The following is a 72,089-nucleotide window of genomic DNA, read 5'->3' as shown; positions in this document are numbered from 1 at the left end:
TTATGACATAACAAAACCAATATAGAATCAACACATTCCAATATCTTAGCTTTACTTAGGATAGGATCAAAGTACTGCTGTAGACCAATGAGTTTTAAGGGAACTAAACATTAAATTAATCAGAAATGGAAAGGAATAATTCAAAAATTCTGAACTGGAAATTATGAAGTAATTCATAAATCTAATTCTAGGAGAGTACACTACTGAAACATGTAAACATGAACCGGGAAGTTCCATACAATACTCACAGTTTCTCTGTGTGTACTTCATCAGCAGGGGAAGAGATAATTTATTAAAAGTTCATATACAATATGATGTAGTATGAGAATAAAAGGGCTGTGCGCTTATATAAAATATTTCCCCTAACATACTGTTACATTTTTTAAGCCATAAAAGTGAAGTTTATAAATAGGACTAATCTTTGGCAAAATAGTAGAGATGAGTCCAGTGGTCCCTTGTAAGCCTGAATCACTGGATACTCTACTATGTACAAAGAGTTGTAAAGTTAGCTGGTATGAATTAAAGGAAAGAAAGAAACACCCACTTTGTATTTAAGGGTTGGGAAGAGGAGCAGGTTCTCCCTGCAGAGAAGATTGTCAATGTAAGCAGAGCATTCCTCATGATAGAGGATGTTCGATTTGTAAATTCATGAGAACGAATATAGTGTACTCATAGAGAAATGGATGGAGGCAGTTTGATTTTGAGATAATGGTTTAGAACATGATATATATAATACTGAAAATCAAGTCAAATATACCATTGCTTTCCAGACAGTGCCATTCATACCTAGATGATAGAGATGTAGACCTAAACACCGATAAACATGAATCCTGTTGTTTCAGAGGTAAAATTTAAATTAGATAGAAATATAAAAGATGTGCATCTCACTATTTTGTTTTTACAAACATATGCAATTAACAGGAAAAGAATTAAAAAATGCTCAACCCTGAATAGCAGAAAAATGCAATAAATAAATAAACAAACAAATACAAACTGACTGATCTACACTTTCAAGCTTTCAAGCTAGAACTAAGAACCCCAGGCACAGTTAAAGTAATATAGTATCTGGTCCGAACAAGCCACAGAAAAATCCAAGATGGTGAAATATCCCTCTTTCCCAAACTGTTTTAATATAGGAAATAAGTGATACTGAACAATGTATTTCTGTGGGGGGGGGGGCGTGTGCAGAAACATAGAAGCTGACCAAGTTGCTTACTCACAGGCATGACACTTATAGAAGGGCTTACACACTTAAAGGACTTGAATCTGCAGTACAAGTTTAGTAACAACGTTAAAATGAGCCTAAGCTAGAAATAATTGAAATTACCCTTAAATCAAGAAGAACATAAATGATAAAGGAGAACAAGATTCCCAATCTACAAACATGAGACATCATTAAGGTGAGCTAGCACATGAGGAAAGTCTTCCTTAAATACTGAAATGGATACAGAGGAGTCTAAGTGGTTTGATAAATTGGGGACTTCCTCTTTTAAGACACACTGCACTGAGAATTTCATAAAAACATTGCAGATTTAGCATGGTATAGAGTAATCTCTCTATTTCCCCATACTTGGCAAGAAAGGGATGTGGCATTATACTTACATCAGGAATCTATTTTGGCTGTGAAAGTCTGGTCTTGAATTGAGCTTGCCAAGAGAATAAAATGACACAAATACACATCTAAATTATACATACATATGCATATCTCCGTAACCACCACCACTTGCCACGTTTGGTGATAAATAGACCAAAAGCTGGTACTGTGCTCTTTAGATCATCAAATGGTTCTCCAGCAGGGCTCCAGATGCACTGGACTTCGGGAAAATATAAGCCCACAAACACTGTGGTGTGTTTCCCAGAACACATTTCATCTGGGTTCAAGGGGATTTAAGGCCCTTGAACTGTTAGGACGTGAAGGATGAGAATGCTCTGCCTATGACATGAGCCACAAATCTTGAGTATATGGAAAGGGCTGACCTGCTGAGCTCCACAAATGAGAAATGTGTCTCTCTGGGCTTTTTAGAAGGTGCGATGTGCAGAGATGCTGGGAAAGTCCAGCTCTAACCAGCAAAACTGAAGCGCCAAGCAGGTTGTTCACAACCATGCAATTTAAGTTTGGGTCTGAATCTAATGTACTGGGAAAGAGGTCAATTGGAGCAAACAGGGGAACAGAGCCCGAAGCTGTATTTTTACCATCAAACATCTCAACCAGGCATATTTCAGACGGAAGGCAGGAAAGGAAAGGGTTAGAGGAAATGGTGTCATTTTCTTCCAAAGAAAACATAATAAAAAATATTATAGAACTGACAGGCACCTGAATGGTGAGCTTCTGAGCAATTATGAACACAAGGCAAAGGAATCTGGTTGCTACAAAAGAGGGTTAACTAAGTTTTGTTGTTGTTGTTAATAAAATACACATGAGTAAAAGTCCAATGACAGGTGATGCTCAACTCTTCTGAGTTTTTTTTTTCTGGGGATTTTTAAAGGTATGGGTGGTTTCTGTTCTTTGTCTTTATGTAAACTCCGAGCCATGCTAGTCCTCTTAACTGGGGCTGTGTTTACATTAATAACACCTGGAATTAACTTCATCAGGTGATACTTGTTGCCTTATTAGGTAACAGTGGAAATAATTTGGCCTCCTAATTGCTCTCAGGAAGAAGAGGAAACACCTGTGCTCTCAGCCATTGCTCATCTCAAAGGCAGCTTTATGGGAGTCTTCAGAAATGCACCATTCTTAAGCCTCCTTGGATCAATAATTACAGTCTTTAAATTCCACTCCTTGGAAGGAGCACTCCTCCCTTTTTCATAAAGTTATGTCTCACACATCCCTCTGAAATATAGGTCTAAATGAAATAATGGGACAGTGCATACCTGTTTCTCTATTGATGAAACACAGGTAAGACCCTCTGGATGGAGTATAAGGTAAGACCCAGATACTGGACTGATGATAGTGATTAAAACACCAGCTTTGACAGGGCAATAACTATAAGATCTCAGTGCCAGTAATAAGCTCTACAGTGCGTAGACAGTGTACCATATGTCAGTGCGTAGCAATCTATTTCTCCGAGTGCCACTTATTTAAGCAAGTTCTGGAGAACCTTTCATTATCTTTAAATAGGGGAAGAGGACACATTTCCTTTGCTGTGCTGCATTTGGCACTCTGGGTCTAGCCTTTGGTTGACTTGATGTGTTTTTACGAGAAGCAATATATCAGTGTCAAGCTATGGAAGCAGATCTGAAATTGAACAGTTTTATTGAAAGATTTCAGATTATTTCTTTCTCATCCTGCATCATACTCATAAAGATGCAGAATTGTGAATTGTTCTGTGATCATGTTTATTCTACACAGCAAAATGTCTCTGGTATGTGTTAAGAATTGTCCAAACCATCTACACACACACACACACACACACACACACACACACACACACACACTGTGTGTGTATATGTGAGTCTCTGCATGAATACAAGAATAATTTAGTTCTTAGAGCTTTTCTAACAGATGAGCTATCAAGACAACAGCTACAAGACAAAATATCAATTAGGTAAAGTGTCTGGAGGACCCCATTATAAAGGTAACTCCACTTATAAATTATGTTGGGGGATGACAGTGGGATAGTCTTTTATATTACAACTAAGAAATTAAAAATATATAAAGATTTCCAGGCTCTGCATTTGCAAAGCAAAACCATTGATGAAAAAAGCTGGTATGCAAGGGAAAGAATCACTTCCTATAGCAAATATTTACTTGAGATATCATGTAGATGTGATTTCATAGATTGTATAATGTAGGCTTTTGTATTTTGTTTGTTCTTGTTTTCTGTTTTGGGGGATTGTTTGCTTTACTTTTGGTTTATATCTTAGAATCACAAAGTATTGGGAGAGGGAATGGGTACTTAATTACTGTTTTTGTGACCTAGTTCTCCTGTCAAATAAAAGCACTAGCTCGGAAGCTACCATGGTGATTAACTGGCACATAAAAAACACCTAGCATAAGTTCTGTGTCTGACAGATATAGTGAACCTGATTACTATTATTGTTGTGTTGTTATTATTTGTAACAGTTAATAATGGTCATTGTCTCATACCCTGTCCTCTAATATCCTTTCAAAAATACAGACTGGAAAACACTTTCTTTAGGCTAGAAAGAAGAGGTGAGATCATGTATTATACAAACTTAGCTCGATGTCTGACTCAGAGTAAATTGAGCTGCCTGTAATGAGAACGAAATCCTTTGTCAGATAAGACTCCTCATTAAAATAAAGGAATTAATCTGGCTAAGAAAGGAGAATTTGCTTGTGTTTTTCAAGCTTTTATATCCACTAATTCTATCAAACCCAATTCTATTTTTCCTGACTACATCTAGATAATTTAGATAATCCCAGTTGCCCATATTTTCCATCCTAAAGCACTTACATTATGTCATCAAAATGAGTGTAAATGTTTCTGCTGAACTATCAGGTGAAGTGTAATCAGAGTGTGAGGAAGAGACAAGCAGCAGGTTCTTCCCTATGCAATCCAACAGCAAGGTGGTATTTCAAACTTCCCAGCAGATGGGGGAAAAAAAACACACGACAGCTTGTTAGAAAAGTCCCAGACGGCTAAGTCCATCATGGTTCCCTGTTTTCTTTCTTCATTAATTCCCTACTCCTCCTCCTATTGTATAACTTAACAACTGTCTCCCCTGGCAACAACAAGTCCAGTGACAGCAGAAATGTATCTAGTTTTCACTCCCACTCTTTAGAGGCTTGATCAGTTCTTGAGGCATAAGCCAAGCAAGAGGTTTCCCTAAATGACAAGTCAGCAGAACACTTTCACCCACTCTGCAGGATAACAGCATTTCCCAGTGAATCCCAAGAAACCCTAGACACCAGCTCTCTTGTTTCAATGCTTGATGCTACTGGTAGAGAAAACATTCTAATGCCCTGAGTGGTGTAGGTCCCAGTGTACATTTAAACAGGTAAACATCATCACCAAAGACTTAGAAGAAGTGGAAGAAGAAATAGCTTGGATTTAGGAATTAAAATGTGCATTATTTAGTTTTAATGCACATCAGTTACCCAAATCAAATTTACCAGGGTTCACACTCAATCTGTTTTTATATTCCTTTATCATTCACTCTTGATCGGAGTAAGCCAGCTGTGTTCCCATGGAGATGACTCACAGTGCTTACTTAGGGTTCCTCCTCTAATTAATGATTAATGCCATCTCCCAATTACAGAGAGTAGCGGGTTCAATAGTCTAAAGAATAGTTGAAATCTTTGAATTCTTGTGGCCTTCTTTTCTGTCTGTTATCAGTTTGTGGGGCTAATACCCCACACAAACTTCCCTTGTCTGAATAGAGAAGAGAACTACAAGACATAGAATACAGGAGATTTGGAAAAATATGCTAAGATAATATAACATGTAACAATGATCTTGTGACAGACCAAGTGGACATGTAATTTTCCTGGTAAATTTCTCAAAAGTTTGGGTCATTATACTAATATTTGAGGAGGACTAAGATATAGGGATTTTGATGTTTGAGTTTCATATAAAAGGTTACATATAAAAGCAAGAGTTTGGACATTTCTTTTTTTTAAGGATTTCATCTGTCTAGTGAGGTCACTGAACCTACTCCAGCAGAACTTCATTTTCTTTGCATGTTATATATTTCTTCAGCATACAGCAAATTTGTCAAATCAGGTATATTTATGCAGTTGTTGAATACCCAGGTTTCCAACAAATATACGAAGTGGATGGGTGGCCAAGTCTGTAAGATTCTTCTCACTGAAGAAGACCAATTTCAATATTTGCTACCTAGTTCCATGGTGTGTTCAAGGCACTTGACCATGCACAGGTAAATGTAATAGGGGCTATGGTTCACAGGAAAACAGCTGAGGTGCTATCCAAAGGTGAGGATGTGGAAGACAGACAGATTGGACTGACATTTACTAGACTGAATGATGAAGAATCTTGGTGCTTTCCTGTAGGTTTCAGAAGAACAGCTTTGTGTATCTGTTCATTCCTGTGCTAAGCTGGCACCTGTGGAAGGCACAGATGTTGAACAATGCTATGGTAGTTCATCCAGAGCACCAACATTTGCATAGCATTAACTAAGAGTCATCCCTTGGCCAAACTCTAAGCCCTTTGAAAAATCAGACCCAGTCCTTGGGCTCCGTGTTTGCAGAGCCCTTTTAACTAATATCCCAAGTCTGCCGCACAGAATCCTCTACCTTCCATTTCTTACTGCCCTTGATATTTGAACAACCTTTTCAAGCCTGCCATCGTCCAGCTTGTTCGAACCACCCTGGCCTCTCTGAGCAGGAATCCTGTCATGTCATGTTATAAAGAATTGCCGTACTTTTAGCAGGCTTCCATTCCCTGCGCACTGTCTTCTTTACATCCTCTTCTCAGATACTATTCCCCCTGTTCCCTTGCTGGAATCAGTCTCTTTTTATAAAACCCTGTTCCATTAGCTCTACAGTCATTCTTATTACCTTAACTAAGATACATTGCCTTTGGAAAAGTCTCTCTTAAAAAAAAAAACTTTAGGAAATAGCGGTTGTTAAAGTCTCCAGAGGAAGGCAAAATTTAACCATCTACATTATCACTGGCTGGAAAGTAGAAAAATAAATAAGGGGCTTATTCTAATATAGAAAATGCTGTCCTAATGTTTGGACATTTAGTTAAGGTATTTTATGTCTTTTTAACAAAGCTATTGTGAATACTCCTATTGCAAGAATTCTATTGCAGGGTTTCCATTAGGTCCTAACTGTCTGTTATATATTGTTCATTCTGTCTTTGCATATTCTTCTTAATTTGAACTTAATGTGCACTCTATAATTAACTTAGATGTGCACCAACATTTGCATATAAAAATTTTCAAGGCATTAAGAAAACAGAGAAAGTATCAAGTGTATTCATCTCTAGAGCACTAACCCTAGGTTCTTACTAATTCAGCTAAGTCATGGCTTATTATTTTTTTCATGATGTTTTTGCAGGCAGATCTTAGAAATTTGGTTGGTTTTAGCTATTGTGTTTTGAGAATAGTTTATTCCACTACATAATATCCTTCTTATTGCTCGTATTTCTTGACATACTTAGTTAGCATCAAATGGGATTTCCAAACTTTAGGGCTGATTTATTTCAAGTATTTTGTGTAAAGGCATTGGAAACTTACCTACATTGTTTCTGGTAATGCTAAGAACCATTCATAATGAGTATCGAAGAGTTCTAATTAGTGGCCTATGATAAAAAGGCATTCTAATTTAATTAAATGAAAAGTGATCCTACAAATACTTTGAAGGTATATTTCTTAGCAAAAGAAAAACATTTATAGAGTCTGCATGATAGACAATTATTTTCATCTATAACTGTTATATAAACATTTATGTCTTCTGATATATACATATATAATAGAATATATGTACATATATACATATAAGAATTATAACTATGTATATCTATAAACTTAAGAATACAGTGTTCACAGTAATTAAGTGAGGCCAAATTTTGAAAATTCTCAGGAAATACATTTAAAAAAATTATTCTGCTAACTCTTACTTACTGCCTACTTACTTGATAATAAAGTGAATAACCAACTGTCTTATATAACTTGTAGGTAAGCACTCCCTAAATTACCAAATAACTTTAAAATTACATTTTCATTCCATTGTTCCAAGACATTAAAAGTCTTTCAAGTCTGTTACTTCAGAAATGATTTCTAAGTGTATTTTGCAGAAGAACCATTGAAAATTGTATTTTAGACCAAAGCAGCAGGAAAATTAAGGACGGTGCTGGTGTTTATTTAATGCATTGATTAATTAATTCATTCATTCAGTTACCCTCTAGATTTAGTATTTAACAGAGTGCTCAAGATCACTTTACCATTGATACTGTATCCACAATGCTGAAACACCATTGCAAGTGATTTAGTCACACAAAGAGCACCAAGTGACTGAGAAGACCATTTAGTATGTGTTTTCTTTTGCATATTTTCTTTGCTATTTCTGTTGTCATTCCTATTTTAGTGGCTGCATCTGTGTTGGGGTAGAATCATCTGCAGTGATGACAAAGCAATGGAACAGACTTGCTCTAGACTCACAAGCAGCATCAAATGACTATACTTCCAGGCTGTGACAAAAGGTGACACCTTCAATTGTTTCCCCACTGCTGTCTAAAACCAACTAGGCTGGTTCAAGGATCAGGCTACCAGTCAGACTTTACTGTATAAGGCTATGACTTCCTAGAACCTATATGTTCATGTTCTAATTCCCAAAGAATAAAGCTAGTCACTGTGAGTGTAAGAATCTGTGTTTTATACAAGGGTGCTATGCAGTTTGGGGCTGCCTATCAGTGGAATACACAAGACCTGCACGTGTCTACCTTTGGGGACCACCTCTTTGACTTTACCCTCACATTTTATGGCACTCACTTGGCTATAATAATAAATATTGGGAAAATTGGGAAAATTGCTCATAGAAAATAGTGGAAAAAACTTTTATAGCATATGTTGAAGATATTCAAACTATTGTTTTATTAAATGTGTTTTAACAAGTTTTTTAAAATTCCTATTGCTCTTTCATTATCTGAGATGAAAACAAATTCCAAGATATAATAAATATAATCAATAACTATCCCTGTTGTATGTCTCCTTGGACATAATCTCATAAGAATCAGTTTGTAAAAATTACTAGAAAATTTGCTTCAAAATCCACAAAACTACACTTTACTTGAATTTGGGGGGGGGGTGAAAAAGAAACTTTGTGCTAATTCTGAACAATATATATATATATATATATATATATATATATATATATATATATATATATATATATATATATCTCAAATTTATGTCCCTTGGCTCCTCAATCATACTGGAATCTGTACCCATTTGCTGCAAGAAGAGGTCATGTCCAGGATGTAAACGAATATAAAATCATTGCCTTGCTTGCTATCTGGTCTTTCCTCTGTCTTGCCTGCATTTATAACCAAACTAACAGAATAAATTCTCATTCCTGTACCAATAGCATTGTGGAGATATTTTTATAACTGATGTCTTCATAGAGACAGGCACAGAGGAGGTGTGTTATGCCTCAATAGCAAGATGTCTGTTTTGATTGTTGTTTCTCAGTTCCTGTCACTTCTTCTCCCTGCTTTTTGTTCCTGACTCTTTTTCCCTTTCCAGATCTTACAAATCCCTTCTTCAGAAGACATTCTTTGTCCCATCCAGATCTTGACAAACCATCCTTCTGTATAAGAATTGAATCCTTAGAGTGACATATCATCCACTCCCATTCTTCCAAGAACAAAGCCACTATTCTTCTGATACACCTTCCTCTTCACAAATGAAGGATAAATTCACATTTTTCTTTTTTTTTTTTTTTTTTTTTTGCTCCTGTCATTTGGCTAAATTAGAGTCAGCTACAGTAGTTGCTTGGCTTAAATGTAATATAGTCAGTTATACTAGTATTTGTTTTTAAAGAAGCTGGTATGAAGAGAGAAGGGGCTACAAAGTAAGAGTATCAGCATTAGGCAGCAAAAAGAACCATGTTTTATGACAATACAATTTCACTAGACCTGGGGTGTCAGTTTATTATATTCTTTGAGCTCCAGTTTCACATATCAAAAACAGACTTGCAACCAAAATTAAAATGGGTGTATGTGCATATAAAACAATACCTGTTATAATAGTATAACATTTTAATGAAATAAAAAAAAAACAGTTCCTTCATCAATTATGACTTTTAACTAAAACAACACAATACCTGGGGTTTGTCTGGTCCCTTAGTGGATAAAAGCTCCTTCCCCAACTGGAAATCATAGGACATATGGAGAAAGGGAAGAACAGGCACATGCACACACATATACATACATAACATCAAACCATCAGACTGAACATGGGGACCACAATGAAGGAGCTAGAGAAAGGACTGAGGGAGCTGAAAGGGTCTGCAACCCCATGGGAAGAACAAACTGATCAACTAACCAAACTCACCACAGTTCCCAGGGACTAAAACACCAACCATTAAGCACACATGGAGAGACCTATGGCTTCAGGTACATATTTTTTCAAAAAAAAAAAAAAAAAGTACTTTTAGAAACATAATCCGTTTTTTTTTTCCTTTTGTTTTCCTTTGTTTCAACTTTTTTATTAGATATTCTCTGCATTTACATTTCAAATGTCATTCCCTTTCCACCAATTCCATTCCTCTGACCTTCCCATTGCCTCCCTGAAGGTGCTCCCTCTCCCAACCATCTTCTCCCTCCTCAGCACCTTGGTGTTCCCCTACACTGGGAAAACAAGCCTTCAGGCTATAAAGCTATAGTAAAACTATTTCCTTAATTTGTGCATTTTGGAATTTCTTTCAACTCATTTGAAACTACACTCTTGTGTAATTCTAAGCTATAGTTCCACAACCTTTCTCTCTCTCTCTCTCTCTCTCTCTCTCTCTCTCTCTCTCTCTCTCTCTCTCTCTCTCTCTCTCTCTCTCCCTGAATATATATCTGACACACACACACACACACACACATATATATATATACACACACACACACACACACACATATATATATATATATATATATATATATATATATGACACATCAAGGTTCTCAAGAGAGTAGAAATATGTTTTATAATTTTCTGAGTGATTTTGATGTGGATTGTGACCATTCCTTATCTAACTTAGAACGTTTTGTCAGTTTTCAATGAATGAGGCTTCTGGGAAGACAGCACCTGAGTTGGGGCGACATCCCATAATGTTGCGTACAGTGTACCCTGTGGCATTCTCCACTGCTGACTTATATAGGAGAACCCAACTCGCTCCTCACCTGCCTCTCCCAGGAGGTGGTTTGGGTTCTTTAAGCAAATAGCCACTATGGGGCACAAAACAGTGAGCAGCATCTCTTGATGCTTTTCTCCCCTCAAGTCCTACTTCCGGTTCCAGCCTTAAGTACAAGCTGGTCTCTCCTCAAGAATCCACTGCAACCTGAGCTACACCCCCATAAACTATTTCCTCTTCTAGTTTCTTTTGTTTATGTTGTTTATCAAAGCAAAAATCAAGCAAGCTAAGGCACCCTGTCTCCAGTTCCCTGTGCTGAGATTACAGGGTATGTATCATCAGAACCAATGCACTGAACAGTGACCCAACACTTGCTTCTCAGTTTCAGACATAAACACTAATTATCCAAAGGGAGGTCAGGGTTTTAAGAAGACAATTCGAATAGGAAGACTTGGCCCTTGAGTCTTCATTTGGACTTTTTATCAGTGTCAGAAACAGAGAATTCTACCCAAAGACTAGATTGCACATCTTGGTAAATGTTTATCAATACCACAAATGTTCATTCCTTTTTCCCTTTTAAAAGTGCATTGTGATTTAAATGCAAGAGATATATTGATCTGCATTATCTTTCAAAGTTTTCATATGTCAAGTCCGGTTTCTGGGAATCATCTTAGGCTGTCAGCAGTGACTCTGCTTACAGCAGCAATCCATTACAGGAACATTTTAACACACTTACTGCAACACAACCTTAACTCCCCGTGTCAGACTAACGCAAGCATGGCGCATAATCCTGTCTAATTAACGATTTCCTTGGTGTGAACATTTTCCAGCTATATTTTGTAAAGATAAAAGGGCCGTGGCATATGTGGAAAAACATTCATGAAACTTCCAGAAGAAAATTTGAAAATGACGGGTAAACTGAAGAAAGGTTTTCCCAAATTACAAGATGTGTTCATTTGGAGAGGCAGAGTAGGCACTGTGGAATGAAAACCTGAAATTGAGGGAGAAGTGGGGACTCCCACAGCAGCTGAAGGCAGTCCTGCTGAGCTTCCCCTGCAGTAATTGCTATTTTAATTGGCTGAAATACACCGTAAGGCCCTGGGGCCAGTGATGAAGAGATGGAGTCGGCTTTCTTCTTCCCTTCAGGAAGGAGAACCACTAGAAAGCTTCACCGTTGTAGGGTTTTCTTGTTTTTTTTCTTAAGGAATATTTTGACTCATTTTTATACACCCTGTTCTATCATCCTACATGTGAGACTTGTTTTCTTGTTACTGGACAGAAAAGTTTCTTGTGTAGGGGGTTTACTTTCTGATGAAGAATCTTGTCCCTAGTAATAATACTGACAATAGCATTGAAACCTTGGCTCTTGCCTTTACAACTCTGCCAAGATGAGAGAACTTCCAGCCTTTGGACTTTTGTTATGAGTGCTAATTAACATAAAGGAGTCCTGGTACAAACAGCTGTGGGTAGATACTTAAAAATTGCAAGAAATCATGTAGTCAAAGTGGTTCACAGTGTGAGGACACTTGCCACCACCTGATTTCGATAATGAGGACCAAAAAGAGGGAACAATCCATAAGTTGTCCTCTGACTTCCACATGCATGAGATGGCATGTATCAAACTACACAATTAAACAACCACCCATACTCACCCATACATACAAATGCACAATTTTTTAATTGAAATAAGTTATTTCATTAGACACTCAACTATGTCTGTTCTAACACCACATAGTCATGGTCTCTGGTTTCCAAATTTAATCACCTCAAGTTTAAAAATTAAGGTAATAGGATGCATCTAAAATTTTATGAGCTGGTAGAAACAATAGAGATACTATTTAAGGAATCCAATTAGTTTACTTGGGCGTGGGCTTAACTTCAGTTCCAGGGTGTAGAGCAACAGCCTTGTTTAGAATAAAATGTTTAGCTCGGACTGTGAAAGACTGAAAACTGCCAAGTGGTGGTAGGGCCTTGGCAGTGGAGGTTAAAAGGACTGATCTGACTAATGCAATGCAGAGAAAACAGAAGTAAGAGAAAGCAAAAAGATCTCACTAATGACCTAAATGCTGTAAGAAAGAGAGGCCAGTAAAACCCAAGACGCAAAGGAAAGCTGAAAGATGGTTAAGTCATGCGCAGGAATAGCTCATCAATGAATAAACCATACATTTTTTAATCTAGAGATCAACTTTTCTATTAGCCTTATAGAGAGGCTAAGTAATGGAAGGCAGTGAAGGGTATACACTCATGTCCTAGGTATTAAAGCATATTATAAGACACACTATGTGTAGTGAAAACTTGCATTTTTCTTGCTTATACAAGCTTCCTCTGGGATTGAAACATTCCATCCAGCAAGAAAACTCATTAACAGCAAAAAGAACTCAGGACAGTTTCAGAAAGTCCCTGAAACTGAGCAGATTCACCAGGCTCCTCCCACTCCAAGAGGAAATAATAAACGGTGAGAGGTATGTTTACTCTCAGCCATGAAAGAAGCAAAAAGACAAGTTACTAGGAAGGGCCTCAGACAAGCAAACCTCCAGAATCAAATGGAGACCAGTCTAATTGCTTTAAGAAACAAAACCAGCTGAGCTGTCTGGAAGGGGCTCAGAATAACGATAGCCACCAGGAAAGGACAGGCTTTATCCTACTGAGCTGCCTGCAGGCTATGCAGTCTGGTCCAGGTTTTTGCTGTGATGATACATGCTGGGCTGTGCTTTACTATGTTGCAGCTTTCTCTGAAGCATTTTTTTTTCTTCTCTTAGTGACCCTTCACCTCTATTTTGCATGTAACTGCAGTAAAACCTGTTGGTTCACCAAGTTGGAATTTCATGACATCAGCACTTTAATCTGTTATCAGTTTCTTATCTGAGGTAAGTGTGTGTGTGTGTGTGTGTGTGTGTGTGTGTATGTGTGTGTGTGGTGTGTGTGTATCTACCTAAAATTTTTGTCACATAACCCTATTAATACTGAAAATTTTCCATTTAAAAATATCTTATACCAAGGTTGAATATAAAAATAATACGCTGATTTGGTTAAATTCTGCAGTCTCAAGCTCTATGACTTGACAGTGTGAGTCGGAACAAAACTGATCTGTGACTCATCTTTCCTGATTTACCCTGGAAAAGCCTTTTGATTGCCTCCCATGCAGCAGCCCTTCAGAGAGGCCTGAATTGTGTTTGTCCCTCCACCTCCTTAGGGATCCTTGTATATCCCAATGCCTACTTTCTCATTCAACAGACTCTCTCATCATTTCTTTTAAAGATCATAGAACTCTAACTTCTGGCAATTTTCACATTTGTCAGGAAATATCCAAGAAGGGAGGACTATAGAATAACAGGAACATTAGCATAGGAAAATAGCTATGCTCCTAACACTGATAAAACTCAGAAAAAAAGCTTTTCTGGGGGCTAGAACACAAAAAGAAACAACCTACCTAACCTTTGGTGAGACTGAGTTTGTGTCCCTTAAGGACACAATATAGTAGCAAACAATGACTGTTGCTACCTATTTTTCATGGGCTTAAACACCTGTTCTCTCTGTTTCATAGGAGGACTTTTTCTTTCAGAAATCAGAATTGTGACATGCAAAGGGTTGAGTGACTAAAGCCATAGAGTGGAACCAGTGGCAAGAAGCACAGTCGCCCATTTAAAGGGAGCTATGACTAGAATGCAGAAAGAAAAGATAGACAATCACCTGTGGAATAAATAATCACCTGGAAAGACAACCACACTAAGGACTCACGTAATACTAATAAATTATTTTGATTCAGAGGGCTATGGGCAAGTCCTCCCCTCAAAATGACAGTCAAGCATGGTTTCACATTATAGAGAGGAGCAGTAGTAAAGCATTACTACAAAATCTCTATGTCTAAAAAAATTACGTGCGAGTTGATGCACCTACCAGTGAGAAAGAAGACTTGTTCTGCTGACTGGAACCAAGATGCTCTGCAGTCCAGGGTCACTTAAATTTTTTCAGGATTCATGGGTGCTATTTTCTCATCGGAGTCTTTTCACCTTTCAGCCCTTAATGACAGTGTTTTTAGGACCTAGAAAAAGAGAAAAGGGGACATTTATTTATTTGTTTTTTTGAAAAGCCTGCTGAGTTACAGCAAAGTCACCTTGCACTTAGTTCAGATCTGGTGTGCTCAGGAATATAAAACAGAAACTTCCTGTTCTAACAGTCAACTTACAGGACTATGAAGACAGGGCAAGGAGGCCAAAATACACTGGAGGTACACAAAAGGGAATTAAGGAAAAAAAAAAGGCAGACTCCCACTATAGGCAAGGACAGGCTGACAGTCATTTTTGAGAATCTCTGTGATGAAGGAGGTTGATATCCTTTCTTGTTTGAGAAAGTACTGGTGCATGTGAGGGGAGTGAGGGAAGCTGAGCAATGTCACTGGATGCATTTGTATGGAGGGCTGGCTCTGTATAGTGACAAAGGAAAGAGATCTGCAGTGTGCTTTCCTTGAATTTACAGTGCATCTGGGCACAACGTCAGACACACATAAGCATGGAGCTTCTGCAGAATGGGAGGAATGAATGTCACAGTGCTATTCAAGACTGGGGCGAAGCTCTCTTTCAATTTGGTAAAGGTTTACCATGTCCAGATGTCCAACTTGCCCTGTGGTGTGTTGAATAGAAATTGCCCCCCTAAGGACTGTACTGAGTGGCACTATTAGATGAGACCATGTTAGAGGAAGTGTTATTCCTGGTTGGGCTATGGCATTTCAAATGCTCACAGTGACCTCTTCTTCCTACTGCCTGTCTGTCCATATGATGGATTCTCAGCTACCTCTCCAGTAGGATGTTGTCCTGCATAGGCCCATAGTTTTGTCATAATGATGAAGATAATAGACTAAACCTCTGAAACTCTAAGCCACCCCAGTGAAATGTTTGCCTTCATTAAGTATCACCATGGTCTTAGCATTTCTTCACAGCAGTGGAAATGCTAAGAAATGTCGCAGTCAGAGAAGCAGAAGGAAGGATAGTGATGACTAAGCTAGAACACTGAAAGCTAGCTATTGATAATCGGTTACAGGAAGATGGGATGCAAGAGCTTAAAGGATCCAATTCTGCAACACTGAGTAAACCTGGCATCTTGTCCTTCTGCTTTGTTAAGTAGAAGTTACCTTCTTGTGCAAATAAAAAGCAGGCTGGAGAATTAAAAGCAATAAGTATAGGAGACATGGCTATGGCTTCTTGGATACCATAGGACGTCTTACTGAAATGTCTTAGCTAATGCATATTTTGTCTGTATAATGCTACTTTTGAAGAGTTTCAATGTAATGTTTTATATAATCCAATAAATGTAATATATGTCATTTTTTGAGATGCCACTTTTATTTTTTAATATATTTCTTCTTTGACGACTTTATGTGTGGGTACAAAATGCATTTCCTTTACTCTCATTCTGTGCCCTCTCTTACCTTCCTCATAGTTGTCTCAACTTTCATTCGTTATAGGTGACTTGATCACACTTGACCTTTAGTTTGTCTTTGATTTCCTGTTTATATCCAAGTCCATCTATATGTGTGACCATGGGGTTGGAACTCAAACCTGTCTTTTACCCCAGCAGGCTCACCTACAGGAATGTTACTGAAGAAGACAATCACCACCCATTCCCAGAATCCATACATGCTCAAGAGTTCCACAAAAAGGACAGGGCTCCTCCTGCCTTTCTCCAATCTCTTCTTGAGTGGCACCAGACTCAGTCTGACTCTTGGAGATAGCCTAGAGTTCATAAACACCCTGGCTCTATCATGCCCAGGAGGTGGCAACATATAGCTCTTCCTCTCTTCTAGCTCTTTGATATTTTTGCCCTTCCTTTTTTTTAACCCAAAATCTTTTTAGGGAGTGTTATAAATATCCTGCTTAGGGATAAGGACTCTGACCTCCTCTTTTCTCTCTATGCTGTGCACAAGTCCGTTCTGCATTTACTTCTGCTCGAAAAGAGTGATTTTCTGCATTCGTTGATAAGAGTATTCCTAATAGCCATGGCTTAATAACTAAAAATCCTTATACCACTAGATGTGGAATGTCACTTATGAGTACTTAGACCAGGAAGTGCTAGAGACTTCCCATCCCCAGTTAACACTGGCTCTCCCACCTGCTTGCATATCAGCTATAGAAGAGATTTCTAACTGAACAAAGTGCAGACTTGCCTTGGGACCAGCTAAGCTGCCATGCTAATAAGATGGTCCATTTTCAAATGGACCAGTTTGTGTCCACAGAATAATATATATATATGAGATATATATTCCAAACATAAATATTCATACACATATGTGCGTATATATTATCATTTTCTCTCTCTCTCCATTTTTACCATGCCATAAAACTAATCTGGCAAACCAGTATTTTATGGAAGCTCTAATATGCTAATTTTTTTGCAAAATAAGTTACTTTCATCTATTGAGCATATGCAATAGCCATTTGAAAAATATTTTAAGAGTATTTTCAGATATAGTTGAGGATGCTTGCAGCTAACCATCAGACTGAACACGGAGACCCCCAATGAAAGAGCTAGAGAAAGAACTAAAGGAGCTGAAAGGGTTTGCAACCCCATGGTAACAACAACATTATCAACTAACCAACACCCTCCCCAAATGCCCAGGGACTAAAACACTAACCATTGAGCACACATGGAGAGAAACATGGCCTCAGCTGCATATTTAGCAGAAGATAGCATAGTCTAGCATCAAGGAGAGAAGAGGCCTTTGGTCCAGTGAAGGCTTCTTTTCCCAGTTTAGGGGAATGCCAAGGCACTGAGGTGGAGATGGTGATTGCGAGAAGGAGCATCTTCATAAAAACAATTAGAGGGGCAAGGTGGATGGGAGTCAGGGGAAAGGGTTAACATTTGAAATATAAATACAGAGAATATCCAAAATTTTAAAAAAGGAAATCAAAGAGTATTTCATAGAAATAAAATCCATTGGACCTACAATTTTAAGGTTAGTCAATCAAATATATGAAGCTCTCCCTTGGTTTGAATAGTTGAATCCATACATTGGATGTTTTAACTAACTTTCTTCAAAAAGAGAGAGGAAAGACATTTTCAGTCTTTTTCACAGTGCCAACTATTCAAATGACAGTTCTATCAGAGAGAGGAGGAGGGAAGGGGAGAGAGACAGACAGACAGATGAAGAAGGAGGGAGAGATAAGAAGAGGGAGGGAGGGAGAGGGAAAGGGGGAAAGGGAGAAAGGGAAAAAGGGAAAGGTGGTTCATGGGTGGGCCTGCTTATTACCTAGATGTTTCAGACATGGGATGAAAGTGTCTCATCCTTTAAACAGAAGACAGAGGGAAGTGTTAGGCACGAGTTACTGCAGGTGTTGGGCATAAAAGGGCCTTGTGAGGTACTCATTATAGGGTGAATTGCTGGTTCCATTGGTAAGGTTTGTTCTCACAAAGGAACTTCCTACATTAAATTCATGCTACTCATCCCAAACCCAAGGTTGTACTTAGTTATATGCCTTTCAGTGCCCAGTGTTGGTATGTAAACAATTATTCGGGAGTCATACAATAGCTGTGCATAAGAGAACAAAAATAGTACATTTCTAGAAATGCATGTGCAAAGTTAGATATCACTGTTGAATCTTTAGCAGATGATAAGGCATAGATATTGAATTGAATTCTTTCATGCTTCTAAAGTCTGATTATATTATGCTAAAATTTAAATGTTATTACTAATCATCTGTTAAGTTAGATTCATATGCTATAGGATCAGAGTGTGAAAGAAAACTTTCTGCCTCCTTTTGGATAAAAACAAGGGAATTAATTTAGTTCAACAATAACATGCTTTTGAAATTTTTTATTTATTGTTATAATTTTAGCAATCAGTATCACAAGTTTCTGCACAAGTGTGCAGACAAGATAGAAAAAGAAATTGATCAACTATAATTTTCCAGAAGAGAGAAGAGCTGGTTTGTGTCTGTTAATATTAAGAGCATTCTGTCTCCAAGGGCCATAAAGGATAGAGACAATGTTCTTAAGGCTCCTGATGTTATCCATGGCAGGAATGATTTTGCTTCAAACACACCCACTAGAACTTAGAAGAACTGTGGGGACAGGTATGAGGTGAATAGTCTGTCCATTTTAAAAATAAATGGTTTCAGAAATGCTGTGATAACAGTGGTTGCTAAGGGGATACACTCACTGCCTCTAAGAAAGCATCATCCCCCAGGTCTGGAGATACACATGTGTAACAAAAGCAACAATGTAAGCAAGTTATGAAAGAAATGACATGCTGGGGAAGGTTCTGTGAAGGTAAGAAATAGAGAGCTAAAGTCCGTGGAGTGTGGGCAGGGGGTGTGAGTCATTGGGGAGTGCAGGCAGGCTTGGAAAGATTTCTGGTGAGAGCAGGGATATAAGGAAATGTCAGTGATGGGTCTTTCAAGGCAAAAGCAACAGAACAATACAACTCTTGCTTTCAAGAGTGACTGAGGATGATCCCATCTGAGAAAGCAAGAGAGTATATGGGGAGGAAGGCTGCAGGGGTGGGTGAGAGACAACAGATCCCTTAGCTCTGTGCCAAGAGCAGAAATACTATTTGTGATCCTCAAGAAGATATTTATATTTTAATTTTACTGGATATATTGTATTTACACTTCAAATGTTACCCCCTTTCACTAATTCTCCTCCATATCCCCTAACCCATCCCCACTCCCACTGCTTCTATGAGGGCGTTCACCCACAAACCCTCTCTCACCTCCCTGTGCTGACATTCCCCTACACTGCAGCATCAAGCCTTGGCAGGACCAAGGGCTTCTCCTCCCATTGATGCCCAACAAGGCCATCTTCTTCTACATGTGCAGCTTGAGCCATGGGTCAGTCCAGGTGTACTTTTTGGATAGTGGTTTAATTCCTGGTTCTCTAGTGAGTTGGTATTGTTACTCTTATGAGATTGCAAACCCATTCAACTCCTTCAATTCTTTCTCTAATTCCTCAGTTAAGGACCCCATTCTCAGTTCTATGGTTGGTTTCTAGAACCTGCCTCTGTATTTGTTATGCTCTGGCAGAGCCTCTCAGAAGACAGCTATACCAGGCCCTTGTCAGCATGCCCTTCTTGGCATCAGCAATATTGTTTGGGTTTAATGGCTGAATATGGATGGGGTGAATCCCTAGGTAGAGCAGACTATGTACGGTCTTTCCTTCAGTATCTGCTCCAAGCTTTGTCTTTGTATTTTCTCTAGAGCATATCTTTGTTCTCCGTTCTTTTTTTTTAACTTTATTTTAAAAAACAAAGATAAAAGAAAAAAATTTTAACATTTTTGCATAAATGTATACAAATACAATTGTGTCAGTGCTTGGCTTTTTTTTTTTTTTTTTTTTTTTTTTCTTTTTTTTAAGGTTTGATACTCTGCATTAAGGTCTTACCATGAGCAAAAAGAACATGTAAAACAGGATGTAACCCAGAATTAGTCAAAGTTTTCTTGGTGTTGAAGGATTGAGCATGACAGTTTTTTTTGTTTGTTTGTTTTGTTTTGTTTTGTTTTGTTCTTGAACTTCATACAGTCTGTGAGTAGTTTCTAGGGCAGTCCGAGCCTCTGGGGTTAGCATCCCACTATCAGTGACTGCATATTATGTCTGTTCTTTTGTGACTGGGTTATCTCACTCAGGATGATATTCTCTAGATGCAACCATTTTCTTAAGAATTTGATTAAGTCATTGTTTCTGATGGCTGAGTAGTACTCCATTGTGTAAATGTACCACAATTTTTGTATCCATTCATCTTCTGAAGGACATCTGGGTACTTTCCAGCTCCAACTATTATAAATAGAGCTGCTATGAACATTGTGGTACATACACCTTTATTGTATATTGAAGTGTCTCTGGGGTATATGCCCAGAAGTGGAATAGCTGGATCTTCAGGTAGTACTATGTCCAATTTTCTGAGGAATCGCCAGACTGATTTCCAGAGTGGTTGTATCAGTTTACAACCCCACCAACAGTGGAGAAGTGTTCCTCTTTCTCCACAACCTCGCCAGCATCTGCTGTCATCTGAGTTTTGGATCTTGGCAAATCTGACTGGTGTGAGGTGGAATCTCAGGGTTGTTTTGATTTGCATTTTCCTGATGGCTAAAGATGTTGAGCACTTCCTCAGATATTTCTCAGACATTCGATATTCCTCAACTGGGAACGTTTATGTTTAGCTCTGTACCCCATTTTTTAATAGGGTTATTTGATTCTATGGTGTCTAGCTTTTTGAGTTCTTTGTATAGCTTGGATATTAGGCCTCTATCTGATGTAGAGTTGGTAAAGATCTTTTCCCATTCTGTTGGCTGCCGTTTTGTTTTCTTGACAATGTCCTTAGCCTTACAGAAACTTTGCAATCTCATTAAGTCCCATTTGTTAATCTTTGACCTTAGAGGTTGAGTTATTGGTGTTTTGTTCAGCAAATTTTCTCCTGTACCTATGTGTTCTAAGGTTTTCCCTACGTTCTCATCTAATAGTTTCAGTGTATCTAGTTTGATATGGAGATCTTTGATCCATTTACACTTGAGCTTTGTACAAGGAGATAAGAAAGGGTCGATTTTCATTCTTTTGCATGTTGAGTGCCAGTTGGACTAGCACTACTTGCTGAATAGGCTGTCCTTTTTCCATTGAATGTTTATGGCTCCTTTGTCAAAAATCAGGTGACCATATACATGAGGACTCATTTCTGGATCTTCTATTCTATTACACTGATCCATGTGCCTATTTCCATACCAGTACCATGCAGTTTTCAGCAAAATTCCCTTGCAATAATATAGCTTGAGGTCAGGGATAGTGATTCCCGAAGATGTTTTCTTGTTGTTGAGGACGGATTTCGATATTTTAGGTCTTTTGTTATTCCATATGAAATTGCACATTGATCTTTCCAACTCAATGAAGAGCTGGGTTGGAATTTTGATGGGGATTGCATTGAATCTGTAGATTGCTTTTGGTAGGATGGTCATTTTTAAAATGTTGATCTTTCCAATCCATGAGCATGGGAGATCTTTCCATTTTCTCAGATCTTCCTTGATTTACTTCTTTAGAGGTTTGAAGTTCTTGTCATACAGGTTCTTCACTTGCTTAGTTAGAGTCACACCAAGGTATTTCATAGTTTTTTTGACTATTGTGAAGGGTATCTTTTCCCTAATTTCTTTCTCCACATGTTTGTCCTTTGAATAAGTAGGGTACTGATTTGTTTGAGTTAATTTTGTATCCAGCCACTTTGCTGAACTTGTTTATCAGCTGGAGGAGTTCTCTGGTGGAATTTGTGGGGTCACTCAAGTACACTATCATGTCATCTGCAAAGAGTGATGTTTTTACTTCTTTCTTTCCGATTTGTATTCCCTTGATCTCCTCTTGCTGTCTAATTGCTCCAGCCAGGACTTCCAGTACAATTTTGAATAGGTAGGGGGAGAGTGGGCAGCCTTGTCAAGTCCCTGATTTTAGTGGGATTGCTTTAAGTTTCCCACCGTTAAGTTTGATGTTGGCTGTTGGTTTGCTGTATATTTCTTTTATTATGTTTAGGTATGGACATTGGATTCCTGTTCTTTCTAGGACTTTTCACATGAAGGGGTGTTGAATTTTGTCAAATGTTTTCTCAGCATCTAATGAGATGGCCATGTGATTTTGTTCTTTGAGTTTGTTTATATGGTGGATTACATTGATGGATTTCCTGATATTAAACCATCCTTGCATCCCAGGGATGAAGCCTACTTTGTCATGGTGAATGATCATTTTGATGTGTTCCTGGATTCGGTTTGCAAGAATTTTGTTGAGTATTTTTGCATCAATGTTCATAAATGAGATTGTTCTGAAGTTCTCTTTCCTTGTAGGTTCTTTGTGTAGTTTAGGAAGGAGAGTAATTGTACCCTCAAAAATGAGTTAGTTAGTATTCCATTTAATTCTATCTTTTGGAATAGTTTGGAGAGTATTGGTGTTATGTCCTCAATAAATGTCTGATAAAATTCTTCACTGAATCCTCTGGACGTGGGTTTTCTTTGGTTGGGAGGATTTTGGTGACTTCTTTTATTTCTTAGGAGTTATGGGATTATTTAGATGGTTTACCTGGTCCTGGTTTAACTTTAGTATCTTGTATCTGTCTAGGAATTCATCCATTTCCTCCAGATTTTCCAACTTTGTGGAATATAGGCTTTTGTAGTAGGATCTGATGATTTCTTGAATCTCCTCAGTTTCAGTTGTTATGTCTCCACTTTCCTTTCTGATTTTGTTAATTTGTATACTCTCGCTTTGCCCTCTAGTTAGTCTGGCTTGGGGTTTATCAATGTTGTTGATTTCCTCAAAGAACCAGCTCTTGGTTTTGTTGGTTCTTTCAATGGTTCTTTTTGTTTCTCTTTGGTCTATTTCTGCCCTAATTTTATTTATTTCTTGCAGACTACTCCTTATGGGTATATCTGCTTCCTTTTGTTCTAGAGTTTTTAGCTGTGCTGTCAAGTTGCTGATGTAGCTCTCACCAGTTTCTTTTTGGAAGCACTCAGGGCTATGAGTTTTCCTCTCAGTTCTGCTTTCATTGCATCCCTTAGGTTTGGGTATGTTGTGTTTTTGTTTTCATTGAATTCTAGAAAATCCTTAATTTCTTTCTTTATTTCTTCTTTGACCCTGCTATCTTTTAACAGAGCGTTGTTTAGTTTCCATGTGTATGGGGACTTTTTGTTGTCTTTGTTGTTGTTAAAGACCAGCCTTAGACCATGGTTATCTGAGAGGATGCATGGGAGTATTTCAATCTTCTTATATTGATTGAGGCTCGTTCTGTGTCCAAATATATGATCAATTTTTGAGAAGGTGCTATGGAGTAATGAGAAGAAAGTGCATTCTTTTACTTTAGGATGATATGTTCAGTAGATATCTATTAATTCCAGTTGGTTTTTAGTCTCTGCTAGTTTTACAGTGTCCTTGTTCAGTTTCTGTTTCCATGATCTGTCCATTGGTGAGAGTGGGGTATTAAAGTCTCCCACTATTACTGTGTGGGGTGAAATGTATTTTTTGAGCTTTTGTAGGGTTTCTTTTATGAATGTGGTTGATTTTTTATTTGGAGCATATATGTTAAGAACTGAGAGTTCCTTCTGACAGATTTCCCCTGTAAAGAGTAAAAAGTGTCCTTCCTTATCTTTTTTGATAACTTTTGGTTGGAAATTTACTTTATTCGATATTAGAATAGCCATTCCAGCTTGATTCTTGGAGCTGTTTTTCTTGGAAGTTTTTTTCCCCAACCTTTTACTCTGAGATAGTGTCTGTCTTTGTCTCTGAGATTACTTTTCTGTATGAAGCAAAAGGCTGGATTTTGTTTATGTATCCAGTCTGATAGCCTATGTCTCTTTATTGGGAAGTTGAGTCCATTTTTGTTAATAGATATCAAGGAAAAGTGGTTTCTGTTTCCTGCTATTATTGCTTTTGTAGGATGAGTTGTGTCTGTGTCTCTTTCTTCTTTTGGTTTTCTTGCTTAGGAGTTTTCTTGTTTTTACTAGGATGTAGTTACCCTCATTGTATTGGGTTTTCCACCTATAATTCTTTGTAGTGCTAGGTTTGTGGTCAGATATTGTGTAAATTTACATTTGTCTTGAAATATCTTCATCTCTCCATCTATGGTGATTGATAGTTTTGCCGGGTATAGCAGCTTGGGCTGACACTTGTGCTCACTTAGGGTCTGCATGATGTCTTTCCAGGCTCTTCTAGCTTTCATAGTCTCTGTTGAGAAATCAGGTGTGATTCTGATTGGTCTGCCTTTATATGTTACCTGACCTTTTTCTCCTACTGCTTTTAGTATTCGTTCTTTGCTTTGGGCACTTCATGTTTTTACTATTATGTGTCAGGAGGTATTTCTTTTCTGGTCCAACCTATTTGGAGTTCTGAAGGCTTCTTTTATGGTCCTGGTCATCTCATTCTTGAGGGTAGGGAAGTTTTCTTCTATGATTTTGTTGAAGATATTTACTGTGCCTCTTAGTTGATACTCTTCTCCCTCTTCTATTCCTATTATTTTTAGGTTTGGCCTTCTCATTGTGTCCTGCATCTTCTGGACTTTTGGGTTAGGAGCTTTTTGGTTTTTGCATCTTCTCTGGCTGTTTTGTCTATGTTTACAATCTTGTCTTTGGCCCCTGTGATTCTCTCTTTCATCTCTTGTAGTCTATTGGAAATGCTTGCCTCTGTGACTCCTGATTTCTTTTTTAGGTGTTCTACCTCTAGGGTTATCTCTTTTAGTGTTTTCTTTGTTGTGTCAATTTCCATTTTAAATTCCTTCTTCCATTCCTTCATCTCTTTGGTTCTATTTTCCTCTAGTTCTTTTAGTTCTTTGAGTGTTTTTCTTGTTTCCTCTTTAAAAGCTTCTGATTCTTTTTGCTTTTTCTCCCATTCTTGTTTAAGGATCTCTATCATTATTTTAAGGTATGATTTTAGGTCTGTGTCTTCTTTTTCTGGAGTGTTTGGCATTCTGCTGTTTGCTGTGATGGGAGAGATGGGTTCTGGTGTTGCCAGGGTGTCTTGGTTTCCTTGGGATATGCTCTTTTGCTTTCCTCTTGCCATCTTGTTGTCAGTGATGTGTTCTTGCCTTTCCCTTGTACCTGGTCTGTGTCCCTGGATCTCCACTGGTCCAGGTGGTGGATGGTCTGAGCCCTGTTCTCTGCCCCAAAGCTGCCGAGTAGAAACAGAGGTCCCAATGCTGGGTTCCTAGTCCCTGAATCAGGCAGGGCAGGGGCTTGCTTTCCATGTGCACTCAGCAGAGATCTCTCTACTCCCTGGCTGCTCGGATCTCCTTCTCACCAGGCCTTAACCTTTGGGAACTGCTGTTCTAGGTGGCAGATTTTGTTCCCCCTTCTAAGAAAGACTGAAGCATCCACCCTTTGGTCTTCCTTCTTCTTGAGCTTCATGTGGTCTGTAAATCGTAACTTGGGTATCCTGAACTTATGGGCTAATATCCACTTAACAGTGAATGTATACCATAGGTGGGTTTCTGTGTGTTTGTGTGTGTGTGTGTGTGTGTGTGTGTGTGTGTGTGCGTGTGTTTGGGTTACCTCACTCAAGATGATATTTTCTAGATCTATCTATTTGCCTAAGAATTTCATGAAGTCATTGTTTTTAATAGCTGAGTAGTACTCCATTGTGTAAATGTAACACATTTTCTGTATGCATTCCTCTGTTGAATGATATCTAGGTTTTTTTCAGCTCTTGATGGTTATATATAAGGCTGCTACGAATACAGTGGAGCATGTGTCCTTGTTGTGTGTTGGAGCATCTTTTGGGTATATGCCCAGGAGTGGTATAACTGAATCCTCAGGTAGTACTATGTTCAATTTTCTGAGGAACCAACAGAATGATTTCTAAAGTGGTTGTACCACCATGCAATTCCACCAACAATGGAGGAATCTTCCTCTATTTTTCAGATACTTGCCAGCATCTGCTGTCACCTGAGTTTTTGATCTAAGCCATTCTGACTGGTGTGAGGTTGAATGTCAGGGTTGTTTTGATTTGTATGACCCTGATGACTAAACATATTGAATCTTTCTATTTTACTATGCAGAACTTCCTGACTATTGGAAGCTCAATGATGGTTGAATGATATAGAAGAGTTATGTGATGGGATAGAGCAATCTAGATTAGAATAACAGGAGGGACTCAATGGGAGACATTTAAAATGGCCAGCATGTAGCAGTATTGTTCTGTTATCTAATAATATAATTGAGAAGTACTGAAACCTTCCAACTGATCATCATTTCATAACCCTTGAATAATCCCACCACACATTTACCTTATTCTTGATCATTTCCACTACATACCCAAACTACACACTGACCGGGATTTTCTGTTTGATGTTATATTTTATTTCCTGACCCTATTGAGACCACCTTGAGAGCAAGGCCAGAGAGTTATATCTTTGTAGTTTTCATTTTGTTCAGGATATTTTACATGTGATATAGATTAGTGACAGTAATTACTAATGCTAATCCTATCTTGTGAACTGCACAAACAGCTTTGAGTGAATAATTTTATTTCATCCTTGAAACAAGCCCACAAAAAAGCTTCATTTTTAGTTTCTGGATAGGAAAACCTACATTTCCCCAAACTAACTGACTTATTCAAAATGTATTTATTTCCAAATATTATTTCAGAAATAAAAGTCTTGCATCTGGTTGAGGGGTATATTAGGTAAGATTTTGCAGAATTTGTGTGAATGGTATTTTCATGATACTGCAGCTTCTTGGCCTCTTCTATAGTTAATCATGGTTCATTTCATTGTACGACAATCCCACCCCAATCTTCTAGCATTGTTCAGAGCTGTTTGTGACAGTGTTGCATTAACTGGAAGAGTAATTTAATACATAGGAAATAGTCTTCTGCTTCAGTTCCTTTCTTCACTAAAGCAAAACCATATTTCTTCCACCAATAAATCAAAAAGATCAAAAGAACAAAATCAACAAAGAAATGTGGCTGGTTCATTCTGTGTCAGTCCTAAGCATGAAGAACTTAGCAATATCCGGGCAGAAAAACTGTCAAATAATTATTGTGATGCAGATTATTACTGTAGCCCAATTATCTCCATAGATACAGAAGTTAAAGAGATACTGAGGAAAATAATGAGAGGAAGGAGAAAAAAACAATACTAATGGGAGTTAGAAAAGAAAATAAAGACTGTCAGAGAACATCACTGTTGGGGAAACTACAGAAGACACAGAAGGAAAACAAAATAAAAATAATTTAGATCCTACCCTAAGGCATCAAATACAAAACAAGGGATATATTTTAATTGGGCAAATAGGCTCCAAATGTTTGCTGAAAATGACTTCACTACTTCATGTCCAAGTGTGACAATGGTGTGCCTGGCATTTTCTCATGTTTACGTTTTCCTTATCAAAGTTTAAATTCTGTAAGCAGGAAAGTCCGGTTTCTCCTTTGATTCACAGTAAAAACACATCACTCTGTCCCTTTCCCATTTAAACAGTGAATATTTAAATGAGCTAACACACCAGTATGTGTGGGAAAGACCCCTGTTATGCCGAAAAAACTAATTACTGAGGAAGAGTGAACAGGGGAAGGCAGAGAGCATGGCCACCTTGATCTGGTCATTTATATACATCTAAGTGCTTCATCATCTCTTTCTTACATAAACCATTTGTACTTTTGTCCATGTGTGATGACGATATCCTCTCCATCCTCTACTGTGCCACCCCTAACTTGGTGTGTATTTCTCAGATTAGGTAAGTCTATGTCATTCATAATTATTGGAACCCAACAGTCTGGTTAATAAGTATGTTGATGAGTTCCATTTAGGCTACAGAGGGCATGATTTTTCCGTGTTAGTTCTGTGTCATATAGAATGGTGACTTTCCCTGGGACTTAAGCAAACTGCTCCTCACAGCTCTGCCAAAGAAAAAGCAACAAGAAAATGCCGTTAGACATTTATACTTTAAAGGAGGGGTGGAAACTTCAATTGGAAGAATGCTGTAAATTATCAATCACAATTGGTAAAATGGAAACTGACATTTTTTTTTTTTTTACTTAAATAAAAATGCTTAAGAGCAGTACTTAAATTAGGCTTTGCTTCTTTATTTTTTTTTCTTTTTTTTAGAATGCCTCACTTGCTGTCTCATTTGATACTCAAAATTCAATTTAGCCTGAGGCATTCTAATAACTGTAGAAGACCCTGAAAATACAGTAAGTCAACGTTTAGTAAACATCAGACGGTCTCACAATTTGGATTGAATTTACACAAATTTCTCCTTCTCTCGTGGCTCAAAATAATCTTATTTGTAACATTTGTTTCATTATCTTTAGTTATTTTTAATCACAGAATTTATTTACTCTACGGTCATTTAGAAAACACTTGTCTAGGGACCATGAGACACTAGTGTTTTATGTGTATCTTTTAAGAAATACTCACTTTACAGGTTTTGCCCTTCCAGAATAAAGCAGTATTGTCGAGATTCTTTATCAGAGACCAAGCATAGAGGGCATAAATGAATTAGCCTAGACACTGATGATAAACTGTGAGAGGCAATAGTTTTCAGAGAAGCCACACAACTCAAGCACTAGTATATTCCACAAAATCTTGTGAAACATTTTTTATAACTTCCATAGATCAAGATGCTGCCTGTCCCCCACATTCTGGTCTTCTGCATGCCTGATAAAAGTTTGTAAATTAATGTGTACATTGTCCAGCAAAGAAAATATGTGGTACTACTTGACGATCAGGATTCTAAACCCACAATTACCTCAATTTTTGTTTTTGTTTGTTTTGTTTTTTGAAGAGGAAAGGTTTTATTTAGCTTACACTACCATGTGGCTGTTCATTACCAAGGACTGGAACTCAAGCAGGTCAGATGATTCTTAGGCCACAGAGCCATGTTATTTACTAGTTTGCTCCCACTGGTTTTCTCTGCTTTCTTTCTATCATTTTATTGGATATTCTGTGTTTACATTGCAAATATAATCCCCTTTCCCCCACTAGCGTCCCCCTCCCCTCCCCTTTTATTCCATGAAAATGCTCTCACTCCCAACTACCCACTCCCACCTCAGTGCATTGACATTCCCCTAAACTGAGAAAACAATCCTTCACTGGACCAAAGGCCTCACCTCCCATTGATGCCAAACAAGGCTATTCTCTGCTACATATGCAACTGGAGCCATCGGTCTCTACATGTGTGCTCAATGGTTGGTGTTTTAGACCCTGGGAGTTCTGGAGTGTTTGGTGGGTTGATAATGTTGTTTATCTTGCAGAGTCTCTAAAGAGTCATCCATATCGGGTTCCTGTCAGTAAGTACTTCTTAGTATCAGCAATAGTGCTTGGGTTTGGTGGCTGCATAAGGGGTGGATCCCCAGGTGAGGCAGTCTCTGAATTATCTTTTCTTCAATCCTTGCTCCTCTATTTGTCCATGTATTTCCTCCTGTGAGTATTTTGTTCTCTCTTCTAAGAAGGACTGAGGCATCCACATTCTGCCCTTCTTTCTTTTGAGCTTCAAAAGATCTGTGAATTGTTTCTTGGGTATACAGAATTTTTAGTGGTTAATGTGATTATCAGTGAGTACAAACCATGTGTGTTCTTTTGGGACTGGGTTACCTCACATCTCAGTTACCTCTTAGCAGCTTTTTTTTATCTTTGGAGAGTAAGTTAATCTTCCTAAGGTTCAAATTCCCATCTATAATATGGGAAAATTTTCCAGTTCTCCTGCATAGGATTGTGCTGTGTCTTTGAGTTTTATGTAGTCCCTGACAAATATTCACACATAATACTTGGGAATAGCAATGTTGTGTGTATATGATATATTACAATATTTTGATATATGTTACATTATATATTAATCTGTGAGTATTAAATTAAACATACATATTATTCTAAGTCATGTTAAAACGAGCACAGAAAAATGGGTATAATCTCGTAGCACAAACCACATTTATACTCTAGGAAACAAGGAGGAAAAGCAAAAATAAATAAAAACGAAAGCATATGACACAATTTAATCTGGAGATAAAAGGCCATGAAATCATGAACCTTGAGAGAAAGAAAGACAGAGATAGATAGATAGGTAGATAGATAGATAGATAGATAGATAGATAGATAGATAGATAGTTAGAAAAGAGAGAGAGAAAGACAGAGACAGAGACAGAGAGAGACAGAAACAGAGACAGAAGATCTAAATAGCAGGTCCTTTCAGTGGGCTTCATTTGAGGCAGGCTCTGAAAGGTCAGAGGAAAGTGCAAAATTGTGAATGGGTCCTCAGTAACTATGACCACGTTTCTATTCCTGCACAAAACATCATGACCAAGAAGCAAGTTGGGAAGGAAAGTATTTATTCAGCTTACACTTCCACGTCACTGCTCATCACCAAAGGAAGTCAGGACTGGAACCCAAGCAGGTCAGGAAGCAGAAACTGATGCAGAGTCCATGGAAGGATGTTACTTACTGGTTTGCTTCCCATGGCTTACTCAGCCTTCTCTCTTGTAGAACCCAGGTCTACCAGCCCAGGGATGGCACCTCCCACAATATGCTGCCCCCCCTTGATTACTAGTTGAGAAAATGCCTTACAGCTGGATAACAAAGGCATTTCCTCAGCTGAGGCTCCTTTCTCTGTGATTAATTTCAGCTTGTGTCAAGTTGACACAAAACCAGCACTATTAAGTCTCAAACCTTACTTTATTTTCCATCCCCAAGATCTAAATAACCTTAAGAGTCATACATTCTTTACAAATTCTTACATATTAAAACTGCAATCCCTTTAAAATATCCAGTCTTTTTTAAAAATCAAAGTTTTTTTTTTTTTTTTTTTTTTTTTTTTTTTTTATACAATTCAAAGTCTCTTAACTGTGGGCTCCACTTCTTCCTTCAAGAGGGAAAATATCAGGGCACAGTCACAACGAAAAGCAAAATCCAACTCTAGCCATCTAATGTCTGGGTTCTACTCACAAGCTTTTAGGCTTCTCTGAAAGCTTATTTCCCTTCTCCCTCTGTAGCACACGCCTTGTCATCCAGGGTCCAGTTGCCTGTTCTCCACTGCCAGTGTTGTCCTTGGTGGTCATCTCATGGCACTGGCATCTCCAAAAGCAACTAGGTTTCATCAATAGCCTCTCACTGGCTCTCATTGTGGTGCCAAGCCTCAGCTCCTCTGCATGACCCTTTCAGTCCTAGGGCATTAATTGCAGCTGAGGTTGTACCTTCAACAATGGCCTTCCATTGCCTCTCAACAGTGCCTAGCCCCAGCTGCTCTTCATGACCCCTTCATGCCTTCAAAACCATATCACCTGGGTGACTCTTACACTTTCCAAAGTCCAGCCACAGCATGAGGTACAACCTTGGCTATCTCTAGAACACACAGCTTCTTTGTGCTCTCAGGAAACACTTCCCAGGAGATTTTACCTCAGTGATGCTGGTCTCTTCTTAATCACCATTAATTTCTTAACTCCAGCTGACCGGCATCAGTAGTCCCAGTAATACAAAGGTTTAGCTTTAGTAGATCTGGTATCTTATTAATCACAGCTGATTCTTCAGCCCCATCTAATCAAAACCACACAATCTTCACAATCAAAACAGCAACAGCCCTGACAAGAGTCTTTAATCTTCCCTCTGAATTTTCACAATCCAGGCCTCCATCTGTTGCACAGTTCTCAACATTAGCTTCTAAGCTCCTACAGAGCATCCCACAGAGCTCTTAACACCTAAATGGGTCTTCTGGCTCAAAGTTCCAAAGTCCTTCCACTGTCCTTCCCAAAACATTGTCAGGTTGTCACATAAATAACCCACATCTGGTACCAATTTGTCTTAGGCAGGGTTTATATTTCTACACAAAACATCATGACCAAGAAGCAAGTTGGGAAGGAAAGGGTTTATTCAGCTTACACTTCCATATCTCTCTCATCACCAAAGGAAGTCAGTACTGGAATCCAAGCAGGTCAGGAAACAGGAGCTGACGCAGAGGCCATGGAGGGATGTTACTTACTGGCTTGCTTCCCTTGGCTTGCTCAGCTTGCTTTCTTATAGAACCCAGGTCTATCAGCCCAGGGATGGCACCACCCACAATGGGCTGGGCCCTCCCGCCTTGATCACTAGTTGAAAAAATGCCTTACAGCTGGATCTCTTGGAGGCATTTCCCCAGCTGAGGCTCTTTTCTCTGTGATTAACTCCAGCTTGTGTCAAGGTGTCACAAAGCCAGCCAGTACAGCATCACTGAGATAAAGGTTTGAGTATGGTGTCCATATAAGGAACAGAGGAGGGGCATAAGGGATAATAGCAGGTCCTTTGCCTACAGTGCAGTGGAAGTGGAAATAAGCAAGGCAAGGCTTATTCTGTCTGTGTTCTTAAGCAGTGAATCTTTGCTTCTTTACTAGACTTGCATTTAGTGTTCCATGGCGGCTTTGTGTCTTGTTTCTGCACTGAGACAGTCGGAAAGTAAATGGGTATTTGTCACTGACAGCTTTTATTACTTTATTTCCTGGCCACTAAGTGGATCTAGTTATATGTAAATAGACTTTATTTTTTTTTCCTCACTATATTTTACTCATCCGAATTATGGGTGATAATTACTCTTTGGTTTACAGCCATAAACCCTGGAAAGGACCCCTGTGTGCACAAGCTATAGGCAGCTGCCTCTATTTTTATGATATGTGAGGCACTAAACTACATTTACATGATAAAGACTGTTAGTCAATCTTGGCATGTAAAATTCTTATGACTGGATTTACTGCAGAAGGTTTCAGAATAAAAGAGGATACATCATACACACACACACACACACACACACACACACATCACTGAGGTGTGAGAAAACACTGTCAGAGGTTAGGATTCAGGATGAGTCAGTATAGAATGGGCGGCATTTATCAGAAGAGTTCTCAACCAGAGTCAATGTCCCATGAGAAGCAGCCCTACAGTTGAACGTGGCTTTTAACAGGCTTCCTTCATCTTCATATGATTTCAACCAGTACCTAAGTGGTCAACACTTTTGCATTTCAAACTATTTTCCTAAATAGGTTTGCTTTTCCTGTTGTGTCTTGGTGGGTTCTATACAGTCCATGACTGTTACTTTTTATGTCTCTCTAAGTTTTCAATAAACTTTTCAATGTAAGCAAAACCTAAGTATGGTATCAAACAAGATGCATAACTTTGAGATGGAACCGATTTAGACTTTCGTACATGAACTCTTAGAACTAAAACAACTGGGTTTAATGGGAATGGATATCTTTTGTACAAACTTCTGTGGCAACCAAGCAATGATCCTGAGTTATGCTATGTGTTCTTGATGGAGTTAGTTGTAGATGCAGTGCTTTTGGTTGATCTTTTGTTCTTTTGTGCCTTCTTGATGCTTGACTGTATCATTCAATTTTAAATTTGGACATAGTATTCTAGCTAGTTAGCCTATAAGACATAATAGTCAAACATGCTGTGTTAGTCCTGGTTCTCTAGAGAAACAGAATTGATAGGATGAATACATACATGTAAGTGTGCACATATTTATGTGCATATATAAGTACACATATAAAGAATTCTTTAAATAAATTTATCTTGAAATAGTACCAAAAGATGACTCCTATTGAGTCTCTGAGAACCAGTTATTTGTTCCACCCTTGAGCCAGACATCTCAACATTCAGAGTAGTTGCACAGTGGCTATTTCAGGTTTGGGAGGCTTACAGCATGTCTGTTCATTGTTGTAAGAGGATGAGTGTTCCAACAGCCCAAATCTAACACTGAAAGCATGAAATGTCCCAAGAGAATTGCTGTCTATACTTAAGAGTGCAAACCTGGAAACAAGGGTCAGTTATCAGAAAGGGAATTAACAGCAGAGAGTTCCTGGACATCCACTGGACAGTTAAAGGGAGCTCCAGAGAGTGAAAGAAGAATCTTCCTCAGCCATGCCTTATATCTGAACAGAGTTGTAAGTAGAAGATGTCATTACACTACAGGTGGGGCTTTCCACACCCAGTAAATCTCCTAAAACTATTCTTCAGGGGAAGCTTCCTACTTGGGTGATTCCAATTTTTGTCCACTTTATAATTAAAGCAACCACCACAGATATTTAAGTAGATCCTAACATTGTACTTCAGGGAAATCAGGTACTAGAAAACAGTTTTGCATGCGAAATTATTTTGGAGAGTTAATAATGTCTTAAACTGGATGGGTTAGTTTTTGTTGTTGTTGTTGTTGTTTAAGGGGGGGGTTAGGTTATTATCAGGAGTAATATTAAACTGTAGTTTAAAAGTTGGCAAAACCAGCATTTTTTTTCTAGTGTTTGTAGTCAACAAACCAGAATGTATCTCTCTTGCAGGCCTTGTTTCCAAATTGAATAATTATTTTTTCCCTCTTGTTCACCAATTTATTTAACAACCCTTTATTCTTTCATACTTGTTGACATCTAAATGCTCTAGTTCAAAGGGTATGGTAACACAATTCATGAATATGTCTCAGTTCTACCAAAATACCATGAAACTAGTGTTTGGCTACCTGGTGAGGTCTATTTTAGATGGATTAACTTAAAGGACCAGTCTCTATCTTAGCCACTTAAGGTATATGCTTGTTTATATTGTTGTGACTTTTAAAACCTTCACATCCTTAGCATGTCTTTCAACTTTGATTGATAAAGACACTGATTTCTTAAAACTCAGACCAATTATGTGCATGTATAGTGTCAATTTTCTCAAGACTACATTAAACTAAATATTGACTTTGCAACCTTTCCCTCATTTATTATTTACAATTCTTAATTTGTAGAATTTATTAAAAATTGATAAGGATGCTTAGTAATGAAATTTGCACAGGTGTCAAATTGGGTGACCTAACCAAGCCAATTACAAAACTGCCAAATCCATGGTTACTTTGCTAAAAATGACACAATTTGATTTTAACAGACACTGATATTTTAAGGACACTGAGACATTTTCTTTGAAGGAATAATGTTCTTCAATTTTAGAAAACTACTTTTGAAAAAATAACTTTTCAGAAAATTGCGATCTTGTAAGGCTCGTTAGCCTTTCAGTTCTTCCTTAGAATTGATATCTCTTTCTTTGGCCCTTTAGAAAGTGTTGGGAAAGAATTTCAAGTATTTAAAAAAATTTTTAACAGATTTGCCTTTTGTAGAAAGTGTCAGACAGTTCATGGGGCAGTCTGAGTGCCATCACATCTTTTGAGAGTGGAACAATATTTTATTCTTAAAGAATAATTGCTCACAAATGTATGGCTCCTGTATTGTTGCCATTAATAATAGCCTGCAGAGAAATAGTAGAACTTGAGTAATCCTGTGAATTGATTAATCTCTTCTCTCACATCTCCCCATATCACAGGCTCTCATGAGACCTTAATGAAGAGTTGTGGGGACAGTTCTAAGGGTTCTACAGATATCTTGTTTAATTTAGCTTCAGTGAAAAAATTGTATAAACAAATGACAACTGACCAGTCATGTAAAATAAAGTAAACCTCAGGGACAAAGTGGTAAGAAAGAGGTCTCAAAAAGTTACTTTAAAAGGAAGGGGGGGCTAATCCTTTGTAATTCTACTCAGTTATCAGGAAGAAGAAGAAGAAGAAGAAGAAGAAGAAGAAGAAGAAGAAGAAGAAGAAGAAGAAGAAGAAGAGGAGGAGGAGGAGGAGGAGGAGGAGGAGGAGGAGGAGGAGGAGGAGGAGGAGGAGGAGGAGGAGGAGGAGGAGGAGGAGGAGGAAGAGGAGAAAGAGGAGGAGGAGGAGGAAGAGGAAGAAGAGGAAGAAGAGGAAGAAGAGGAAGAAGAGGAAGCAGAAGAAGAAAGAGGAGGAGGAGGAGGAAGAGGAAGAAGAGGAAGAAGAGGAAGAAGAGGAAGAAGAGGAAGCAGAAGAAGAAAGAGGAGGTGGAGAAGGAAGAGGAAGAAAAGGAAGAAGAGGAAGAAGAAGAAGAAGAAGAGGAAGAAGAAGAAGAAGAAGAAGAAGAAGAAGAAGAAGAAGAAGAAGAAGAAGAAGAAGAAGAAGAAGAAGAAGAAGAAGAGGAGGAGGAGGAAGAGGAGGAAGAAGAAGAGGAAGAAGAAGAGGAAGAAGAAAGAGGAAGAAGAAAGAGGAAGAAGAGGAAGAAGAGGAAGAAGAAGAAGAAGAAGAAGAAGAAGAAGAAGAAGAAGAAGAAGAAGAGGAGGAGGAGGAGGAGGAGGAGGAGGAGGAGGAGGAGGAGGAGGAGGAAGAAGAGGAAGAAGAAGAGGAAGAAGAAAGAGGAAGAAGAGGAAGAAGAGGAAGAAGAGGAAGAAGAGGAAGAAGAGGAAGAAGAGGAAGAAGAAGAAGAAGAAGAAGAAGAAGAAGAAGAAGAAGAAGAAGAAGAAGAAGAAGAAGAAGAAGAAGAAGAAGAAGAAGAAGAAGAAGAAGAAGAAGAAGAAGAAGAAGTATGGAGGTGATGAGGAAGAAGAATCAAAAGAAGATGAGGAGGAGAAGGAGAAACTAACTTCCACACTGTGACTCTCTCTTTGTGGATAGTTTATTAGTTCACTTCCTACAGTCTAGTTACTTGATGAGGTCTTTCATGAAGCTAGGGGCTTGGCCTTTGAAAAGTCCATAACCATTCATGATGATGGATAAGCTTTGGCTGTTGTATGGGTTCCTCCATGACAGAAGCACCCATGCCCAAGAAATCCCCACTTTTACCTATACTGATTAGAGCTGCTTAAAAATGACAGAAACTTAATTTTCCAGCAGAGAATATTTTTCTTTCCAATTAAAACAAAGCTTGCTTGGGTATTGTTGAGTATGTGGTTTTATTAATATTTACTTTTTTGCAATATACTGGAATATCAAAATTAAATGTAGTTCTTAGCACTGTTATCATTCACTATATTGATATATTTTAAGCACTATATTTATAGATATAGTTAGAATCTAGGCTTTTGTCAAAAATGAGTAAAAGATTACATAATTTCATCCCTATCTATGGTATATGTATACATTGTACTAGGACGAAATGATGTCAAAAATGTGAGGATAACTGAATGTCATGGAGAAAGACAAACTGTGTTTGAGCATCATTGAATTTTCTGCATTGATAATCAGGGTGAGTTCTGTGTAGGAATGAGGGGCCAAGTCACAGATAGGTGCAGATGTCATTTGTTAAACATTGTTCTCTATTGTTGAAATATCGAAGTCTTAAACTCTTTTGACCTAAGGCAGGCAAAATACCTCTTGTTTCATCCATTTCTACTACCCAGTCATTCAACACCCAATGATCAGGAACATGGCATTGCAGAGCATAAGTTAAGTGTCTCCTAAAGGAACAGAATGCTTATACAGTTAAATTGATGGGCAATTGTAATAATGCCTGCATTGATTTAAAATAGTCTATGGATAATTTTTGCCAATAATGCATATATCTATAAAAATCATTGTAAGATTGGAACTAAGGGGCCAGACTCTGAACTAATACTACCTAGCTTTTAAAACTTCCTACTTGTAATTTCATTTTGGCCCTTAGTCATTCAAATCCTTCAACTGGGGATAATGATGCCCACTGTTTTGGATGATTCCTGTGATGTTATATTTGGGAGTTCATGTTAAATTCTTAAAATTGTCTAACTGCTAAACAGCTGACCAATAAGAAAATTTCAGGTTTCATTTATTATCTATTATTATGCATTAACACTAGCAATAAAATATGCTTTATCTTATACAATGAGAAAATAGATTGCCAAGCAACATAATTAACTGATTATGATAAAAGTGAGAGAGAATAATAACAATTTAAATCATATATTAATAGAAATTAGTAGTGAACCTGGAACAATTCAATGTGAAAATAACTGAATATATTAAGTGTTCTTTATAGAAAAAAGAAATAAGAACATTGTGGGAAATCTGACCATTTATTGTATAAAATACAGAATTAACACTGCAAAATTGTTGAGGCATAAGTGCTTCCTAGAACGCTCCTGAGGTTTGGAAAGTTAATTCTAGGTTCATTCATCCCTTTAAGGATACTTGAAAGATCAAAAGTAAAAGTAACAAAAGTAAATCTTGTCCAATAATATTCATTCTAAGAGTGTTCTCAATGAACACATAAAATCTAAAAATTCTTCATAAAACAATTTCTTTCCAAAGCTTGTTCTCTCTCTCTCCCTCCCTCCTTTTCCCTCCCCCTCCTCCTCCCTTCCTCCCTCAATTCTTCCACCTTCCCTCTCCCTCCCTCCCTCTCTCTCTCTCTGTCTCTGTCTCTGTTTTTCTCATTCTCTCTCTCTCTCTGAGTGTGTGTGTGTGTGTGTGTGTGTGTGTGTGTCTGTGTGTGCACATGCGCGCACACACGTGAGCACACAGGCACACACATGTTATCCAGGAACCAGGATTAAAAGTATACCAATCTAATTGTCCATGTTTTTCTCACTGCTTAGATTGGAGAAGATGCATTATATTTATTATATTCATATGTAACTAGGAAACTTCTGAAGGAAAAGTGGGTTTGTCCTCTTATGTCTTCAGTGGCCAAATCACGATTGAATAGTCCGTGCCAGCCATAGATGATCCAAGTGGAAAAGTAAGCTGCTGTCTATTTTTACACTGTTCTATTCTATAAATTATTCCATAAGAACAAGAAATTTTTACTCATTAAATCCACAAAAAAGACATTTATTTCTCATCATTGATTCATTTCTCACAATAGTGGCCTGTTTATTGTGCATGTTTTCTCAGGAGCATTTAATTCTGGAAAGTCTGTAACTCATGAGATAAGGTCTCAGATTATGCAATCAAAAGCTATCATAAAAGTAATATCTAGTACCTGCACGTTTATATTGGAATGGAGTCTTCAAGTTATAGGTGGGAAGCACTCCAAATTTTGATGCAATAACCAATTATTAGAAATTTGTGAAAAAAAACTCATCTTCAAAAGTACATGATCAATAGTGATTCAGTTGCCAAAATGTTTCTAAATTAAATTTAACATTCTATGTTACTCACTTTTGTAAAGGAAACATTATGAATGCTTCTATTATTACAAAATAAAATCTAGATTTTGGTTGATGTTGATGTTAGTTGTTTGAGGCAAACATTCAATTAGATAAACAAGTATCAAGATTTCGGTGGTATTTGAAGATAAACTGGAAGTGATTATATTTAAGTGCGTGTCATGTCAGTGTATTATGCATATCAAATATACTGTGTTTACATATGTCACATAAATTATATGTCAGATTAATTTGAAGAGTTCCTCATTTCATCTCACTGTGGAGGTGAGCAAAGGAAGCTAATGTATTAAATTATCTACTGTAAATGGTATATACAGGAGCTTTAAAAATTAGTTATTTATCACTCTATGTGTATGTATTTGTGTGCTTTTGTCGGTGTGTTTGCATGTTTATTCACATGGGAGTTCATGCAGAGTCCAGTGCAGGGCCTTGGGTGTCTTTCCTTATTATTCTCTTTCTTTACATTTATTATTCCCATTTATATTTTCATTCATATTTGTATTTATATTATTCCATGAGGCATGATGTCTTTCTTTTTTTTTTTTTTTTTTTTTTTTTTTTTTTTTTTTTTTTTTTTTACATTTTCAGAGCATTTGCTATAGAAAGTATTGCAATCTCCTGGATCCTTTATGTAATTCCTCAATATAACATCTCAGAAATGAGTGTGTCTTATTATTAGCCTGACATAGCATAATTGAAGACATATTTTCTTTCTTACTGGCACCTAAAATAATGTCTTAGAATTGATGGTGTCTAAGATTTGATGAACTGTATGTCCCTCACCAATTATCACATTCATTTTGTTTGACTCACTAATGTCAACTTCTTCCTAAATGATTTAGTTCCAAGTCACTGATTATTCTCTCAGCTGAGACTAAGGAACTTCAGGAAACGCCTTCTGTCTTTCTTAGAGAAGGCACATAGAACCGATCATACCTAGATCACTCTCAGCAACTCCATTCCAGTTTAATGCTGAAAATATTAGTGTGGCCAGAGTATGGTTCAGTTCCTGAGAACCTGAATTGTGTAGGAGGCTCTGTGTTTGACCGCCAACAAGGAGACCATTTATTCAGAAAGAAAAGTATCTGGATGGTTGCTAGAAGTAAAGTGTGAGCCATGGTTGTAATGTGCATTGTTTTATATTTGACAGTACATTTTCTTCTTACTTATAGAATTTAGATCATTATCAATTGTTCTGTACTAGTACAATTTAGACAACTGAAGATCTTCTGGGTGATAAGTCTTTAGGAATTTTTTATGGATTTTAAAAAATTTTATTCATGAAGTTTTACTCTAAACATATTGACAGTTATGTTTGTTCTGATTATTAAATGCTTGAACTCATCATGTGTGCATTTGGATAAAATTAGACAAGTCTGTTTAGGGAAAAGATGGAATATGGTCAGGTTGTAAGGTTAGAAATAAAACACCATCTACGTACTTAATCAGCTCTCTGGCCCTTGAAATAATTCTAAAATTAACACATTCTAATAATAGGCACTTGGAATCTGACTGGGTTTTTAACTTGGTGCTCTCTCTACTGGCTTTCCTAATTTTTTTCTGTATCTAAGGCAATGGGGTGATTTGGGAACTGATTATAAGGATTCTAAGAGAAGGAGTGAGGTGTCTGTCACCCAAACCACCACTTAGCAAAGAGTGAACTAATTAATATTTGCAGTTAAACATGCCAACGGCTAATGCAATTCTTAACATAAAACAATTAAAAATAAAACTATTCTTTGTCTTATTTTGAAGTACTTTGCAAATCCAGTTTAATATATTGGAGAAGAAAAAAAGTAAGTTTAAGAATTTTGATTAAATGTATTGTCATAGAGTGAAGGGATAAAATTCATTTTATTTACTAACATAGAATAAATGCTATTAACCAATGAGGGTCTTCATAAGACTGAGTTTCACAGGCACCTACTCTGTGCATTTCAGTGGTGGCTATTCTTGAATGTTCATGTATGAAGAGATGCGACATGTGACATTGCTTAAATTATGATTTGGGTATTAAAGAATATGGGAGAGGATAGGTAGAAATGTTTGCAAAGTCTTTTTGTAAGATGTAAACAGAAGATTTGATGTGGTTTATAATCATAGGCATTACACCAAACTTACCTGCTCTTAACTCTGGCAGACCTCTCTTCTTTACTGGAGCTGTGGAGTGCTGTTGCTTACAATGAATGTATGCCTTCTCTAACAAGTACCACTCTAAATATCAAACATTCATGACATATGAGGAAACTTGAAGATTTAAACTTACTCAAAGTCATTCCTGTGATTGGATGGCAGCACTAAAGAGTTGCTATGTCTTCTTGGCTATGATTACTTTCTGCGCCGATTGCTAAGCTTTCTCTGTAACACTTTCAAGAATGTCCGGGTCTGATCTCTAGTTTTAGGTCTTTTAGTGGAATGTTGGGAAAGTGTTAAAGGGATAGACTTTGCTGATAGCTCAGTTGTAGTGTGTGTGAAGTGTCAGTTGAAAACGAATCTGGATATGATGAATATGTATAGACTTTGAGTCACATATCAATGACTTGTCTCTATAATTGCTTACTGTATTTGTCCAGTGAATCGACACATGAGTGGTTCTTTCTTTTCTCCTTAATCTTAACACTTTGCAGAGAAGAAAAAAGATTATGTAAAATCCATGAATAATACTAATGTGACCTTAAAGAAACTTGGAAATTCTAGTAGTAAATATTTCTCAACTGGGGGTTTCTACTGTGCCTTTGATCATTCACTCGCCAGATAAAAGACACAAAGCTTTTATATTTATGATAAGTATTTAATCCACAAGACCAATGTAAGTATCTACTCACTAAACTATTATTATCTATTTCCTTATCAATAAACCTTAGTTATAACTTGCCATGTTTCATCTGGGCCATACTCATGGCCATATTTTCCTGACCCACCTACCCTATAGTGTCTTCTACTTTCTCCTCCTCTTTTATTCTCTTCTAGTCATTCTTCACACCCCAAACCTGGGAACCAAAGCTCTGCTTATCTTTCTTCTTCTCAGTATAGGTTGCAGGCACTTTTTATTCAACCAATAGTTTTAAATTAAGAAACAAGGTTACATGACATCACTTGCTGTATATGAGAAACTCCTCATCCCTGTGGGCAACCAGAATTCATTATGCATCCCAGACGTCAGACCTTCAATTTTCTGCATAAACCATGGGTCATCAGATTTATTATTGATGGGTTCTTCAACATAAGATTTTTATCTCCACATGGAATTGTGAAGTTAGACAATAGGGACCTTTCCCAAGCACCCATGATAATCCAAGATTAGTAGATTTAAGTCAAAGGGTATATTTTATATTTAATGTAATCTTTAATATTCAAAGAGCTACCCAATTTATCATGAGGTCATTGATAAGACTTAAATTTTTTTTCATTAAAGAAGGTAGCTAGGCAGCAACACGTAAGCGCATACCATCTGTCAGACTAGGTCTAGATGGTATTCACTCTCTACTGGAGCACACTGAAAGAGTACACCCTGTCAAAAAGCAGCTATACTACTCAATAGATACTGAATTTCTAACTTTCAAGGCCTTCCACTAGGTTTCTGCATGGTTAGGTAAAGCCTCAACCCTCTACTTCAGATACACACAAACAACCAAAAGCTTCAGTGACGATGTCACCTAAACTTAATCAACAGATAGAGAACAAAATGAATAAAACAAAATCTTGGATTGTATCCTAATTTATCTTCAGTTGCTGTGATACAATAAAGTACCAAACCAACTTGGAAGAGAAATGAATTTTTTTTTTTTGTTCTTTGTTTTGTTTTTCTTTATTGGTCCATACCACAGTTTACCAGTGAGGAAAGAGAGGGTAGGAAGTAACCAGGAACCTAGAGGCAGGAGCTGAAGCAGAGGCCATAGAAAAATGCTGCTTAATGGATTTTTCTCCCTGGCTTTTCCTATAGACTCCAGATCACCTTCCCAGTGGTGACACATGGCAGAACTCTCCATCATCAAGTGTTCATCCAGAAAATTCTCCCAAAGCAAGCCCACAGGCTAATCTGATGGAGGCAATTTCTCAGTTATAGTTATCTCTGTCCAGGTAATTCTAGTTTGTGTCAAGCAGACAAAAGCTGTCTGGCTAATGGTAACATAGGAGTTGATGTGGCCACTTGTCGGCAAAGTCTAGAAAATGGGGAAATAGGAGAATCTATGTGAAGCCATGTGCTTTAAAACTTAGACATATGCATGCAAAGTATTATTATTGTGTTAACATCATTAAAGAATAAAAGACTTATGTTCATGCATATGTATACCCCAGGTACCTTTGATTCTATGTATTCCATTACTCTAAACTAAATCCAAGAACCAAAAAAGCATACGCAATAATAATGCAAATGCCAGCATCTTTTCAACCTACAAACCACAGGGGACGGTATGTAAATAACCTCTGATAAATAATTGCTTTTCTTAGAGCAGTGAAACTCAGAAACAACGATCTTAAGTGACCTTGTTATCTTGGCCAATTAAAGAAAACCTTAATAGTTAATAATGATCTGCATAGCTCAACTACCTTAAAAGGTCTTCGTTTAAGAAGCTAGGATTTCTTCAAGGTAAGGGTTACATGATGTAATCAATGCCATCGAAAGAGTGAATTTGAAAAGTGCGGTTTAAAAGGGCATTGCTAATACACAGAGAAATTTCTGTCTCAATGTCAAGGTACCAATCATGACATGGAATCATACTTTGTCACAAATATGCTTTAAGACTCAGTGAGCTGGAGAGATGGCTGTTTGCATAAGAACATGGATTATTCTTGTAGAGCATCCACCCAAACTGGTTCCTAGCACCTACATTAAATGGTTCACGGTGGCTTATTATTCTAGTTTGATGCTCTTCTAAACTCTAAGAGTACCTGCCTACACTCATGCGCACAGGAGCATGCACACACACACACACACACACACACACACACACCTACACACACACACACACACCATACATGCCCATGCACACACACATAATAAAAAATAAAGTACATTCATGAGCAATGTGGTATCTCTTTACAGTCAATGAGTCAATTGAACTTACTTGTAACAATAAAGATTTTGTAGAAGTGAACAGTATGTATTTGAGACTGGTCATAAAAGACATTTGATACTCTTTCCACCCTAGCCCTGGTCCCATGGGGGAAGCCAGTTACCATATACTGAAAATTCTCAACTTTCCTGTGAAAAGAACTTCGGTCAACGTAACATGTCTTTGTATATCCTCATCAACATGATTAAGTGGTGTGTATTATAAATGCTAAGCTGCACACACATGAAATATGCCATGACACTAAGATCTCCATGGAATATCTTGATGGTAGGAACTTGCTTCTTCCATCACAATAGTGTGGGTGGATATTGTGTAATGTGATCTGTCACTGATATGAATGAATGTCACAGTGTGATAGGTGATGATTATTATATACAACAGAGTTTGCAAATTGTAATAAAAGAATGTTAGGGGGTTGCTGTTTATCCCAATGACCCTTTGTCTCAAATCAGCCACAGGCTATCTCCTTTGCGTCTACTACTGTGTCCCCTCGAATGGCCTAGCCACTGGCTGACCAGTCTGCATCTCTCTGTACAGGTCTACCACAAACATGGTGTACGACTGAAAGGAACACTTTTCTGACAGGCTTCACTTTTATTTTTGAAGCTTCTCCATGTTACTGCACATGGATTTTGTCCCTCTGTCATTACCACACAATATTTTATCATAATATTACCAACTATACAGGTCATATTTGTATAATTTATCATTACCCTACTCTATCACGATATGTGATGTCCCCAAGTTTTCTCTATTGTTCCATACTTCTAATTATCTTTGGACATCTGTCATTCCTACAAGCATGCATGGTTACATTTTATTTTGGTTCTGTTTTCTGTTTTTCTAATGTTGGGCTAAATTTGATATGTTTCTGTTTTAATCAGATCTACCTAAGAGGTTTCACTATCTAGATATTTGCTTATTTTTAGAATTAAGATACTGTTTGTCATTCTAAACTGTGAAAATTTCAAGTTGCTGGATGCAAGGTAATAGAGGAACACCGGCTATACTTCTGTGTTTTATTAGAGAAATTTGTAATATTGTTTTTTTAACTGATTACAAAGAAAACTTGTTAATGTTTCATTGGATATTAAAAATTAGTATTTTCACTATGAAGTTGGTAGATATATACACAGATATGTTTTTATAATAGATTGGATGTATAAAGACATAGCTGAAGCACATAAAGCAATCTTAATCAGGAATAAGACTGAAACTAATATTGAGATTTCTGTGATCTTCTAAATAGCATTAGGCTTGCTGATACATCAAGGTATTTTTTGATATATCAATTTTCTCTCTCAAAACAGCAAAGAAAAACAATATTTGTGGTCTATTATTTTCAATTTTCTTTTCCAGCCTTTCATTTGCTTATAGGAAATAGGGAATGATTAACACAAATCACAGCAATGAACTCTGTAATATTTTAACAGGTAAGAATATTATTTCAGGGTCTATGGTGTGGCTCAGTTGGTGAAAGGGTGCCCTGTAATGCCTGAGGTCCTCGGTTTGATGTCTAGAACTGCATTTACTGATCATGGGTCTGCATGCTTATAATTCTAGTCCTTGAGATGTAGAGGGAGAGGACTGATAAGTTCAGGACCATCACAGACTGTTTCCCATAGAAAAATAATTAAGAAAAAAAATAAAGATGACATAAATAATTTTTTATGACGTAAAAAAAAACATGGCACAGATTATCGTGTGAGAGGATTTGATACTGTTTCTAAATCCAGAAAGAGATGAAGTATGTTGTAAATATTTACAGAAATTTGAATAGCTAGAAAAACTTCTTATATGAACTCATAATTTTTATTTTTTCATTTATATATTTATTTATTCATTTATTCATTTATATTTCTTTCCAATATCAGCAACCCTACTTTTCCCATCTCCTTCTCCCACAGCTCCTGCCCACATTCCCCTTCCCTTTCTCCTCTGAGAAGGAAGAGGTCTCCCTGGGAATCACCCCTCCGTGGAACATTAAGTCACTGCAGGACTAATTGCATCTTTTCCTCCTGATACAGGAGAAGGACGCCCAGTTAGGGCAATGGGATCCACAGGCTGGCAACAGGTTCAAAGACAGCCCCTGCTGCAGACTTTGAGGGGCCTGCATGAAGACCAAGCAGCATATCTTTTATATATGTGTGTGGGGGCCTACATTCAACCCAAGCTTCCTCTTTGTATGGTAATTCTATAAAGATTATCATAGATTATTACTGGTTTAATTAAACCAATAAATACGAATGATAAATGAAAAGGTTTTTTTACAGTAAGAATTGGATATAAGTAAATAAGTGTACGGAAACACAAAATTTACACAGCTTAGTGAAGAAATTCACTTCCCTTTCTCGACATATAAGAAAGATATTTCAAATACTGCTATCTTAATCTAAAGGATTTTTGTTCACAATATTTCTTATCCTTGATCATCTTATCCTGTAAGAAAATTTGCTTCTACTTTTCTTGAAAAAAAGAAAAAGATCAAGAAAATCCAATCAGTTCATGCAGATTTTCTCATTGCTGTATATTCCTTGTGTTCTATTGTTTCCAAATGTATGGTGTAAATAATAGATTTAATTCAGAAAAGATATAGTCACTGGTATTCAGTCTAAAATTACCATGGCATGATTGAAGAAAATGAGAGCAAGCATTGTCTTCTTAAATAATATGTTACTAAGATTATAAACTTCTAACTACATCCAGATGATCAAACACAATTAGACAATATGCCCCTTAATATATATATATATATATATATATATATATATATATATAAATTCGCTATAAATACATAAAAGTGCACTCATTGTGTGACTAAACCAGAAATTTTATTCTTGGTGCTTAGTGAATAGGCAAATATGAGTAAGATACTGTCATTTAAAATAAGGCATATAAGCTCAAAATGCAAGTCTCTAAAGGACGAGTAACCAGGAAATGGAAACATGTTGCTCTGAGAATCTGCAATATCTGTATGCCCCTGTTCTATCTTAATGCCTTATGAAGTAATATTTTCTTCTGTTCAGTAAAGAGTGCAGAAAATCATTATTAGATCATGTTCTTACTGCTAACCTGGTTCCTAAACTTCCCTTCTAAAACCTAATGAAAATTTATAAAATATAAATGGGCCTCTTCATTGTAATCCTAGGTGTAAATGTCATATTTCTCCACACTTTTATGGGGTTTGGAGGCACAGAGTCTTCAGCCAGTTATATATCTTTTTATGTATCTTTTTACATATACTTTAGCATATCTTAAAGATGTGGTAAGATCATTATACAGAGTAAATCCATGGTTTTGAAAAACTACAGATGGTGTTTGTGACTTGACAGATTATTGCTTCCCATAAAGATAATTTGTAACAACGTGCTAAAAGACAGGCAAGCTTTTCTCTCTCTCTCTTTCTCTCTCTCTCTCTCTCTCTCTCTCTCTCTCTCTCTCTCTCTCTCTCTGTGTGTGTGTGTGTGTGTGTTTCTCTGTTTCTGTCTCTGTCTCTCTGTCTGCCTCTCTTTGTTTCTGTCTCTCTCTCTTTGTGTCTTCTTTCTGTCTCTCTGTTTCTGACTCTCTCTGTCTCTCTGTCTTTGTCTCCCTGTCTCTATATGTGTCTGTGTCTGTCTGTTTCCTTGTCCTTTACAACATAAACTTGAGTAATATCACACTGATCTCAGCTGCTAACAGGGAATTATTCCTTCCTAACATAGCACAGAAATGACCACATCAAAATTCACAGTTCAAAACACTTAGTGTTCTAACACACTGCCAACCTTGGTACCTAGACCTACTCAAACACTCCCAAATATTTCTCGCGGGCATCCTTTGATTTAGTCTCCATAGCATTGTATCAATCCTGAAGGTTTCCCAGCTCTACCCCAGGCTTAGACAACAGTCCCTACTGTCTGGTCTTCAGGAGGTGATGTATCTGCTTCCTCCACCACATCTCAAATAGATTAACTATGATTTGCTCTGGGATATCCCTCTCCTTCAATCTAATGCTCAGTCAGACCACCTCCACATCCTTCATGGCAGTCTTAAGTCTCTGTAATCTCCTACTGCAATATAAGTTCCACGAAAGCATAGTTTTTGCCAATTTGGCCTTCAGTTTTACAAGTGCAGGGATAAACTGAATAACTGAAGTAGCCTATATAACCATTTGACGGTAAGAAAACCTCCAAACTTAGAGACCACTTATAAATATGACATTCTGAACTTCTTCTGATTTTAAGGATAAATGGGTGGCATATGGCTTTTTCCCCCCAAAATTAATGTTATATTTCATATGATGGCTTTACAGGAAGTAGAGTTAACATAATGAATGGAAATTGAGAAATTATTAATCTAACACTTAAGTGACTGGCTTTTTCCTATGAGATGAATATACTTTTAAAAATTTTTGTTACATCTAAAAATAACATAAATTTTAATCAAAATATTAAGAGGATATCTAAAGCAAGCTCTCTCACGATGTGGTCTGAAGTTGGTAAGAGAAGAAGGAAAAAGTCACTTTATTTTTAAGTAATTTAAAGAAGTAGATCTGATCACTTCTTTTTACAGTTTCTTTGTATGAAGAGGATAATTTATTTTTAGTTGAGAATGGAGGATAATAAATTAGCGATCATTATTTTTAAGTGTTAGCAATAATGCGAATATGAATAAGCTCAAGTATATTATTAAATTTGCTCAACTAGGTAGCAAAATGAATTAAGGAGCTAAGGGTATAAAGAGCGCTTCAGGAAAAGTCAAGATATGTATATATGTGTATCCATCAAGGTATGCGTGTCAAGGACTCTCCAAGACATCTGAATGTAAAAATCCAAATGCCGAAGACTTCCTACCTATCTATGAGAAATACCGAAGTAAATAAAATGAATATACATACTTAATAGAGGCATATATTTGTATGATTCTTTTAGATCCCAGGTGACAATTATTTTAAATTGCAATTCTTTCACTACACTGTTGTAAAAATTCTGCTGGGAATTTTTACCACACTGTGATATTCAGCTCTGCTCTTGTAGGGAGAGACAAGCAATGTTATTTTCAGTCGATAGAGTATACTGTTGCTGCAAATACACCAATGTACCAGGAAGAAAGAGAGATTGAGAGATGGAAGAAAAGAGAGACAGCAAGAGGGAGAGAAAGAAGAGAGAGAAGGGGAGATGAGTGGAATAGGGCTTAATATATATAACTTCTCTTACAGGAAACAGCTACTCTTACATTTGTATATCCTGAGAAGTTTTATTACAAATTTATTTCACTTTTCTACTTAACATAAGGAAAATAAAATTTTTAAAAAGTCCTGTTGTGTTTCCTGGCTTACGAAAAGATCTCATTTTGTATGGGGTCCCATGTGTTTCCTTTTGTGTTGAAGGTTCAATTGAAGGATAAAGAATTTGGGATTTTAGCTGTCCTTCCACACAACAGGCTAAGTGGTTTTAGAAATGAATAGACAAGTTCACTGATCTGCTTTGTACATACAAAAAAATTATTTAGTGGCTGGTGTCTCTGGGCCTTAAGCACTTTTTTTCAATTAAGTATATGAAATATTCGAAGGAAACACTTCCCTCATCCTCTGTAGTTCCACACACCATCCTCTAATCCGTTCTTTTTAATCCTTAGCCCTCTTCCCTCCTAGCACTGATTGTAGGATGTGGCCCACTGGAGAGTAAAATTAAAACAAAAAAAAAAGAACAAAGTAGGAAGTCATAAAAAAAGTATTTAATGGTTTTTCCTTTAAAAGGAGATGCATGGTTAATTGTAAAAAAAAAAAATGCTTTTCAGGCTCTTAAAATGTACTATGGCAGCATGGTTTTAAACCTCAATTAAATGAGAAGGCTTATAATAGACACGTACGCCTTTAATACTGTGAAATGTCCCAACATACTTCAGACTTTTATTGAGAAAAAAATACAGCAGCTTTTCATTAACTTTACAGAGCGATCTTTGAAGTTCTGCTGCATGTTTTTATTCAGTATTTCAGCTTTGTTCAATTACAGATAGGCCTCTAAATACCCTCATAAAGAAAATAAAGAATTTTATTGATATCACAGCGATTCATCTCAATTTCTGAGATTAAATAATGAGCGAGATGGCCAATCATACAGAAGAAAGCTTTGAAGAGTTCTTATTGCAGCCTTGGGATTCATGTCAATAAACAGATAAAGAACACACAATCAAAGGGGAAATCTTAGAGCTCAGAAGTGGCAGCTCACCAAAAAGTTTCAGGAGGAACTGAGAACATATACAGGACAACCCCATAGTTAATGGTGAACAAACAATTCTAGTCAGCTTCAGACACTAATATGTGTATCTTTTTAAAAGTGTGAATTGTGGTATCAACAGTTGATACTGGGTTGAGTAAATAGCACCAAGTATGCAGATGCAGGAAATAAGAAAATCTGCAGTGTTTAAGAAATAGTTTCTCATGGAGAAAAACAAGACTGAAATGCAAGAGAGAATCAGCTTCTCTTATGGAGGTCAGCAATGGGAGGGGAAAGGATGGCCTAGTGAACTTAACCAGACCTGTCTTTTCTGTTACACTCCTAGTTAAGGCTCCTATTAGGTGAGTCCAGTAAAACACAGACGACAGAAATCAGGATGTTTTTGTCAAAACATCTTCATCAGGCCATTCCTACTCAATTGGAAGAAAACTATTTTAGTCATCCAAAGAGCAGGTTAGATGAAGATGAAACAAAAATGTCATAATAATACCCATCAAATATATTTTGTTTTAACCACTGAACTACATTGAAAGCATTCTGTGTTCTGTTAGATAGTATAGAAAATCCAAATTCTTTAGATCTGTATTTTGCATTTTCTTTGATATATGAAATGAGTCAGAAATAGTTAAAATATGAACCCCTCTTATTAGTGTAGTCAGCAGTTAATGTAGAACACCGTAGACAGAGTAGAGAGAGCAAGGCATGATGGGAAAGAAAACAGAAGATTGATAACAAGAGATGAAAAGAGATGTAAGAATCAGAGAGTGGAGAGAATGTAGCGCAGTGTCTTCTGATGAGGCTTGAAGTTTGCAGTCATGAACATACTGGGGCTGGGGATATCTGCAAAAGCCCTGGATGAGACTAGCTGTGTCAGCATTTCATCTTGGAAGAGGAAGAGACCAAACCCGAGTGACTACTGGCAATTAGCAATGTTTGGGTTGGAGGGAGTCATTTTCTTCAGTGCTTTAGCCACTGATAGATTGTGTAGGGTCCATTAAGTACCCTACTCTTGCACATGGCAAGCAAACCTAATTCAATTTTAGGGGTCACACACACAACAAAGATACAACAACAGGAAAAGGACTTGTGAAGAAGAGGATATTCACCTGGAATGGTAAGAAGATAGGAGAGGAGAAATTGGGGCCAACAACTAAATATGGTGTATTATCATATGAAAATGTCGAATAAAAAAGTGGAAAATATTTGTCTGTATCCTCCTAAAATTAAAAGAGTGAGGACAAGTGTGTCCTGTGTCTAGAAATTACTGGGTCTTTCTTCCAGGTGGGGAGCAAGGCTACATTCTGAGTCACTTTAAGAACAGCCAGATGTACTTCTTTGCATCAGCAATAGTGACTGTATTTTGTGTCTGCATATGGAAAGGATCCCTAGATGAAACAGTCTATGAATGATCTTTTCTTTAGTTCTTGCTCCTCTATTTGTCCCTGTACTTACTCCCGTGAGTATTTTGTTCTCCCTTCTCAGAAGGATGCCTCCTCAGAGGCTCTCCCATAGCCATACTGATACAGAGGAGCATGCTGGCAGCTGACCATGAGACTGAACACAGGGACCCCAATGAAGGAGCTAGAAAAAGGACTGAAGGAGCTGAAAGGGTTTGTAACCCCATGGGAAGAACAACAATATCAACCAACCAAACCCTCCAGAGCTCCCAGGGACTAAATCGCCTACCACTGAGCACACATAGAGAGACCCATGGCTCCAGTTGCATATGTAGCAGAGCATAGCAGTATCTGGCATCAACAGGAGGAAAAGTCTTTGTTCCAATGAAGGCTCATTTCTCCAGTGTAGGGGCATGCCAGGGCACTGAGTAGGGGTGAGTGGTCAGGAGAGGGAGCATCTTTATGGAAGTAAGAAGAGAGGGAGGGGGGATAGAAGTGGGGTAAAAGGGCATAACATTTGAAATGTAAATACAGAGACTATCCAATAAAAATGATTAAAAAGAACACCCAGATGTATCTGCTCTTTTTCCTACTTAATCTGTTTTATGTTCTCTTCTCCAACAATGATGTAAAGTCTATTGTGTTGGCTCATAGCTATACAGATCCAATACTCAGGAGACTGACATACAAGGATCATTACACATAGGCTTGGCTACAGAATGATACCTGTCACACACACACACACACACACACACACACACACACACACACAATATGCATACATCAGAAACAAAAACCAAATTACAAAGCAATACATACTAGAAAATAAGCACTATTGGCAAATTAAAAAAAAATACTTATAAATCAAGCATTTTAAGTTTCAAAGAGATTAAAATTAGAGAATTTTTCTTAATAAATTTAGTATGACAAATAATCTGTATAATGTAAACATGTCAAAACCTCTTTATATAGGGATTGACCTGATAATTAAAAAGAAAAATAATTAGAATAATACATAAATAGTCATAGGTAATCATGTCTTTAAAATTAATTCAGACATACAACTTAACTTACTGTAATACTCCATCATAAACTGTTAATTTATGAATATGTATAATTGTGTATGTATATACATGTGTATGTAAAAGTATATGTGTATATATGTTTCACTAAATGTAACATATATATATATATATATATGTATTTTGGAATGCATGTCTTATTTAATTGATATACTATTACATAGTACTTAAATTCTGTTCCTTCCTCTCAGATATATTTGAATTAATTTAAAATTCTCATTTTCAATTGTAAATATAACTTGGATGCAAATGTAACACATTTTTATAAATTTTTGCTTTTTTATTGATTCTGTTTATCAATAAAATATGTCATAAGTAAAAGAACCATTAATTATTTTCTAATAATTACTAATTATTGAGTTTGAATATAATAATTGGTTCAACTTTAAAAACACACCTTCTAAGTAGTATTATTTTTATCATTAAAAATGCTATTACAATTTTCTATTTTCAACTTAATTGTATATTGTAATATGACATATAATATTAATATTATATTAAAATATCATTAACTATTCTAAATGTGTTATAAGAACTATTCATTGGTTAACATTTACTGTATAATGTTTTTGTTCTCACTTTTAGATAATTTTATTTGTTTTACATATTAATATTTTTTCGGCATGTATATGTGTGTGTACTGCATATGAACCATGTGTGTAGGCTAGAATATGACATGGATATTCCCTAAAGCAGAAGTTGCAGGTGGTAATGATGTGGACGCTGGGAACTGGGATCACGGGTCCTATGCATGCACATCCTTGCTCTCTACACTGAAGCCATTTGAGCCCTATCTTTGTTTTTTAATGTGTTCCAAGGCATTGTGTTTTACATGAATGGATGCTAAAAGCAAGTCATGCTTTGTCCGTATATCTTATGTTTCCCACATTGTCCAGCCTTTTCAGACACCAAGGTGACATACCTAAAATGTAAATTCTATAAAATCATTTTAGCATACCATGATCCAGAAAGCTAACAATATACAATAAAAACAACAACAACATCTCTACCATATGAAGTCAGTTAAATGTACAGAGAAATCAAAATGCCGTTTCAATGGGTAAAAGTTAAATGAGGTTCCCAGACATCTTGAGGCCAGTGTCTTACTGAATGACTTCCTGGAGTTAGGTTAGAACCTCTTTCTTGGGTCAAACATAGTCTAATATTAAAATGATTTCTTTTTTTCTTTCCTCTTGTTAGCAATTTTATTTCCTATCAAAACCCCAGACTGAACATTAAAATGCACACACACTAGAATAGCACAATTATCCTAATTTCTGCAGTACATTAAAGAAATTTAGAAGAAGGAGGAAGAGGAATAAGAGGAGGAAGACTGGGAGAAGAACCTAGCCAGTTGTGGTTATACATTGCTTTCATTCTAGTACTTTTGAGGCAGACAGAGGTAGATCTCTGTACCTTTTAGGCCAGCCTGGTCTAACTAGATAGTTCCAGGACCAAATAAAATAAAACATAAAAGAAAGAATCAAAAAAGATAATACATACTCTCTGCATCAGACTCACCTAACAAGGAGGACAAAATCAATTGTGTTTTCACTGTAAATAGCATGGTTCCATATTGTGGAAATTAATGCTCATTAATATTTAATATTATAAGAAAAGTTAGTTTATATCTCCTCAGAAGAATAATCTGACTGGGCATATGGTGAGAACAAGAAGACATAAAACATATATCTTGGTTCTAATTTCTGCAACATGTTCAAAGACCAGTATACATATGTTTTCTTATGAATTCAAAATGTGTTAAGTTGTATTTTTTCTGTCTACCAGTGCCACATTGACTTTGTGTAATATGAAATATTTGCATAGTCATCTAATAGTAAATACTTACATTAATTTTTGCTGAAAAAATCAACTTTCAACTATTTAAATCCCTCTTTTTTGGTTACAATATTAAACAATTATCCTAAATCATCAAAGAATACAGATGGATGTTCACATCGTTTCTTTTCTTTATAGTCCTATTTGCTTGTAGCATTTAACTCTCTCTCTCTCTCTATCTCTGCTCCTGAGCAATTTTTTGTCAAATGAAAACCCATATTCCCAAACTGAAATATTTGTTCTCTTTAGTAAGATTCTTTCTGGCTTAAGGGAGAATAAATTTACAGAGACATCTTGAGACTTTGGGACTTTGGCGATTCAATGTTTTACCTTGAATGTCTATTCTTGTCTTTTCCTTCTTTTTTTGAATAAACATCCCCTGAAGAGAACACTGTCTTTGTGACTGACTTTATTGAATAAATTATGCAGTGCTTCCTCCTGAAACTCACAGACGTAGCTGTTGGACATCATTTTAGCCCCTTTCTCTGACTGGCAGATCACAGGAAGGAAAAGTGTCCCATGAGCCCCTCTGTGAGGTCGTTACCAACTGATTGAGTATTCACCTTAAATGTGTGAAACCCAGGTGTGCTGTAGATTAGCACAACTTACAAGCACTGTGTGGAGATTTATTATGATAATTGTTGCTTTTATTTTTTATTTCCCTGAACTCAAAGATAATTAATGTCAGTATGTGTCCTGGTATCTGACTCTCTTAATTGGTCCTATGGTGCCTTGGGTGTTTGAAAATCCACTCACTTATGGACTTTTTTTTCTTTTGACTTGTTTTCCTGGAGCAGTTCATTAGAGCCTAAAATATTTGATTACATTTAATTGTGATGTCTTTAATTTGTGCACCTGCTGCAATTTACATGAGGGGAAAAGGCTCATGGAAGCAGGGGGAAAAAGTGAGAGGGGAGAATTAAATTTTAAAAGAATTCCCTTGCACAGGGTAATTGGGGTTAAATATGGCAACAAAATGAACTTAATAGGTGGTTAGAGTTTTGTAGCTACTACGGCTCTACAAAACTGCTGACGTCACAAATGGTGCCATATGTAAAATTGTAGCCTACACTTTAATGCTGCTTAGTTTCTTTTTTTTTTTTTTTTTTTTGTCATCAGAACTATGTGGATTCTTTGTGGTATCTATAGGTGCTCAAGCTTATTATCTGGCATTAAAAAAAAATAGTTCTTGGATATCTAAAACAAAATACTGAGTCAGAATCTGATCAAAGCACATATTACCCACTTGTGAACATGACATAGCAAAGCCCATATTTGGGCCAATTAATGTATGCTAGTAAACAAAATATTCAAGGAAGCGCAGTCAAGTCAACAGGGATTTTGTTCCTTAGGCTCTTTAAGCAAAATATTGACTGCTTTTCATTTGACAAACATTATTGCCTATCACCACAACTTCACCTGTATTTTTGTTGTATCATGATTGACAAAAGGGATGAAATTTCTAGAGAGAGGAAGAGATCCCTTTGCAAATCTGAGGTGATGTTAGCCACTAGGATATGTCATTAGCTTCAGAGCCTGGTACCCACCTGAACATGAGCATCCCAATGTCTACCCAGTAATGAAACCGATAACCAGGGAGGAAAATGTTATCTGCTTCACTTTCAGATGGAATAAACCACCTTTCCCTGTTTGTATGTAAAATGATCGATTTCCTTTCCTCAATATTTAATATCACCTCTATATCAGTCAGTCTTCTGTAGAAAAAGCAAATATAGTTTTCAGATTATTATGGAGGACAAAGCATGAACTATATGCAATATATTAAAAATAGTCCAATATGTCCTGGACATTTTTGTGTGATAGTTATGTTAAGTATTAAGAAAGCAGGATGCCGTTGCTAGTCTTCCAGAAAAATCCATCCTCCAAATACCCAAGATGACATTTCTCATCCAAAGAATCTAGTTTAGTGGTTCTCAACCTGATTGGAGGTCACCTAAGACCACCAGAAAGCACAGAAAACTACATTACAATTCATAACAGTAGCAAAATTACAGTTATGAAGTAGCAAGGGAAATAATTTTACAGTCAGGGGTCAACCAAAACATGAGGAACTGTTTTCAAGGTTGCAACATTAGGAAGGTTGAGAATCAATGGACTCACGGGTCATTTCCTATCAACTTCACACTTTGTTTTTCAACACTTCATGGCATGGGATGTACCAATGGGTCTAACCTTCTGTGTATGCAGTTTCTTCCCACAGATCTTCTTCCTCTGACTATCTCTGCCACCCTGAAAAGCTCCTAAATTACTCAGAATGGGGGCAGTAAGAAAAACTAACACACTTGTAGCATTTATCATTTTCCATGTTCTTTCACTCTCATTACTTATTGCTGTCTGAAACAAGCTTGTCCTCTCTAGATTATCATCCCCACAATGGTAGATAACATGATTATGTTCCTTTCACTGTATTATATTTATTAAGTTATTTCGAGACACTGCCTAATGCATCTTAGCCTGACATAAAACTTGCTGTGTGGCTTAGAGTGACCTTGAACTTTTGATTCTGTTTCTACCTCACCATTTCTGGGGTTATAGGACTTCACCACCACAAACAGTTACAGAGGTGGGGTTCTAACCCAGGGCTTTGTACAAGCTTGGCAAGCAGTCTTTTAACTGTGGCTCCTCCCCAAACAAGTAATATATTCTTGAAACTTGTAACATTTAAAATAGACATTAAATTAATATACGAGACAGTATTACTACCTCTCTCTCTCTCTCTCTCTCTCTCTCTCTCTCTCTCTCTCTCTCTCTTTGTGTGTGTGTGCATGTATGTGTGTATGTGTGTATATGTGTTTGTGTGTCTATCCATATGTATATGTGTGTGAATGTAGCAAGATGACACCCCGCAGATATTGGTTCTCATTTTTAGCTAGGTTGAGAAACTCTTGGTGCATGTTTGTTTTATTTTGTTATTGTTATTTTGCTTTGGGTTTGTTTTTAGTTTGTTTTCATTTTTGTTTGTTTGTTTGTGTCTTTTTGACAGATAAGATGTCTCACAAACTCCCAGGTATTTCCATTTATCTTGAAGAGCATTAGGTACACAAGGGCTACATTGTCTATCTTTCCTGGGGGTCTAGAGTTACAGAGTAAGGTATTCATATTTGTATATCCACTCCTTTACCCATAGAACCAACTCTAAATCCTAGTATATGCTTTTTTATCTACTGAATATAGGAGTGGAAAGATTTACCTACCAGTTGTTTAGAGGACCTATTGCTGCTTGAGGGGACCTATTTGAGGGTGATAGGATATGCCAAGGCACTGAGAAGAAGAGGGCGGTTGGTAGAGGGAGCACCTTCTTGGGAGTAAGTTGAAGGGGGGTAGGATGGGAGTATGTGTGGGGGGAATAGGAAAATATATAGACTATCCAATAAAAATTAATTAAAATAAAACTTTCCATAGGAAAATCTCTTTTAGAGTTTGCCCAGACATCTTCCCCATCTCTCTCTCTCTCTCTCTCTCTCTCTCTCTCTCTCTCTCTATATATATATATATATATATATATATATATATATATATATATATATATATATATATATATATATAAAATCTCACACACACAAACACAATAAAATTTAGAGAAAGAATAAAATGGCAGCTGAGAATTGGTGTGCAACTGAAATGGGTATCAATATGTTTAGTGACTTTCCTAGAATTACACACTCTATGAGGGAGACAGTCAAATTAAGTTCATTTCCTGGCCTCTCAATTCAAAGTTAGAGCAATTCCTTTATTAATAATTATAACAATAAATTGGGCTTCTGTTATCTTTGATTGTGAAAGTACAAGATTCACTAGGATTATACTAGGCATTCTGTAACATATCTATATGTTTTATACTGTTGCATCTGTTCTTAGAAACTAGATACTGAACATCAAACATGTACCATGGAGAAGGACTATGGCATAAGGGTATGTCTAGGGCAGGTCTTTGACAGTGTATTTCTATAGAAAACTAGGATGAAGGAATCTCCTGAAACTGAAATATCTGCAAACCTGGTTTATACAGATGAAGACATAGAGGTCTGAGGCAAGAACAATGGCAATCCTGAAAGTGCCTTTGAGCCTTCCCAAATTATTATTTGATAGACTTGGGGATGTAGGTTTAGACTTAGTTTAAGGAATACAGAGGACAAGAGGTAAAAGGCAGGGATTTGCAGTGTATCCTATGAGTAAAATATCTGTGTGCATGTTGTCTTGAAATTTGGCATCTAGTAAATTCAACTCGCTCTTAGATTCATTGAGTCCAATATCATGACATTAACTGACATTTGCTAAATTTTTAATAATGACTGTTATTATCTGACTCTTTCATGACTTGGGTCTTCTCAGCAAAACTGAAATGCCCACAGTCTCTAAGTGAATTCACTTAGTAAGAATGCCTAAAGGAAAATGCCCCTAGAAGGTCAGACAGGGTCATATTTTATACAGCTTTCTCAGCATAAAATGGCAGACACACTACCTGCTGGGGTTTCTTGTGTTCTCTTTCACTCCCTGATCTGCAACTATGCAACTGCCTTCCAGGTACTTCATGGCTCACTTTTCTTTTTCCATATCCTTTCCATTTTCTCTCATAGTTTCCTCTTTCTTTATCTGTTTCTGTCTCTTTCTCTTTCAGTTTATCTTTCAGTCTTTCTTTCTCTTCTCCCTATCCCTCTTTTATAATTAGTTAAGTTTACTAAGCAGTACAAGTCTCTAAACCAAATATAAGATTGCTATGCACAGGAGGTAGGGGATAAAAGTAGTAAATTTTCATTCATTCATTCATTCATTCATTCATTCATTTTCTTATTCATTCATACGAAGTGCACCCTCTCCACCTGAGGTCCTGACAAGGCAGTCCTGGTAGGGGAAAAAGATCCAGTGGCAGGTCACAAAGTTAAAGAAAGCCTGCAGTCCCATTGTTCAGAGACCCACATGAGACCAAGCTGCACATCTGCTGCAATGTGTGGGGGGCCTAGGTCCAGCCCCTCCATAATGTTTTGTTGATAAATCAGTCTCTGTGAGTCTCATGGGCCCACTTGACTTAACACCGTTGGTCTTCTTATGGATTATGTCTATCATGATAGAGTGCCTTTGTTGTGACAAGAATTACTTTTTGGTTTCTTATCTCATTTCATAATGGAGTTGGCTATTGGAATTTGTTCATGAATTCATAAGACTGGTTCCTAGAAAAGAGTCAGAGAGAGTAAAGGCAGTTTGCCCAAGCCTATTGGTAGGCCAAATGTCTTTATTATACCCAATAGGTCAGAGAAAACATTTTTCTTTATCTGGCATCGCTCCAAACAAAAATTAATCACTAATTCCAAAAAAAAATTTGACTTGAACAAATTGTCAAATGTCATTTTTCCTTCTCTATCACTTGCTAATGTGTGGGGGGTGTTAGATTTGCACTACAATTTTATTACCTGAAGTAAACACAATGAGAAAAGATCGTAGAACTTTGCTTTACTGTGTGTGCTTCAGGAGAAAACATCATTACCGCTGCTTAGTGCTTGTTATAGATTCTAACCACGCAGCTTCATCTAGACTTACTACTAGATGTACAGTTGAGCTCCACATGGTTGATTTCCTCTATGGCACAGGCTATGCAGAGGCTATCCTAGTGTATAGACTGAACATTCACAAACAGGGAACCGGCATTACTCTCTTGTAGTATGAGTTAATGCCTCTGCAGTGTGGAAAGGATAATGAATCTTTCTAAAGATTACAGTGACCATAGAGGACAAGAATGTGAGGCAGTGTTAGCTTAGTATAGTTCATGGCACATCCAAACACTCAGCATGGTAGAAAAAATGCAGGACTTAGTAAAGCAGAAATATAATATTCTAAAGAAAATTGCAATTACTTTTCTCAGAAGCAGAAATATATATATTATAGAATATATATTTCTATAAATAAATATAGAAATATATACATATATATAAATACGTACATATATGTGTGTGTGTGTGTGTGTGTGTGTGTGTGTGCACTCTTGCATGTGAGTATGTGTGTGTATTATACATAACACATTGTGTACAATCCCTTATACATAATGGAGCAAAGCCCTGTGTGTTTGTTTCTTTCTGATGGTTGCCATGGTGTATTTTGAAAGCTGGTGAACATGCAAGGGATTTTTTGTAACCATCGAGGAGAGGCAGATGGAGAGATGTATCAATTGGCTTTTACTAGAAACATCATTTACATGCCTGAATGGCTGAGTGATCGAGGCACTGGACTTAAGAAATACCTCATAGGGTTGTTTTAATAGTCTCATGAAGTTTGGATTCCTAGAGGGGAGAAAATTTTGACGAGGAGGAGAGCTATTTTTTTTCTTGCCAAGTTGAAATGCCTAGCCGAGATTACAAACGTTATAAATGAGAGATGGAAGTCCCAAACAATGATTACCCCGAAGGGCTTGCCATGGTACCCATATTCCTGCGCTCAAGAGCATTTATCTAGAGACGGAAAGACTGCTACCTGAACTTACAAAGAAAACAAGTAGCTAGAAGGTTGTTTCATGTCAGCATAATTTCTAGCTTCTTTTCATGTTAGGAAATGTCTCTAAGCACAGGAAACCAGAAGGAATTCATCAAAGCCTTCAGGATCTTACAGGCATTTCTTAGGTGAATTTTACACAATAAATTTATTCTCAAGGTCACCTATGTGGCTCTCCCTTTTTGTTCCCTCCTTTAAAAAGAAAGAAAGGAAGAAAGGAATAGAAAGGTCTAAGTGCAAGCCAGCCACAGAGAGAATGTATATGAACTCACTACCCCAATTATGCTTGTCCGGTCTTCAAGTTCGACAGAATGACATTGATTAAAATGAGAAAGGCAGGAACGGAATATTTTGCTCCGTGGCACACTGACTGGCGAGGGGAGCTTTGTTTGTGTGTATAGAGGAGAGAAGATGAGAGGGAAGCGGTGGTCATGCTTCTAGTCCTTGGTGGCGTGTGGTAAATAATTGATCATCCTCCGCCCTCCATGAGATCACTAATTCTCTCTGTGCCTCGCTTCCACACGTGTCATGCCCGTGATTAAGCCAACAGAGAACCCTGAAAAACCCTGGAGGCTTCAGTCTGTCTGAGCCACCATTTATAACACAAAATAAAAATTTGAATGGGAAAAGCAAGAAAGGGCCTCTGAAGGTTTAATTATTTATTTATTTACTTTTGGCACCTTTACTCTCTCCCACCTTGTTTAACAAGGCAGGTCACGAGCTCTCCCTACAAATGCTGTACTCTGGGAGCTTTGCAACAGGAGACAAGATTCCCTAGCAACTAGAGACTGATCCATTTCTAAAGTGTTAAACCAAACTTGTGCTGTGTTTGAAAAAAGCCGTGGTGCTGCCCGTTATCACTCATTACGTTGTTCACAAATATAAGTCATCTGAAACGCAAGGAATGTGCGCCCTCTTGTTCTTTGGAGAAGTCTGTTATGGAGAGGTTGTTTTTTGAGGGAGGGGGAGGACTGACACTTTCAGCTACGCATATCCAGCATCAGTCATGGGTTGAAATCAAACTTTGGAAACAAAACAGTTTTTCAAATGGGAAGCTCTGTTTACAAACGTGTCTTGCAAGGATTCTTGAACCCTGTGTCTGAATTCAGCATTACTATGTCACTTTCAGGCCAATAACCTACATTTGGCTTTTTGCCCTCCAATGAAAAAGACAAATTCTGCACTGCCTTCTCATTAAGGGAAAAGTAACTGCAAAGACAGCATATTTCTAGAGTAAACAAATCTCCCAGAGGCTGTATTTTTGATAAGTATTTTTGCAGTGCTAGTTTGAAGGTTTAACGGTGTGTAGTGTTTCACTTTAATAGTCAGACTAGCAAGCGATAACAAATGCACTTTAAAAACTTTACACTCTGTGGGTTCTGCTCTGACAGGCCTGCTTGGAATCAGGAGGTAATACGGCTTCTCAGTGAGCCATACTTACATTTCAAGCTGAAGAGGAAATTATTCTTGAACCATTGGATCTGTTGGTAATTCGTGGCTCAGTTTATAGTGGCCTTTTAAATTCACCCTGTCTCACTAGGTTTGCTAGGATAGAGCTCAGAGCAGAGAGCACGTGTAAAGGTGATGTCTGCTTATAGAAGGCAGGAGTCCAAACTAGGGTTTCAGCTTGGAGCACTGAGTGTGTGGTTACACAGATGAGTGGTTGTTACAAATGGCCTTGCTATGTCCAATGTATACTTCCACAGACTTAAGTCTGAGGTGAGATGACTGAAGGTATCCTTTCTCTCTCTCTCTCTCTCTCTCTCTCTCTCTCTCTCTCTCTCTCTCTCTCTCTCTCTCTCTCTCTCTCTCCCTCCCCCCCCCCTCATTGGATATTTTCTTTACTTACATTTCAAATGTTGTTGGTTTCCCCTCTGAATCCCCCATCCCATCCCTCCTCCCCTTGATTCTATGAGAGTGCTCACCAACCCACTCACCCTGGTATCATACTACACTGGGGTATCAAGCCTTCATAGGACCAAGGGCCTTTCCTCCCATTGATGCCCAATAAGGCCATCCTCTGCAATATATGTTGCTAGAACCATGGTGACCTTTCATGTGTACTCTTTGGTTGGTGGTTTAGTCCCTTAGGGGCTCTGGAGGGGTCTGGTTGGTTGATAATGTTCTTCTTATGGGGTTGCAAACCCCTTCAGCTCCTTTGGTCCTTTTTCTAACTCCTACTGGGGGTATTCTAATAAAATTTATAAAACAAAGATTTATTGAATCCCTTCCAATAACTTCATGCGTAAAAATTTGCACATGGAATCAGCATCCCAGCACATTTGAAAAGGGTGAGTGTTCCACAGAGGAAAAGGAATACATGTGCATAAATTCACACAAAAGTTGTATCACTGCTTTACCTCCAGTTACATACACTGGATGTCAATTCTGTCATTACAGTCTTATTCCAAAAATGAACGGATTTTTAAAAGAGAAATTTACGATCAGAATTCTTAGAATCAGATTTCTATTTCACTGGGGCTTACTGCAGAATCCATAGTCTTTCTGGACACAATATCCTCATTTATCAAGAACAGGGTGGTACTGGTACTTACTAAAATGTGATGATTCAAGAAGAGATTTACTAATTTGCTTTGTACACAGAGAACAGTAATAAAGATGGTATAAACAATGCGATTTCCCTCTAAGAAAATTATACTTTAGTGCAGGGGATGCAGATGTAAAGGGTAAAACTACAAATAAATAAGCATACATAAATTATACTTTTGTGGGCTACAGATATTCAAAGTTTACTAGTACAAAGCAAACATATTCAAGGATTATGCCACACTTGCAGTTAAATGTGTGATGTGGAACCAGAAAAGCATAGAATCGGGAAATAGAAACCATTAAAAGTATAGTATTTTTCTTTACTTGATTCCTGGTTCACTTACTTCTTATACCGGTTCTTGGCTCTCGATTCTTGGCTGAGGGCTTCTTTCCTCTGACCTTGCTCCATGCTTAGTACTTACAGTCTACTGAGAGTGTGTGCGATTGGTATTAGTCGGATGCATATCTACCCGCTGAAGAGAGACCCTGGTGACCTAATTTTGGCATCTGCTGCTGAGTTGTGGACCAAATCATAGTCTTAAGTATATAGGGTTTCATCTTTAGACTAGATGTGAAGTCAGGTTAACACTGCAAATTGACCACATTTCACAAAGGTACATAACGAATATTGTAAAGTGTGGTTAAGTAAAAGAGCTCAGGAATAGAACAGTCTTATAAAGTTCCAATTTATTAAGCATCATGTTTTTATTTTCCTTTTCTCTTATATGTGGGCTAAAACATTTCCTAAAAGCAATAGACCATGTGTACTTTGTAAAATACATTGTAGAAAAACTAATTCATATTTCCCATGATTCATGAGTGGCCTCAGGGCTAAAATTGGTTTACCAGAGATCAGAATTAATCTTGACTGATCCTAGTCACACAGTGGAAAACATTTTTATTCACTTCTGGTATAGTTCTTTTGTTGTTGCTATTGTTGGTGTATTAAATTTTTTTAATCCTTCTGTAGCTTGAGCAGAGAAATAAAACAATGCTGATTAATTGAGTTTTTCTGTTAATCAGTGGTTCATTCTACTTAGATTCTCGGTGGGTTTTCTGAAGAGATTCACGAGGAAATCTTGTTGGCGGTGAGATAACTTAATAAGCACGCTGCCGAGAGTTTCATAAAGAATAGGGTTCCGTAGGGAATTGCTTAGAATGCTGCCTACTCTAAGTGGTACTCCGTTTTTCACGGATTACAGTGCTGCCTAGGTGTGATAAGAAACCTTCAACTGAAGGCAGGATTGGAGGACCAGTGGTAAACATGTTACATTCTGCAAATGAAGCCTCACAGAGGGAAGTAGGTGGCCTTAAGAGTCTGTGGTATGTTCTTGGTCTGAAATTTAAGGTTTCTTGTGTTGCTACGCCACAGACTGATATACCTCCAGTGGCTGATGATTTATTTGTGTTTCTATTTTTGTATATATCTAAATATTCAGGCATTCAGGAACAAAAGAGACTTATACCTATCTTCCTAAACAGCGTCTTATTTCCCCTACCTATCATGTATGAGAAACGTCACTTTATTTTCTTATTTATCTGACTTATCATTATTTGATATCACCTATTGGAAAAGATCAAAATAAAATTAAACAATATTGGGATGAGGGAAAGAAATATTTCAAGTGCCTAAAATGAGAGGCAGGAAGAGATTTTTGAACTAATAAAAGTATTTTCAGGGTATTTACAAAAGGTGACTTTAGCAGATTTATGAAGTTCAACCATTGTGTTTATGTGCAGGGAAGTTACTTTGAAAATCAGATCGATTTAGAAATGAATTATTAAACAATAAGTTATTGGATTTCAAACTCTAGCTTTATGTACTATGTTTATAGAAAGAGGAAAAACTGAGCAGGATGGAGTGTTGGGTGAGGCGTTTGCCCCCGCTGCAGACTAAATATATTTGTGACATTTCCAGAATATGGAGGATTAGAAAAAAAATCAAACAATTAATGTAAATAAATGTAAAGTGCGGAGTCCTGTAAACGGGACAGGAATGTTTTTCCTCATTGCTAGAATGTGACTCTCAGAGGGAGGAGGTGATTCACCATGCTGAAACATTAGTCTGCTTACGAGTTCAAACCATTAAAATTAATGAGGAGTGCCTGTTTACTTCTAGCCCAGATCCAAAGAGCCCCAAATGTTCAGAATTCACAGGAAACTATACTTTTACAGAATAAACAAAGCACAACAGAAAGGAATGACATTAAAATCTTATTAAATCTCAGTAGAGAAATATTAATGCCCTTAGAGGTAGAGCAAAACTCTTACAATTTCAGAAAGGTTTTTAATTAATTTTTCCCAATGACATATTTCTTAAAATAAAACTTTTACCTTTCCTATATTTTCCTTCTGTTTATTGAAAATAATTTATTTTCTCACATAATACATCCTGAACATGGTTTCCCCAACCTCTGTAGTTTCAAGTCCCTCCAGATACCCTCCCATTTGGATCCATTTCTTTTCTGTCGATCATTAGAAAATAACAGGCTTATAAATAATAATATAACAAAACAAAATATAATTATGACAAAACAAAAACCATCACTGCAAAGTATAACAGGACAATCTAACAGAAGGAAAAATGCCCAAGAAAAAGCAAAAGAATCAGAGACAACCTGGCTTGCATAATCAGGAATCCCATAAGAAAGCCAAACTGTGAGCAGTTACATTAAACACACAGAACATGTTCTGATGATGCTTCAGTCTATGAGTTCATGTGTGTTTTGCTCACTCATGTTGACTTTGAGAGGTTCTGTTTGTGTGTGTGTGTGTGTGTGTGTGTGTGTGTGTGTGTGTTCTTCATGCTCTCTTACCCTTAGGACTCTTTCTGTCTCCTCTTTTTGTTATTGCCTGTGCTCTGAGGGAGAGATTTGATGGAGGCATTCCATTTAAGGATGAGTATTCCAAGATCTCTTGCTCTCTGTATAGTGATGTCTGTGGGTCTCTGTATCTGTTCCCATTTGCTGCAGGAGGAAGCATCTCTGATGAAGATGAAAAATGGCTAAGACTATAGCAGAATGTCATTAGAAATCATGTTATCACTATCTGCTTTTTGTTGGTTTATTCATAATAGTAGTATTTATTTTACCCTAGGCCCCTAGATAATCTAATGTAGTCCCCCTCACTGCCTTCTTCACCCACACAGTGACAAGTGTGGATTTTAATTCATGGAGTGGTGCTTAAGTCAAATCAGATATTGCTTGGTCCCTCCCACAATCTGTATGTCAGCATTGCCCTATCATTTGCCCTTTTAAAGAACAGAGACTCAGCACTCACCACTCCCGAGAGTCAGAGCAAACCTGTTGGCCTAGGCTGAAGTAGAAGAAATAAAGCACAGGCAGGATTAGAACGGTTTTCAAAGCAAGGAAAGGCCAACCTGTAGATGCACCTGGCCAAGCAGAGACTGCAGAGAAACCAGACTGTCTGAGACCTTTACTTTACTTTCTTCATCCTTCTCCAAATCACATTGACTTAAAAAGTGACAATTGACTAAATTGTAAGTTAATAACGTTCTGTGACATTCCATGGGACTCGTTTATTTTCTTGAATTTAGTTGAAGAAATATTGGCATCTCTTCACTATCACATATTCCAATGATTGCTACACTTAAATCTTTTCTCAATAACACGGGAGAAACAAACCTTATAGACTTGTAGAGGAGTCTAGATAATCTAGATCTTTGAAAATTGTATAGGGATCAAATAAGCATTAAAAGGCAGAACTGGGGAAGATAGTCTTAAGGCTTTAGATAAGAACATATTAGCATAAATCTTAAAAGCTGAAATTTATCCCAATTTAAATATTGGATACTAACAAGATTATGTCCTGTGACATACTGGATTTTTTAATTCTGCAAAAGCATCATAACAAAAATTGAAGCATGCACAGGTTTCTACTCTCATTCAGAAACCTTCATTATAGATTTGTGCATATAGATTATCAGGAGGGACAGACAAGGAGGGGAAGTGAAGATTTTTATCTTTCTAGGATATTTAGCTCTTAGTCTTACAGTCTTTCTTCCACTTCTTCCTTGATGTTTTTTCAGTTTATAGTTTATAGACAAAAAAGTTTAAGTAAACTTTAAAATCATAAAGCTTACATGTATATCCATTCCCCTGAAGAGAGTTAATACTCATTTTATAATTGCTTTCTTCGATTTTGTAAACTAAATGTTTAAACTGTGAATATATTTTGTACAGATAGACTTTAAAAAGCATTAACCAACATCATTATTAAAATAAACATTGAAAATATGCAATGAATGCACCTCTCCTATGTCCAAACATGTTAGAAGATCTAGTCTTAAAGTTTAAAATACATAAACTCTATTGTCACTTAAGTGTGTCAGTTTAAGTAAGACATGAGCTAACATGATTTTACTCATAATCAACATTAGCATTAAATAGTATTGGCTCATTCTTTTGTTTACTTATGTTCAAAGTTCTTCAGTTGATATCGTTGTGTATGAAGTACTCACTTATGTATGGAGAAATAATTTTGTGACAGACATCTGCAGAGTTAGACAGGCATGTTCTTGGCTTTAGGCTATCGACATTCTAGTAGTGTTCACTTAACAGCAACAACACATATGCACACATGTGCACACACACATACACAAAATCTTGAAATTTAAAATTCTTTCTCTACATTTGTAAGTATTAAATTTTCTCTAGTTTCTATAGAGACTTAGGAACAATCTTTCTGGAACTCAGGAACAATGAGCAGGGAACAGAGGCCTGGTCTTTTATAGTTTGTAGTAGAGTAGGAGCCCATATCACACAAGTAGCAAAAGGCTACACTGACTCATCCTTTTCTAAATATGGTCTATTGATTTGCACTAGTATATAAAGGATTAAACATTCTCTCATATTTAGTTTTTGGGGAAAGAATTACTTATTATTAAAGCATTTTACTTCTATTTTAAGATTTATGCAGCAATTTTATCATAATTGACAAGTCAAGTCTAATTTTCTGTACAACATTTGAGGAGCATTTATGTACACAGTATGCTCAGTCTGTAACTACTTGGATGAATTCACATCTACATAACAATTAGTTTTCCTATCCATGAAAATAGTAAGTCTTCTGGATAGTTGAGAAAATACGTTGATTTTCATTGTTGTTATCAAAGCAATAGAAGATTAATTTCAATGCATTTTTCTTTCGTATTTTAAGTACTGAATATTTATTTAACTCAAAGTGTTTAAGTGAGCTTTCTTCTCTTAGTTCATGAGACAGAAATGTCTCCCAGCCCAGTGCTGACTCTGGTCATTGTTCAAGTCTCTTGGACTTTGTGCTTGCGTTCAGTGGGAATTGTTCACTGTGTCCTTTCCCTGGGCCGACTGCATAGCCAGAACGGTAGGTGGTCAGAGACTCTCCTGCTTTACCATTCCCATCTTCACAGATGCTTGTTGGACCATTTCCGCTCTCATTCCTGCCTTGCTTTTCTATTTCTAGTTGATTTCAGAAATTGCCTTGAGAAAAGAAATGGATTTTCATTTCCCATTTCTATCCTTTTTTCATAGGCTAAGAGATGATACCTGGTCAAAAGCTAAGGAAGCCACTGTGGCATTTGCCTTCTCTCAAACATAATAGCAATACACTACATCTTGTCTAAAGAATGATAGGGCAGAATGCTCAACTTTATCTATTTATTTTTGAGAACAAGAAAACAAAGTACCAGATATGTTAATATGAATAGGTCTCATGTGTGTGTATGTATTTATGTGTGTATATGTATCTGTATCTGTATATGTATATATATATATATTCTTTTGATTTGAATATCATATATATATTTGAACTAATATATTTGAATATATATATATATATATATATATATATATATATATATATATATTCTTTTGATTCATGAAAGCTCTTTTCTTCAGTATGTGAGTATTGGTAGTGACAAACTGTAGTCCAGTATTTTCCTAGTTTGTCTACATAACTACATCCTGTTTGGTAATTACTTGTAATTTTTCAAGTGTATGTAAAATATTGTGTGCTTTGAAATGTGCATCTCCCTGTTAGAAAATTTATAAGCTTCTTGTGAAAAAAAAAAAAAAGCAACCATTCTTTCTCTCTTATGATGTCTTGAGTGAACCCTAATTCTTATGTATATTGCCTTAAATTTGAGAGCTTCTGTATGGTTGGTTGTTTTTGTTTGTTTGTTTGTTTGTTTGATTTTCCTTCCTTTTTTCCAGTCTCTAATCACTGTGCAGGTTCTGTCACCTGTAAGGAGCTAAACATGTTTAGAGGCAGTCACACACTGTGAGCTCAGCAAGATGGGTTATGGATGATAGTAATTCCATGGCGCTGCCTCATGTTCACCCGGGAGCTTGTCACATTTCCATTTCCAAACATTTTGCCTGAATATGATTTAATTCAACACATTTTTGCTTTTATTTTCTAAGCCAATTTAAGATTCTGTTTACTTATATGTGCTCACTGGAGGTCATGCTGAAAAATGAACCTCTGAGTATGCTGGCGAGACCATAAAATATGAAATGGTAATAGTTAAGCTTATAATCTATTATTTTCTTACATGAAATAGTTCAACCCAGCATGTTCATTGAATTGAAGATTATAAACAACTTGCATAATGCCAAAAGAATGCTCTTTCAACCAAGTATTTATCACGGGAATGCTTGTTACATGTTATGTTTGGTTTGAAATTAGGCATAAAAATAAGTACAGTATCATATGTAGCCGATTCTTCGTCTTAACAGACAATGAGGAAAATAGATGCCTCATAAGAAATGAAAAATACATTTTGTGTGGTTTCAAGAGAGTTTCTTGAATGTTAATATATTCATAAATGTCTGAAAACAACTAGATATCAGGAACTATTTATATTATGCTAATTTTCCCAAAGAAGTAGTACTACATTATCTCTCCATAAAACATTCAATTTGATTATCTGCTCTGTGTTTTAGGTTGCTCTCTCCTCTATCCCCCCCCCCCCTTTTTCTTCCTTAACTCGTTTTAATGTTATGACAAAATAACGTTTAACTTTTCAATCTATATAATCCGTACATATCTGAAATTATGCTACAATGACATCATTTCAAAATTTTAATTCTAGTATAACCAGCATGGCTTTATAAATATTGCTCAAAACATAAGATATTATTAAGTACCTGGAAATTGAAGACGTAAAAGCACAGCTCCAAGTTTAAAAGCAATGTTGAACACATGTTATATATTTATTTTTAATGATCAAGGATATAGGATAAACAAAAGGGGCATTGCCATTCAGTCTCCTAGATATGATCTATGTTTATGATATTCAGCCCTAATAAAATACAAGATTGAATTCTTTTGTTTACAGCATTTATAAAGTATGAAGACACAATATTTAATTACTGTGATCTCTAATTAATTCTCATTTACTGGGAGCTAGGTGACACACAAGCATTGATTTTTGAATGTTCTGTTTCATTGACCCCAAAAGCCAGACAAATGTTGTGTGAGAACATGACACATGGTCAGTAACCACTAAGTGAATCAATGAATATCCACAAAAAAACGAATACAAACTTGTTCATAGAGAGATTGAGAAAGTCAATGAAAAATTTTCAGCAGTACTTTTCCTATGAACAACTTGATAGTGAATGAACACACAGAAATGTCAGCTATACATAATGTGCTGATTTTTCCTGCCTGAACAAAGACATGCTAATATTTCTAGACTTAGTAGGAGCTTCCAATTTCCATAATAAATGTTGCTTTGGTGAGGAAAAAAATTGACATTATTGGACACCTTGTTGAGAAAAATTATGGTTAATTGGCTTATTTTTCACATTTTGAAATGCTATCATCTGGCATATATAGGTTTACCATGATATCATTCAGTTCAGATTTTGAGCTTATGACTTTATTGTTGTGCGGGAACTCATCAGGGACAGAACTATAGAAGATGTCACAATCATACAAATATAAAAGATGACTTTTATGTGAGAAGACCAACAGGTGTTTACTAAACAGCTTCATTCTACTTTTAAAAAGAAGAAATTAAGACATGGACTGCAGAATAAAATATCAATCAGTGTCCACTACAAGCTCTGTGAAACCTTCATGTAAGATGAACAAGATGCCATACAGGAACAAGGAGTTCATACCCTTGTCTTCTTTCACTATCCTACTTTACTGGCTATCTCTAAGCTCCAAACCAACATCCCTGCCGGAACAGATATGGACTAAGATAGGCATGAATGTATTAATATTCTCTTCTGATGAAAATAGGTGTCTGAAAATGCTAGCCTATACTTCTCCTATGAGGAAGATGAGTAATTCCTTG

Source organism: Micromys minutus (genome assembly GCF_963924665.1).
Source record: "Micromys minutus genome assembly, chromosome: 31".
Taxonomy (NCBI): Eukaryota; Metazoa; Chordata; class Mammalia; order Rodentia; family Muridae; genus Micromys; species Micromys minutus.
Note: the sequence above shows the minus strand (reverse complement) of the source record.